The sequence below is a fragment of the Oncorhynchus mykiss genome, chromosome 10 (genome assembly GCF_013265735.2).
Source record: "Oncorhynchus mykiss isolate Arlee chromosome 10, USDA_OmykA_1.1, whole genome shotgun sequence".
In the NCBI taxonomy this organism is placed as follows: domain Eukaryota; kingdom Metazoa; phylum Chordata; class Actinopteri; order Salmoniformes; family Salmonidae; genus Oncorhynchus; species Oncorhynchus mykiss.
The window spans coordinates 29497973-29569595 of NC_048574.1; the positions used below are offsets into that span (position 1 = coordinate 29497973).

The window sequence follows — 71623 nt, forward strand, 5'->3', positions numbered from 1 at the left end:
GAAAAACAAGACAATGACAACTGATACATAGGACACATAATTATCTATCATAATTCATGACTAGTAGAGTTACTTTGCTTACACTCAATTATTTTCTTATAGGGAATGTAAAGACGGTTATGGGTAGGAAGTTGTGATTTGCATGGCCATAACTAGTCTGAAATGGCACCAGAGACAGGTGATGAAACATATGTAATATCTAATACTTTCCTAGTCTAGTGGTTCTCAACTTTTTGGGTCATTATAGCCCCGATCACATCTTGCTCTGCCAATAATGCCCAGAAAGAACCGTCTCATATGCATTTTAAATGTAGTCATATTATCATATAAAATTAGTCTTTCTAAGTACTCACTTTGGATATTGATTCCTGGTTGGGAACCACTGGCCTAATCTATCCACATAAGCCACATTAGGTCATGACTTTGTCTATCAGTTCCTTTCATCCCAATTGTCTTCTCATTTGATTGGCATAAACAAAGGATAGGGGGATTTTCCACCATAAAACCTATACCAGTCATTTAATTTCTTAAAGCGAGTGATCAAGCGCACCTTCATGTTGAGGAACATACAGTGCATTCGGAAAGTATTCAGACCTCTTCGATTTTCAAGTCTCTGTCCTTGAGTGGCGAAGCATCTCCATCCAACCTGACTTGAGAGGATCTGCAGAGAATAATGGGAGAAACTCCCTAAATACAGGTGAACCAAGCTTGTAGCGTCATACCCAAGAAGACTCGAGGCTGTAATCACTGCCAAAGGTGCTTCAACAAAGTACTGAGTAAAGGGTCTGAATACTTATGTAAATGTGATTTTTTTGGGGGGCAAAAATGTATAAAAATCTGTTTTTGCTTTGTAATTATGGGGTATAGTGTGTAATCAACTTAATCCATTTTAGAATAAGACTGTAACGTAACAAAATGTGGAAAAACTCAAGGGGTCTGAATACTTTCTGAATGTACTGTAGGCAACATCCTAATTCTCCACCCCTTTTCAGAAGTGTGCACTTGCACACACCCTGTCATTATTTTAAAATTATGTGAACGGTGTAAGCATTGGCTAGGAGTTTAAATACACACCAGAATGTGAAAATGAAAATGACTGTGGTTGATACATTTTGCCTACTTGGAAATTACCATATGAAATGTTGTTTTGAACCTGGCACCCCTCTGTCTGATTCACATCGCGTGATTTATGATGATACTATAGTTCTCGATGATATCAACTGATTGGTTCTGTATAGGGTGCAGTGTTGCCAGCTAATTTTCAGGGTAAGTTGCTAGAGGCAGGTTGATTTGTTGCTAAAAGTTGCTAAATGACATTGTGATGTCATTGCGTAATAACGTAAAACTACGTCATTACGTAGAATACACAATAACATTACTCAAATTGACTGGAAAAGGAGCCAAGATGGCGGCTTGAACAGACGTTTTTTTACTGAGCTCCTTACCAAACTTCAGAAAGATTGTGAAAAAAAAAAGTTTACAGTCATTACTATTTTTATTTGTTCAAAATATAAGACCTTTCCTGTGACTGGAATGATAATTGGATCATTTATTTCAGCGTGTCCATGCAAAGTCGTGACAAAAAAAGAAAGGAAGAAGTTAGCCGTTCTATTGCTAATCAACAAGAGAGAAACGTGCTTATAGACAACTGCCATAACTACGCTTGGCCCATGGATAATATCATGCTTTCGAATGCTGTTGAAGATGACGATGACGAATTCCCCTCTTTACCAGTTACTCCGTGCAAACCTCCACCCTCCAAAAAACCTAACATGAACTCTGACATCGTGGCTACCCTCTCCTTACTCATCAACTCCAGGTGTGACGACATTGAGAAAATGGTAGGCGCGAACACCATGGTTATCGAAGGCTTGAAAAAGACTGTGGAGTTTGTATGTGGTTAAATCAAGGATGTGAATACGAGAGTGGCAAAAGTTGAAAAAAATGTGGAAAGGGTGGAAAAGAATAACAATGTCTACCATAGACGTCTCACTGATCTGGAACAATACACAAGAAAATGGAACCTGAGACTCTACGGCTTGCCAGAGGTGGAGAATGAAGATGTGCGAGGAGAGGCTATCCGCATCTGCCAAGAAGTTTTGCCTGCAGAGAAGAACAAAGTTGGTGATACCATCGACGTTGTGCATCGCCTCGGCAAGAAGCAACAGCAAAACGATTCAAGACCTATGGGTATCATCATCCTATTCACTGCCAGATTCTACAGGGATGCTGTCTGGAAAGCTGCTAGGAAGAACGCCTTCCTTCAGAGCCATGGTATGCGTTTCGCCGAGCATCTCAGCCCGGAAGACATAGAAAGAAGGAACAAGTTGTGGCCAACGATCAAGATAGCATGAAATGAGGGGAAGGATGCTTACTTCGTCGGAGAACGAGGCTTCATCAACGGTTCAGAAATCCATATTCCTCCCTAAAACCTCACCAGAAGGAACAGGTTGATGGTTTCAGCCATGGTATTCTCATTTTCCTTATGTTGTTTACCTAACAAGCATCAGGTGACTATTTTTCAGGAATAATCAGGTATTTCAATTTTATTTTATTCTTGTATGACCAGAAGACCTATTTTGTTTACAAACTTACGAAGAAGATTGAAAGCTGTATTTATTTTTGATGTATACAGTAACTTAGATACTGTTTTAAAGGGCAGACAGGTCTGCTCTGACTTTACACGGTTATTGCTCTATTTAGTTATTAATACTTATTTCCAAAAAAGGTCTTAGGAACGTTTATATGTAAAACATTTTTTATTCAATTATTTTATGATCAGTTTTCATATGTACTTAAAATAGTAGGTACCCTTTTATTTAAATTGTTATTTGTTGTTTTATTTCTCAGAATAGTTCCTGATTACACTAAAGAGGGTTTTTAGTCTCTCTTACTACAATAACCCTTGGTTTGGTCTTGAACATAATTTCCAGTTGAGTTGAATTTCAAAGCCAGTTAACGTCTAGCTCAAAGGTTATGGAATAAGCTATTTTCACTATAAATAGACTTAAATGGTGCAGATCTCGGTTCCTTATTGTTTACGTTTACTGCTCCTACGTCTTTGACTCATCCTACTACAATTTATACTTTTATAAAAATCTTTGTTGTTTTGTCTTTGTCTATAGTTTCTCTTAGGGAGTTACGAAACAATATGAAGGGCAAGGCCTTCATTTTATTTGCTAAACAATTTCAAACAGTCTCACTCAATTTCGGCTGATGCCAACTTCTGGAGGTCACAGTGGGGCAACGATATTTTGCTTTCCCATGGTTTCTGAACGCTCTGCTGGTGTCACTACAATGAAAAATACCTTTGGTGGTAATATTCTACACTCGGAATGTGACCCCTTTGGTCACTTTATTTGTCTTGTGATCAGTTACAATGACATTACACTCATTACTGTAAACTTCTACGGAAACAACACCAAACATGAGAATGATGAGTTGCTTGAATCGATAGAGAAACATATACTTCATTGGTTATCTAAATTTCCCAATTCGTTATTATTGATAGGAGGGGACTTTAACATTACAATAGATAATTCAACTGATAGGTGGCCCCCAGGTAGGCCAACCAATCAGAATGTGGGTTTAATACTTTTTATGGAAAAGTTTGATCTTACTGATATATGGAGAGAGAGGTTTCTGGCTAACAGATCATTCACTTGGAGTAACAAAACAGGTTCCAGACAATCCAGAATAGATTTTTGGCTTATATCCAAATGTATTGATAGTGAGTGTGTTACTACAAATATTTGTACTACTCCCCTCACAGACCATAGGGCTATTTACATTGATATCAAAATATTTACCCCTGATACGAACCTTGGTAGAGCATCCTACTGGAAGCTAAATAGCTCATTATTAAATAATGATATAGTTAAATTTGAGGTTAAAGATCTGCTCACACACTTTTGGGAAAGGGCTTGTGAAGAAAAATCTTATTGCAAGAACTGGGAGCTCTTTAAATTTGAGGTGTCCAAATACCTTAGAAAATATGGTAGTAATCTTGCTAAGACCAGAAGAGCTGAGGAGGAAAAGGTGATCATTAAGATAACTTCCCTTTAAAAGCAGAAGGAGCCTTTATTAGATCTATGAAAAAATGGATTGAGGAGGGAGAACAGAATTCATCCTATTTCTTTAGACTTGAGAAATTTCACTCTAAAAATAACACTATCCATTAAACATTGATGGTGTTATTACAGATTACCAAAAATGTATCGCTAAATACTGTAGCAATTTTTACAGAAAATTGTATAGCTCTACGTACTGTCAGGAATCCACAGATATGTTTTTTAACTCACTGAATAATGTTCACTCTATCAGTGATATAGAATCTAAACAGTGTGATGAACCCATCAAAGTTGAAGAGATTATAGAGTCTATCAAACATCTAAAGAACAATAAATCACCAGGTGTTGATGGAATTACATCAGAATTTTACAAATTATTTTCTGAACAAGTAGCTCCCTTCCTATTTGAAGTATTTTTTAGAGAGTATTAAAAACAATGTTCTCCCTACTACAATGAGTCAGGGGTTAATAACACTGATACCTAAGCCTAAAAAAGAAGTGCTGCTCATCGATAACCGGCGTCCAATTTGTCTTCTTAATAATGACTATAAGATATTAGCCTTACTACTTGCAAAAAGAATTAAAGAAGTCCTGGATGCAATCATTGATGAAACACAGTCTGGCTTCATGAGGAACAGACATATTTCTAACAATGTCAGACTAGTATTATACACACTTGACTACTCAGACCTAATAACTGAGGATAGCTTCATATTCTTTTTAGATTTTTATAAAGCATTTGACACAGTAGAGCATCAGTTTCTCTTCCACTCCCTTGAGAGACTTGGCTTTGGGGATTTTTTCTGTAAGGCTATTAAGACTCTCTATGCAAATGGTAACAGCTCTATCAAATTGAAATATGGCACCTCACCTAGATTTGAGTTAAAGAGAGGAATTAGGCAAGGTTGTACTATCTCTCCGTACCTGTTTTTATTAATCACCCAACTTCTTGCAAATTCTTTAAACAGTCCTGTACAAGGTATTTCCATAGCTGGTAAAGAAATTATTATAAGCCAGCTGGCTGACGATACTACACTTTTTTTGAAAGACGCTAACCAAATTCCCATATCGATCAATGTGATACAATCCTTTTGTCACACCCTGACGTTTCTTGTTTTATTAGTTTGTTCATGTGTAGTTTCTTTATTAAAGAACCATGAATAGTAACCACGCTGCATTTTGGTCCTCCTCTCCTTCAACTCAAGAAAACCGTTACACCTTTTCCAAAGCGTCTGGTCTATATCTTAACATGAATAAATGTGAACTCATAGCTGTCAAAGATTAACCCTCTTATTAAAAAAAACAGAAGAAACTAAATCAATGGCTACAGAGGGACTTATCTTTAAAAGGTAGAGTCCTAATAACCAAGGCTAAAGGTATCTCTAGACTAACATATGGTGCTCTATCTTTATATCTTGACAGTAAAATAAGCCAGGAGATAGACCAGATGCTTTTCAACTTTCTTTGGAGAAACCGTACCCATTACATTAGGAAAACTGTTGTAATGAACACTTATGAGAATGGTGGACTGAATTTTCTGGACTTTACTACTTTAAATAATACTTTTAAGATCAATTAGATAAAACAATTCCTAAGAAGACCCACTTTATCTGGAATTTTATTCCTCATGTCTTCTCTACTTTTGGTGGCCTTAACTTCATGTTGTTTTGCAATTATAATATTGACAAAGTTCCAGTGAAACTATCTGCTTTTCATCGGCAGGTTTTCTTGTCATGGTCCTTAATTTATAAACACAATTTTTCTCCACACAGGTATTATATATGGAATAATCGGGATATATTGTATAAAAACACCTCTTTGTTTTTAGAATATTGGTTCTGAAGTAATATCCTATTGGTGAGCCAACTGGTAAATGCAGAGGGTCTTTTACTCAGTTATAAAGAATTCTTATCACTTTACAAGGTCCCTGTAACACCTGTAACACCAATTGTTTTAGATGCCATTCCCTCAGGTGTTGCTATGTTATTCAGGAACGTGTCAAGACCTGACCCTCAGAGCCTACCTTCTATTGACCCTGTTGACTCATCAGTAGGAAAGATTTGTTTCTCTTTTGGTCCATTCAACAACAGAGCGATACGATTCTTGTGTCAGCCTTATTGGAATGGATTTATTGATAATATCTGTTGGAAAAAAGTTTGGATGTTGCCACACACATACCTACTTGTTAACAAAATGAAGGAAGTTTCCTTTAAAATTATTCATAAATATTATCCTGCCAACCACTCTATGAAGAAGTTTAAGGAAAACATCAACTCAAATTTCTCCTTTTGTAATGACCACCCAGAAACAGTGTTGCATCTTTTTTGGCATTGTATGCATGTAAGAAACCTGGCAAGACATCCGTAGGTTTATAATTGAACATATTTATGAAGATTTTACACTATTGTGGAGAGATGTACTGTTTGGATTCTTTACATACAATAGAAATAAGCTGAAACATTTTTATGTAATTAATTTCATTATTCTTTTGGCCAAATTTCATGTACACAAATGTAAATTTACAAACAGAAAACAACATTTTCGTACCCTACAAAAAGAAATTGAACTGTATTTTAAGACGGTTAAATGCACTACTAACAAAAAAGCTGTTTGAATTGTAAGTATATGCATGTCCCTTATTAAGGTCCTTGTGTAATTGTAATGTGATATTGTACCCCCTAGCTCGATTGTCCATTGTTTGTAGTCTATGTCTGCTTGTGTTCCCTCATGTGCTTTATGTATTGATTTGTTGTTAATAAAAAAAATTTAGAGGGGAAATGCATGCATTTTAGCGTTTGAGTCACTTTAGCGTTTGAGTCAAGTTGCTAAAAGTTGCTAAAAGTTCAAAATATATATATTTTTTAAATAGATACATTTGTTGTTAGGTGCTGTTTGGATAAAAAAAAGTTGCCAGGGTAGTCTGAAAAGTTGCTAAATCTAGCAACAGAATTGCTAAATTGGCATCAGTGGGCACGTCTCGTCAAAGAGTACAGTATGAAGATATACAGTATGAAGATAGGCTAAAACCAAATACTTTTCCAATGGGAACAAATTAGTCATAGTGGGCAGAACAAGCAAGGAGGCGGGCAGAGCCAAGCAAGAGCTAGCGAAATCCCACTGGTGCGTTCTAGCATCATTTGCATATTTCATAGGGGAGCGTTTGCAAAGGGTAAAGTCTTCAAAACGTAGTCCACTCTGGAAACGACAAACTGTATTGGAATCAAATGTTTAATGATGAGAACATTTCCAGAATGTCGGCCCAAATCTATTGCGTTCCATCTTCTCCCACTTTAGGCCAGTGGGCTTCCTCTACCATATTTCAAATGATATTTGTCACGTGCCGAATACAACAGGTGACACTGGCCATATTCAGCTGGTGTCGAGTGTTCGTAAATGAATCAGTTATTCTGCGCTCTCGAATTAACAATGACCATCGCGAACGCACAAATACTATAACTCTTAGCTAAGAATGACATATAGTTAATATACTGGCAAGTTCGATGTACTGGTACTAGCTAACATCACTCGGGAGCCCCAAGTTTGACTTTTTATTAAACTAGGCAAGTCAGTTGAGAACAAATTCTTACTCACAATGACGGCCTACCAAAAGACAAAAGCCTCCTGCGGGGATGGGGCTGGGATTTAAAATGTTTTAAATAAAAATATAGGACAATACAAACGTCACGACAAGAGGGACCTAAAACGACAACATAACACGGTGGCAACACAAAACAGGGTACAAACATTGTTGGGCACAGACAACAGCACAATGGGCAAGAAGGTATAGACAACAGCATGATATGCTGCGGTTCGTAAGGATAGCGTAGCTAACACGTCAGCCAACGTAATATATTTGAAAAGTCAATGCTTTATTACAATGCTCAACCTTTCTTAACATTTGTCATAATTGTCAGCAATGAAATTGTATCCGATAACGTCGGACTTCGGCTGCATATTTTCCACAATTTTCTTGAAATCTGAAACCGTTGTGAAGTCACGCCCTTCTCTGAAGAGTTAGCATTATGGCCCTAAAAGCACGTACATAGTGTGCACTGCTTGAATATTTCGTATGCTGGCGTATTTAGTACGATATCCATGATATAACCAATAAGCATACTACATACTCAAATGCGTCACAAATAGTATGGTTAGTGCAGTTGGTATAAGTATTCGAACACAGCTCGCGTTTAGCCTATCTTCATACTGTACTGTTCTTGTTGTGGTTTCGTTTTATCATTGTTAAAATCTTCATATACAGTCAATTATTAAAATGCATAATATAGAAATATGAGCTGATAAGACAAAATGTATTTATCAAATGCGAAGGAAAAAAAGGCAAGCATACTGACATAGTTTAACCCTTCTCTGGTTCCGTACTCTTTACGACAATTGGGTCAATCATACGGCTTTCGTTCTGTTTATGATGCTGCATGAACGCTCTACTTGAATAAGACATGTGCTTTTGAATCGTTCTTTATTCCCCAGTGATGTGAATAGGTTTTGATTTACTGTATATCAATTTAGATTCTGAATGTCGATTACTCCTTTCACAATGCACGAGAGACTTCTTCCAGCCTCTCCAAACTGGTACTCTTCGCGATGCAGTGACACGAATGACAAGGGTTTATTGGCGTTTGGAGCTAAAAACACCATATATTTGGTTGACGTTACAGCATCATCCTCTACAGTTGTTGGTAAGTACCCTATTATTCTTATGTTAGCCATTGTGTGTTCTAGAAGTCAGTCAGTGGACATGTATCAAATAAACATGGCTAATTCTAATTTGTCTTGCTTTCAGGTGAACTGGTTGGCCACAGAGAGAGAGTGTCTGGCTTCTCATTCTGCCAGCATGCCGGCCAAAGCCATAATTGTGCCAGTACTTCTGATGATGGGACTGTTAAATTCTGGGACACAAATGAGAAGGTCCTGGTAAAGGAGCATAAAACTCACCAGGTAAGTTCCACTCTGAGACCTTTTTGAATAGTGTTGATTCCATATTGTCTCTCTCTCCCAGGTATAAGATACAATACTTTGAAAAACTTTTTTCTATGAGAAAATGTATCTAAGTCTATTATGTGTACAGAACACCATCACAGCCCTCCACTGGTCCCCTGGGGAAAAGAACCTTGTGGTGTCAGGGGATGAGAAGGGCATTGTGGTCTGCTACCAGTACAACACTGGTGAATCTCAAAGCTTCTTCCCCGAACCAAGGAATATCTTCTGCCTGTCCTGCTCCCCTCACAACTGGCACTATGTTGCTGTGGGGTATGATATTTAACCTCTAGTGGTGCATGCATGCACAATAATTGCTTATGCTGAGAAGTGTACATTTTAGGGCTGTCCACGACTAAAAAAAATCTTGGTCGACCGAAAGTCGTCTGCTCAAAACGTGTATTTTTCCATGTAAATATACACCCTATGTGTTTTAATAAAATAAACAATAAATGCAATGAGCTGTCTGATGCTTTAAGCTCACTGTTTGATGAAATAAGACACAAATTACTCAAAGGGGAGCTAGAGATCAAGATAAACAGAAGAAGAAGAAAATGTAACGAGTCCCGACCATCCTCCCACTCCTACTGGCTTTCCCAAATTCTGTCGTTACTCTCCTGAAGTTGCTGGCAATAGGCTACACGAGGAGTCTGCAAACTTTCTCATGTGGAATGCCAATTTATCTTACAATTTCTATCGATCTGTGGGCCAGTTATGGTTTTCTTATGCATATTTTCGTGGAAGTTTCATTGAATTTATAATAACGTCTTCGGTATTTCAACATCATTGTCATGTGGTTAATCAAAATTCGATGAATATTATACAAACCCAAAAAGTAACTCCCATTGCCAACTATGTAAAAAAAAAATAGCCTATAAAGCTTAGAAATAAAAACATTCCAGCCTGCAGGTAGAAAATATCTTGAGTTTAAATATAAATATCCTATAAGTCACATTGGCATGGCATGTCTGCAACGAACTTCAAAGATTGTATCAACTATTAACTTGGCTCCGGCCTGAAGCTCCTTGCAATCAGAAATATGTTCAGATCCCCAAATGGGCACATTTATATTCCTACATTTGTGCACCGGCCAGGTAGCCTATAGGCCTACTTCAAAGCGTAATCAGGTGCACGTCCTTACTCAACATTGACAGGAGCGCTCCAAACAAAAGACTGACTAAATTTACAAAACTCATGAATGGAATGAAATTAACCAAAATGTGTTTCTTGTGTAGCATAGGTTGTGCGCTCTGCAAACAATGTGTCCACTTTGACAATGAGAACAGTAAAATACTGGAGTCATAATATATTTAATGCATTAACAGACATTACAGTAACCAAACAAACATTGTAGATTAGGAATTAACGGTAAATATACTACTGGCAATATATGTAATGGGGAATTGATGTACACTAACAATAAAACGCAAACAGTTCACACAATGAAGTTATGAAACAATGAATGTGCACAATGGCTGGAAAGTGCATTCTGGAGAGAGATGTGCCTTGTGCAGCCACATTCCCCTTCTTGGACTGTCCCATCCCACAGCCTCCGCAATGGATTAGATCACTGAGATGGGCGTCAATAAGATGGGTGTCTCGTGTGCCATTAAAAACTAATATATATTAATATTTTCTACTGCTCGACAACAACAACAAAAATCTAGGTTGAAGTAATAAATACATTTAATTAAATAACCAAAAAAATCTAGGTTGACCAACAGCCTATCGACCCGTTAAATAATTGGGGTCAGCCCTAGTACATTTCACAGCATCCATCGATATGCATCACGAACGGCAAATACCAGTGACAAATTACTTCCCAGGAAAACATTACATATGGTTATGTATCTTAATCTCTCTTAGGTACAAAGATGGCATGATTGTGCTGATTGACATCAGTAAGAAAGGTGAGGTGGTGCATCGTCTCCGTGGCCATGACGACGAGATCCACGCCCTGGCATGGGCTCCACTACCCAATGAGGAGGTGCTTTACAGCAGAGTAGACGACAACACAGGTGGTGTGTTATGAAAGATGCTGTGCCGAGCCATCCTAAATGTATTCAGTCAGTGACAAGTGGCATGATGAGAGAACTATCTATTTTTTAGTCATCAATGTTTTTAAGATACGTTTTACCCCTTTGTCCACCAATGCAAAGCCTAAGGCCAGAAACCTTGGTGTCTTTTTTTTTTACCCTGACCTAAACCTCGAGCTGCATGTGAAGAAGGTTGTCCAGTCCTGCTCATCTAAGAAATATAGTTAAAGTCAAGTATTTTATTTCAGTCACTGATCTGGAGAAAGTTATACATGCTTTTATTTCCTCACACCTATATTACTGTAACTCAGTCAGAAATCACTCCGTCTATAGTAAGTTCAAAATGCAGCTTGGCTTTTAAGAAGCACTATTTCTTAGCCATTACCATACCATTGCACCTATTTTAGCTTCTCTTAGCTGGCTACCTACCTGTCACTTCGAAAATAATAGAAAATTGTACTACGCGTTTAAGGCTTGGTTTAGCCTCATCCTATATCGGATCTTTTATCTCCCTACGAATCAGGAAGCAGCCGGAGATCCTCTGGCAAGGCACTGTTGACAAGGCACTCATACATTAAAAGACACTGAAATCCTGATCATCTCTGGCAGACTATTCCAAAGTCTAGGTTGAAAACAGAGAGACCTTTTGCCCTTTAGGGCCCCTAGACTTTGGAATGGTCTGCCAGAGGAGATCAGGATTTCAGTTTCTTTTAATGTATGAGTTTAATTAGCTTTTCTTTTTCATTGTCCTTTCTCTTGTCTTTTTGTTTCTTTGTTATTACTGTGTTATTACTGTTTTATTATTCTTATGTGAATCACTTTAATTTGTTACTTATAATTAAAATAATATTTTCAGAAACGACCAATGGGATGACCGAGGGCAAAGAAAAGGGGTGTTATCTTGCATCTGGGAGCAAGGACCAAACCATAAGAATCTGGAGCACGCTGAAGGGCAAAGGTGAGACGATATCCTAACTGAGTTAACAACCTGCATCCTCCATAGCTTTATCTGCGTATCATACTACTATTGAGAGTTTGTGCAGTATGCTCTTTAAGAGGGTCCCATCTCTTGGAGTTAAAGATGATTATGTCTCTCTCTGTCAGGTGTGATGACCATGAAGCTACCGTTCCTGAAGAGACGAGGGACAGGGGTGGATCCTGCAGTCAAGGAGAGACTCTGGCTCACTGTGCACTGGCCCAAGGGGAAGCCAACGCAAGTCGTGTCAAGCTGCTTTGGGTATGAACTATAAAAACATAATTGAGGATGGTACAGTTAATTGTGATAAATATGTTTTAGTCGGTAACTCGCTAATACTTAATTATTTTGATCATTCGTTTTGCCCAGACTGTACTAACATCCCCCTGTATGTGAAGGGGTGAGCTGATCTTGTGGGACCTCACCAAGGGAGGCAAGCAGAAGTGGAGCCTGTTAGGAGCATCCTCAGAGGGCCAGAACCACAGCAGGATTGTGTTCAACATGAGCTCAGTGTGTGTTGAGGACAACAGAGAGCTCCTGCTCAGCACCTCAATGGACAGAGAGGTGAGATGAGGGTTAAACCCTCTCGATGTAGCTTTAGCAAGCAATTTACTGACTGTCTATTGACAACAGTGACATTTTGAGTATGGTGTGAAATTGTGCCCTATAAGTGGTCAATCAAACATGCGGTTTATGAGCAGTACTTAGCGTGCATATGTGCCGAGAAGGATTACAGAATTTCTCACAAATTTGCTTCTTATCATTATTCCAGATAAAATGCTGGGATCTGTCGTCGTTGGACTGCTGCTGGACCCTTCCCACCCTGGGGGGGTTTGTGTACACCCTGGCCTTCTCTCCTGTGGGTACAGGCTGCTTGGCCCTGGGGGTGGGAGACGGCATGATCCGCGTGTGGAGCACCCTCTCAATCCAGAACAAGTACGACACCAAGACCTTCTGGCAGGGCATCAAGTCCAAAGTCACAGCGGTAAGAGACTCTTAGGGCATATTGATATCAGTTATTGACTAATGGTTTATGGTAAAACTGAATATGGCTAGCGTGTGTGTGTTTGACAATTATTTGTTCATTACAGCTGTCCTGGCATCCAACAAAAGAAGGATCCTTAGCTTTTGGAACCGATGACGGCAAAGTTGGCATTTACGATGCTTTCTCTAACAAGTAAAACTCTTCATCTACAACTTTCTCTTAACTCTAGTATCTGAGATACTGTATGTTGGCAGTTTAATCAAATCCATACTGTTAGTGATTATCAACACTTCTCACCAAGATAATGACATTTCATGTCTGTTATGACGTTAATGAAAGGTCTTTATTGTGTTGTTTCCAGGCCGCCTCAGGTATCCAGCACTTATCACAAAAAGACTGTGTACACATTAGCCTGGGGACCCCCAGTCCCTCCTCTGTCATTTGGTAAGCTCTTAACTTAATAAGTGTAAGTGTGTGTGTACTGTATGCTGAGCACCCTCTGACCCAGCAACTTCTCTGAGTGGACGTTGTGCCAAAGCCATGAGTCAGCAGAAAGCATGCATCTCTTGACACTTTTTTAAATTTACTCCATAATTCAATGAGTTGCGAAAACAATTATCTCTCTCCCTGAGCCATTCATTGGGAAATGAAGATGGTGGAAAGTACATTTTACCAGCTGCCGGCAGATGACATTTTGATTACCGTATCAGTCATTCAGTATTTTGAAGCAGTAAACATAATTGCTCCTGTGAGAAAGATTTGCTGATGGTTTCTAAACCAACAAAGACCTGTTAATTTGTTTAGACACTTTCTGTTGGAAAGGCTCCAGAATGTCATGTGGACATTGAGATTGAGATGTGACGTCTTGAGGGTTATCAATAACTGATTAGTGTTGTCAGACTCTGCAACCATCAGATAATATACCATAATATACGCTGGATGAGTATGATTGTGTGTGAATAAGCAAGACAAGGGGGTGCTGGAACAGTGTATAACAGTCAGCGTGTCATCCAGGTGGAACAGGAGACCGTCTGTCCTACAGCCTGTATAGCTGTGCTGGAGAGGGCATCATCCTACAGCATGACCCCTGGAAACTGGCGGGAGAGGCCACAGACATTGACAGGGTCATCAAGGACACCAACAGCATCAAGGTGAGATGGAAAGGCTATCTACATTTATGCATTTCCTTTTCAGCAGAATCCTCTACTTAATTAAAAGTATTTTACCCAATCACTGCATGTGGCGATGTGCAATTGAATATAATGTTGGTAATTCGAATAGGTTTTGAAGGTCATGTTCTATTTTCTGCAGCACAAGCTGTCACCCCACACAGATCTCAGCTGGAAACCAGATGGTAAAGTTGTGGCCATCGGCAATGAGGACGGGTGAGTCCTCTCATTCCCTTAAACTGTGTATATAGGCCTGGAGAATTGCCTGGAACCAACTGTGGTCTAGAATGATTGAGTGCCTATCTAAAATAAGACTACAGCTGTAATGATGCATTTACTGTAATGTGGTAGATTTTATTTATGTATCCATTTACAGTAGGTCACAAAGTGCTTGAAACTGACTAACTGTATTTCCTGGCTTTGTCTCTTTCAGGTCTGTAGAGGTATACCAGGCTCCGACTCTCAAGCTGCTGTGTACCATCCAGCAGCACCATAAGATCATCAACGTGCTGCGCTGGCACCATGACCACAGTTCCCTGCCCGAGCTGCAGTACCTCCTGGCCTCTGGGTCCAGCAATGCCTTGGTCTATGTCCACGACCTCCGCACTGTCATAGGTGAGGAGAGTTCCCCAGGGGTGTATTCTAAGAGCTGAATCTTATTTTGAGATCTGAGTGTTTAACTTAAATATTCTATTGATATGTTGTCAGATCTGTGTGAAAGACAAGTGTGCATATCTCAAGGTATGATGCAGTGAGGGTAATATGGGATGTAGAGACAGCAGTAGGCCAGCGGAGGTCTCCATTGTGAACAGTAGCTATGATAACCAATGGCCTTGGAAGATGTTTTTGCTATGCAGGAGTTAGCCATTTCTGGTTAATTTCACAGTATTTTGAAGTGGTCACTGTTTTTCTTTGTCCTTGTTCAGAGACTCCTCCAGAGATTCCCGTTGTGATGACCGAGGCGTATCGGAGCCTGGCGGGTCACACAGCCAAGATCACTGGCCTGGCCTGGAGCCCCCACCACGACGGGAGACTGGTCACCGTCTGTTACGACGGTACAGCACAGGTCCGTCCCAATGTGTTATTTACCTAACGACAGCTACACGGACCCAGCCTTTACACCTTTTACTAGTGCCTACTGTTTTCTTCCATGTGGTTCTATATAGTGATGGAGGGAAAATTGATATAGTTGCATGTCGCAATATTATTTTGATCGATTTTATTATATTGATACATGGACTCCAAGTATCGTTTCTTTTTTGTTGTTGCTAGGTGGCGTTTGCTAGGTAGCGTTTGCTAGTGCTAGTTGGCTGTACCTGTGCCATTTATAGCAAATTAAATCTATATGGTCCCCAGGTGTGGGACGTGCAGAAGGAGGAGGGGCTGTGCAACTACAGGGGTCACAGGGGCCGGCTGCTGTGTGTCCAGTGGTCTCCTGTGGACCCGGACATGGTCTGGACAGGAGCAGATGACTTCACTGTGCAGGAGTGGGCTGTGTCCAAGCAGGAATTCACCAAGCCCCCCAAAAGTAACAACATCTTTTTTATTTCTAGTTTTATTCACAACGTTGCTTTTTAGAATGTTGCTGGTTGTGTAAATGGTCAACATTTGATAATTTTCATATATTTGATTGTAAAGATCCATAACACTTAGAGTGCAATGAATTGTATATTGTTCTAATGATAATACAAAGGTAAAAATGTATTTCTCTTCTTAGCGAAAAAGACACTTGACCAAGTTAAGGCCAAGTTAAAGGCCAAGAAGAAGAAGAAGGCAACTGGGAAAGGAGGAACAAAGGCGGAGGAGAGCTTGTCTCTAATTGGAGAGGGGAATAAAGGAGGGGCGTCCCCGGCACCAGGAGAAAGACCATCTGACAACGAGGAGGAGGAGGGGAGCGAGACCACTAGCATCTCCTCAGTGACAGGTAGCACTGCAGTCATGTCCAATCTACTATTACATTCAGTCTGTCTCAATCCAGTCATCTCCTTCAATTGCATCTGCCATATGCAATCTGTAAATAATGACAATATCATACAGCTCACACATACTACTCTTTTTATTTTAGTCTCTTCATCCAGTAATCAGATGGACAGACCTGTGATGGAGAAAGTGCAAAATGGAGGGAAATCCTTACTCACTGTAAAGAAAGAAATAAAAAAAGTGGAGAAAACAGGTACTGTATGGAATCCTATCAAAATACACAAAGAAATTGTTCATAGGGCACAGAGTTTTTCCTAACCACGTGAACTAACCAAGAAAAACATAGGGCCCTTTATTAAATGACAAGTGTAAGTATCCGTCTCCATCCACTCCAACCCCTCTTGTGGTCTGTCTTTCCTCCAGAGGTGACTCTGAAGAAGAGGAAACCTCGCTCCATGCTGCCCCTCAGTACCTCCATGGACCACCGCCCCAGAGAAGACCTCCAGCAGGACTGTCTCAACCTGGCAACAGTCAGGCACTCTGAGGGTGAGACTCAATCCATCCTTATCTGGATTATACTACAAGATTAGACATGTAGCCCAGTAGCTACACCTTTTGAGGACCTATATCAGGGATCATCAGCTAGATTCAACTGTGGGACGATTTATTTGGGGGTCGGGGGGCCAGAACATAATTACAAATAGGTGGTAGACTGCAAATTGACTGCAAGAAGCCCAAACAGTTATTTTTGACTAAATTATTTTTGACTAAAAGGTAATCATTTCAAACCTCACTTACATTTGTATACAATCACGTGTCTCTCTATTATGCGTAGGGAAAAATAAATAAATATATATATATATAGGAACAGATTTCTTAAATTAAAATCACTTGGCGCTGATTTCCTGATGTTTTTAGTCTGTTTTTTTGCTCAGAATTTAGGGGGCCAAATAAACCCCAGTTGGGGTACCCTGACCAAAACAATGAACAAGTACTCAACTATTGTTTCCTGACTACATTTTCCTGTGTAGGCACCGGGATAAAAAAAAGCACCAGGATTTGTCTTTATTTAAGTCTGCATCATAAGATTCATGAGACATGGTCCAGAAAGATAAGTGGTCATTTTTTTTCTGTCCACCATAGAGCAGCGTTTGACTCTGACCCTGTCTTTGTCCATCCCTGTCTATCCTCAGCCTCTCCAGCCCACTGTGTCCCAGGCCTGGGAGATCACATCCAACTGGGTCTGTTCGCAGACAGAGATGCCCTCTATAGGATGTTCCAAGAGGAGGGTGAGTACACTATCTTATGTTGTATTATATGATTGTTATTACACGTTCATAACGATTACATACTTTTTAACACTTTAATAGCACTTATTATAACACTTTCATAATACATATACATGTGTTATAATGCTTTCTCTATGTGTCTGTGTATACATGTATGTGTGTATATACAGTACCAGTCAAAAGTTTGGACACCTACTCATTCCAGGGTTTTTCTGTATTTTTACTATATTCTACATTGTACAATAAGAATGAAGACATCAAAACTATGAAATAACATGAAGTAACCCACTTTTTTTTCTTCTTTTTTTTAACTAATCAAAATTTATTTTAGAATCTTCGAATTAGACACCCTTTGCATTGATGACAGCTTTACACACTCTTGGCATTCTCTCAACCAGCTTCACCTTGAATGCTTTTCCAACAGTCTTGAAGGAGTTCCCACATGCTGAGCACTTGTTGGCTGCTTTTCCTTCGCTCTGCGTTCCAACTCATCCCAAACCATCTCAATTGGGTTGAGGTGGGTGACTGGAGGCCAGGTCATCTGATGCAGCACTCCATAACTCTCCTTCTTGGTCAAATAGCCCTTACACAGCCTGGGGGAGTGTTGGATCTTTGTCCTGTTGAAAAACAAGTGATAGTTCCACTAATCGCAAACCAGATGCGATGGCATATCGCTGCAGAATGCTGTGGTAGCCATGCTGGTTGTGTGCCTTGAATTGGAAATAAATCCCAAAAGCAAAGCACACCATCACACCTCCACTTCCATGCTTCACGTTTGGAACCACACATGCGGCTATCATTCGTTCACCTACTCTGCGTCTCACAAAGACTCATCAGACCAAATGACAGATTTCCACCGGTCTAATTTCCATTTCTCGTGTTTCTTGGCCCAAGCAAGTCTCTTCTTCTTATTGGTGTCCTTTAGTAGTGGTTTCTTTGCAGTGATCGATCATGAAGGCCTGATTCACGCAGTTTCCTCTGAACAGTTGATGTGAAGGTTACTTGAACTCTGAAGAATGTATTTGGGCTGCAATTTCTTAGACTGGTAATGTCTGCAGCAGTGGTAACTCTGGGTCTTCCTTTCCTGTGGCAGTCCTCATGAGAGCCAGTTTTATCATAGCGCTTGATGGTTTTTGCGACTGCACTTGAAACTTACAAAACTCTTGAAGTGTTCCGCAGTGACTGACCTTCATGTCTTGAAGTAATGATGGACTGTCATTTCTCTTTGCTTATTTGAGCTGTTATTGCCATACTGTGGACTTGGTATTTTACTAAATAGGGCTATGTTCTGTATATCATCCCTACCTTGTCACAACACAACTGATTGGCTCAAACGCATTAAGAAGGACATACATTTCACAAATTAACTTTTAACAAGGCACACCTGTTAATTGAAATGCATTCCAGGTGGCTACCTCATGAATTTGGTTAAGACAATGCCAAGTGTCCAAAGCTGTCAAGGCAAAGGGTGGCTTCTTTGAAGAATCTCAAATGAAAAATATAGTTAGATTTAACACTTTTTGGGGGGAGGTTACTACCTGATTCCATATGTGTTATTTCATAGTTTCGATGTGTTCACTATTATTCTACAATGTAGAAAATAGTAAAAATAAAGAAAAACCCTTGAATGAGTAGGTGTCCAAACTTATGACTGGTACTGTGTGTATGTATGTGTGTGTGTATATTTCACACACACTACATGACCATAGAGTATGTGGACAACTGGTGTGGATGAAATGGCCAATTCCCCTCATTTGAAAGGGTGTCTATAAACCTTACTGTATATACAGTGCATTTGGAAAATATTCAGACCCCTTTCCTTCAACATTTTGTTACGTTACACCTGTCTGTATAACGTCCCACAGTTGACGGTACATGTCAAGAGTAAAAACCAAGCCATCAGGTCGAAGGAATTGTCGGTAGAGCTCCAAGATAGGATTGTGTCGAGGCACAGACCTGGGTTAGGGTACCAAATAATATCTGCAGCGTTGAAGGTCCCCAAGGACACAGTGCCCTCCATCATTCTTAAATGGAAGAAGTTTGGAAACACCATGACTCTTCCTAGAGCTGCTTGTCTGGCCAAACTGAGCAATCAGGGGAGAAGGGCCTTGGTCAGGAGGTGACCAAGAACCCGATCGTCACTCTGATAGAGCTCCAGAGTTCCTCTGTGGAGAAGGGGGAACATTCCAGAAGGACACCCATCTCTGCAGCACTTCACCAATCAGTCCTTTATGGTAGAGTGGCCAGACGGAAGGCACTCCTCAGTAGAAGGCACTCCTCAGTAGAAGACAGCCTGCTTGGAGTTTGCCAAAAGGCACCTGAAGAAACTCAGACCATGAGAAACAAGATAATCTGGTCTGTTGAAACCAACATTGAACTCTTTGACCTGAATGCCAAGCGTCATATCTGGAGGAAACCCGGCACCATCTCTACGATGAAGCATGGTGATGGAAGCATCATGCTATGTAGATGTGTTTCAGCATCAGGGACAAGGATACTAGTCAGGACCGAGGCAAAGATGAACAGAGTAAAGTACAGAGAGATCCTTGATGAAAACCGGCTCCAGAGCACTCGACGTCAGACTGGGGTGAAGATTCATCTTCCAACAGGACAACGACCCTAAGCACACTGAGGCTAGAAATGTGCATCCTGTAGCACAAACTCAAAAAAGATCTGTGACACTGTAAAGTCCATGGATAATAAGAGCCCCTCCTCCCAGCTGCCCACTGCACTGAGGCTAGGAAACATTGTCACCACCGATAAATCCACTATAGTTGAACATTTCAATAAGCATTTTTCTACGGCTGGCCATGCTTTACACCTGGCTACCCCTATCCCAGTCAACTGCCCTGCAACCCCCCACAGCAACTCGCCCAAGCCTCCCCATTTCTCCTTCACCCAAGTCCAGATAGCTGATGTTCTGAAAGAGCTGCAAAATCTGGACCCCTACAAATCAGCCAGGCTAGACAATCTGGACCCTCTCTTTCTAAAATGATCTGGCAAAATTGTTGCAACCCCTATTTACTAGCCTGTTCAACCTCTTTCGTATTGTCTGAGATTCCCAAAGATTGGAAAGCTGCCACAGTCATCCCCCTCTTCAAAGGGGGTAACACTCTAGACCCAAACTGCTACAGACCTATATCTATCCTACCCTGCCTTTCTAAGGTTTACGAAAGTTAACAGATCACCCACCATTTCGAATCCCACCGTACCTTCTCTATGCAATCTGTTTTCAGAGCTGGTCATGGGTGCACCTCAGCCACGCTCAAGGTCCTAAACGATATCATAACCGCCATCAATAAGAGACATTACTGTGCAGCTGTATTCATCGACCTGGCCAAGGCTTTCGACTCTGTCAATCACCACATTCTTATCGGCAGACTCAACAGCCTTGGTTTCTCAAATTACTACCTCGCCTGGTTCACTAACTACATCTCAGATAGAGTTCAGTGTGTCAAATCGGAGGGCCTGTTGTCCGGACCTCTGGCAGTCTCTATGGGGGAGGGTTCAATTCTCGTGTCGACTCTCTTCTCTGTATACATCAATGATGTCGCTCTTGCTTCTGGTGATTCTCTGATCCACCTCTACGCAGACGACAACATTCTGTATACTTCTGGCCCTTCTTTGTACACCGTGTTAACTAACCTTCAGATGAGCTTCAATGCCATACAACTCTCCTTCCGTGGCCTCCAACTGCTCTTAAACGCAAGTAAAACTAAGTGCATGCTCTTCGACCGTTCGCTGCCTGCACCTGCCCGCCCGTCCGTCCAGCATCACTACTCTGGACGGTTCTGACAACTACAAATACCTAGGCGTCTGCTTAGATTGTAAACTCTCATTCCAGACTCACATTAAGCATCCCCAATCCAAAGTTAAATCTAGAATCGGCTTCCTATTTCGCAACAAAGCATCCTTCACTAATGCTGCCAAACATACCCTCATAAAACGGACCACCCTACCGATACTCGACTTCGGCGACGTAATTTACAAAATAGCCTCCAACAGTCTACTCAACAAATTGGATGCAGTCTTTCACAGTGCCATCCGTTTAGTCACCAAAGTCACATATACTACCCACCACTGCAACCTGTACACTCGTTGGCTGGCCCTCGCTTCAAACTCGTCGCCAAACCCATTTGCTCCATGTCATCTACAAGTCTTTGCTAGGTAAAGCTCCGCCCTATCTCACCTCACTGGTCACCATAGCAGCACCCACTCTTAGCATGCGCTCCAGCAGGTATATCTCACTGGTCACCCCCAAAGCCAATTCCTCATTTGGCTGCCTTTCCTTCCAGTTCTTTGCTGCCAATGACTGGAACGAACTGCAAAAATCACTGAAGCTGGAGACTCATATCTCCCTCACTAGCTTTAAGCACCAGCTGTCAGAGCAGCTCACAGGTCACTGCACCTATACATAGCCCATCTGTAAATATCCCATCCAACTACCTCACCTCAATACTGTTATTTATATATCTTGCTCCTTTGCACCCCAGTATCTCTACTTGCACATCTATCCCTCCTGTGTTTAATTGGTATATTGTAATTACTTCGCCACCATGGCCTATTTATTGCCTTAACTCCCTTATCTTACCTCATTTGCACACACTGTAGATAGACTTTTTCTATTGTATAATTGACTGTATGTTTGTTTATTCCATGTGTAACTCTGTGTTGTTGTATGTGTCGAACTGCTTTGCTATATTTTGGCCAGGTCGCAATTGTAAATGAGAACTTGTTCTCAACTAGCCTACCTGGTTAAATAAAATAAATAAATAAACACAGCCAAGACAATGCATGAGTTTCTTCGGGACAAGTCTCTAAATGTCCTTCAGTGGCCCAGCCAGAGCCAAGACATGAACCCAATTGAGCATCTCTGGAGAGACCTGGAAATAGCTGTGCAGTGACGCTACCCAGGATCTGCAGAGAAAAATGGGATCCCCAAATACAGGTGTACAAAGCTTGTAGCGTCATACTCAAGAACACTGAAGGCTGTGATCGCTGCCAAAGGTGCTTCAACAAAGTACTGAGTAATGGATCTGAATATTTATGTAAATAAAATATTTCTGTATTTTTTGTTGTAATAAATGTTAAATTTCTAAACCTGTTTCCGCTTTGTCATTGTGGGGTGTGTTGTGTGTAGATGTACATTTCTTTAATCCATTTTAGAATACAGCTGTAACGTAACAAAATGTTGATAAAGTGAAAGGGACTGAATACTTTCCGACTGCACTGTGCGTGTGTGTGTGTGCGGATAAAAGGTGACTGACAAATCACTTCCATTCTTCTTATGTTGTGGTGTCCCTTTGAATCCTGTAGAGGAGGGCCATGTGGAGGCAGGTCACTATGAGTCTGCGGTGTACCTGAGACTATGGAAAGGTGACATCGCTGGAGCTCTGCAGGTGGCCACTGAGAAAGGAGAGTTGAGTGATCACCTGCTCTCAGTTGCACCTATGGGTAAGTAATTTTAATTGTAAAATGGTTTTATTTCTTTATTTATTCCATTTTAGAATGCATTTTTCGAATATTAAGTTGTTCTGATTCAACAACCAACTAGTCAATTTGTTAGTTTTTGATTAGTATAATTTTTTTGTTCTCTTGCTCTTTGACATGGTGAAGTACTGTATGAATGGATGCATGCAGGTGTGTAATAACACTTGTGAAACCCTCTCAGCTGGTTACCAGGTGTGGCTGACGACCGTGGAGGTCTATGTGAAGCAGCTGTGTCTTCAGGAGCAGTTCCTCAAGGCTGCCTCCCATCTTCTCTCCATCAACAAGGTCTACGAGGCCATCGACCTCCTCAAGTCCCACCAGCTCTACAGGTCATTCAGCAGACACACACACGTTCGTCTGTTTATTTTACACATAAATGATGAAATAAAGAATAAAAAAGTTAGTGTTGTAGGAGGATCCATTAGAGTAACTTCTAAGTGGTAGGGTTTTAGATTGTGCTACCTGTGACTGACCTATCAATGGGAGTGATCATTGTAATCTCTTAAGCTGTGAGTGAAATGTTTGTGCTTTCTCAGGGAGGCCATAGCCCTGGCCAAGGCTAGGCTGCAGCCAGATGACCCTGTGCTCAAGAAGCTCTACACCACCTGGGCAGCCGTGCTGGAGAAAGACGGCCACTTGTCTACTGCTGCTAAATGGTAATTAAGACTAACCTTTACCTATTTTCATTAATAAAACTGCGTCTTGGTGTAAAAGTGCACTGTGCAAAGCAGGTAGAGTAAAATCTGGTTCCTCTAAATAGCCGACTTGATGCTAAAGGAACTCGCTGTGTATTTATCACTCAGTTATCTCGCCGTGGACTCCAGCTTCGACGCAGCCAAAGTCATCGCCAAGAAAAACGACCCTGTCTCACTGAAGACGGCCGCCAGTCTGGCGAGGATCGCCGGCGAAAGCGACCTGTCCTATTCACTCTCCCTGAGATGTGCCAAAGACCTGGCGTCCTCTCAGGATTGGCTGGGAGCACAGCAACTCCTCAGCACACATGAGAGCCTATTGGTAAGTTGCCCTGAATTGGCCGATGCTTATAGATGAAGATGCTTATAGATGAAGATGCTATATATAGTCCCATTGATTAGCTATAGATGATGGTCAGATAAGAGTTGCGTGTTGATTTTCATGCTTTATCTATACTGTCCCCCTCTGCTATAGGCCCACCGGTTACATTACTGCACTATTGAGCTGCTCACTGTGAGTCTAACAGGGACCGACATAGTGACTTGGACCTGTTCCTCCATCCATCCCTGGTCTGCTCCTTGTAAGAATCAAGATGGCTTCCTGGCTACCCTGAGGGCTGTGTGGGAGAGAGGGTTTGCTGTCTCCCCCAGCAACCCAGAGATACTCAAAGCTCTTCACCAACAACTGAAGGCTATAGAGAATCCTCAAACAACACCTAACGTTCCTATGAAACAGGTAGGCCATCAGTGGACAGAGGCTGGGCTGGGGTGAAATTATTCTGCTGATGGGATGGAGAGATATTGATAGATCTTAATCTGAAAATGTAAGTTTGTAGACATTTAGGAGACGATCTACTCTGTAGACAGTGGTGCCTCTGCCTGTGTTTTCATCTGAACCCACTGTAAATGCTCTTGTCCCCCTCCAGCTTCTGATCCAGGTGTCCCTTGACCTGACCCTGGGTGCAGTGAGCTGGTTGCTAGGTGACTGGGGGGCAGCCCTAGAGAAGCTGTTGCAGGGCGTGGCCAGAGGGAATGAGGCGGGTCACTTCTTGCTGATGTCAGAGACCTGTAGGCTGTTGTTTCCTCAAGGTGACTCAACATCTTAGTTTACCCATCTTTATTATCCATGGCAAGGATTACACACTGACACATAAGAATATAAATTTATACAATGGATTATTTTGTGCACATATACTGTATTTGTACAGTACCTTCAATTTAGAAATGCTACCATAGAGCAATGCCCAATACATATAATGTTAACAGGTATTTTTTTTTTTCATACAACAGCCATTCTCTTCAGTCTTATACAAAATCCATAAACCAATCTTATACAGTTGGTGGCACAGAATGGTTAGTAAGTTAAACATTGTTTTACTGTAATATAATGCATTGATGACATGTTTAATATGGATTTTAATGGTGGAAGAGGCATGGCAGCTTCAGAGATCTCCTTAGATGCACTCCAGCCTGTGCCGTGTGCATGGACATCCCAGTCAATGGACATCCTAGTATAGGAGCGGCCCCAGGGAAGTGTCCACCTCCTCCAATACCGTAGTGTTCAGAGTTGCAGCCAGAGCAGATGGCCATGGCTGCTCGTTCATTATTGATCGCTCTGAATGTGATGACGCCAGGCTTAAACTAATTTCTTGGCTTGGGTCCATAAAAGTCTCTGGTGTGTCTGTGGTTGTAAATAAGAATGACTGGTCCTCTGTTGCAAGACCCTACATTGTATATCACCGGGTAACACTTGAAGAGTTGGTTTCCCTTTTGAAGGGTGAGGAAGTGTCTCTGTGTGGTAGAGCAGGATGGAGGCCAGGTTCCAGTATTCCATAGGAGTTGTTAGGGACCTGCTTCACTGACATGTCCTCAGCCATGGTGTCATAATACCCAGGGCTCTTGGAAGTTGTTGGCGCTTGCGCCCTCTGGTGTTCCAAAAGTGGCCCAGTTCCCCTCTCCGTCTGGGCGGTTTGTTTTTATTTTATTTAACTAAGAAAGTCCGTTAACATTCTTATTTACAATGACGGCCAAACCCTAGGGTTGCTGCCCTGCTGGCTGGACCAGCGGTTGCCTACCCTGCTGGCTGGACCAGCGGTTGCCTACCCTGCTGGCTGGACCAGCGGTTGCCTACCTCGCACTTCCCGTAAATGTTGTTCTCGTGCATGCTCGCCACAAGTGTCCAGCTGCCAGTGGTGGTCATATCACTGAAGGTCTGGTATATCATCCCACTTGCTGTGTTCAGGTAATACAGCCCATCTTCATGTTGGTCACATCGGTCCCTTATTTCTTTGCAGCTTATGGCAATGGCTTCTGTTTCAAAGCCAGTTCTGGCCACTGCATGCCTGTCCTCCTGTACTGCTTGTGCAAGTTGAGGCAGTGAAGTGAAATGAGTTGTAAGTCTGTCTACGTGTTATATATTGAAAACATCAGTAGAGGGGGATCATCAACAGGAGAACACAGATAAATGTCTGAGTCTCTGACTATAGGAGGTTCTGTTTGTGTTCAAGTCTTGGCAATACTTTTATTTATACCCATGTGCTCTTATTTCCCATGTCTGAGAGAGAACTGAAAAGAGAGCTATAAGGATTTACTGTAATGGCATTTACTGGAAAGTACTAGCCCATCTCAGCAAAATTGTGTTGATAACAAGAATGGTAAAACAGCTAAACAATGATAAGCCTAGTTGATTATCAATAACATTCACAAGAGGCCTCACGTTTGATAAAATGTACTGTTATACTTTTAATCTGTGTGAATTAGTCCATTCCAGGAAAAAAGGCCCAACCCTTTAACTGCAGTTGCACTTTAAAAAAAAAATGTGCACAGCCTGGTGACAACCTGTGCCTACAGTACTCAATATCACTGGAAGTGTGGACACTAACACTGTATGGTCCTCGTCTTTCAAATGTACGAAATAAATGCATCCTTTAAACCAATGTGAAATTCTCATATTAATTCTACTCTTTCTCTGCCAGGTATCGACTCCATCTCAGAACACAAAAAGATGGTGGACCCCTCGGATGAGAAGGCCTTGGCTGCAGCTCGGAGCCTGGAGGCGTTTGTGTGTTACCAGGACCTCTACCACATGTGGTGGAGCCTCAGCACTAACACAGCAGGAGCTCAGAGAGACATGACTGATGGACTGCACTCAGCCAGCGAGAACCACATCAATGGATTAGACGGCCACGTTACTGACACTCCAAATGGAGATGGGATGGGATGGTGTGTGAGCGCTCAGAATGGAGATGTGAAGATGGGAGTGTGTGTGAACGCTTGCCAGGTGCTGCTGTCTGAGCCCCACGCAACCTGCCAGGCCACACAGAGGGCTATAGCAAAGATCCAGCAGAGACTGGCCTCCATGGTGCACCAGCACAGCCAAACCCAGGAGACTAAAGCCAGCCATGGGGAGGGACGGACTGAAAAGCCCACCTCGGCCCAGGGCTCCACTCCAACAGACAGCCAAGAGTCCACTGATGCAGGACAAGGGTACAGCATATTTTTTCTCATTGTGTCTTTGGACATTAGTTAGCTGTTTAGACGATAAAGATAACTGCAATAATTTGTTAGTTGATGTAAGTTATGATTGTTTTTCAGAGCTGACACTGAATCTCTACCCTGCTTGATTGCCATGGTTTCTGAGCACCACAAAGAGTTGGCTGACATCCCAGAACATGTCAAAGTAAGACACCCTCATACTTTTTTACTGAACTTTTTCCTGATGCCATTCTTTAAAATATTTTATTTTATTTCAGAAATATCCATACCCAGATGTTCTGGAGTGCTGCTTAGTTCTGCTCTATTTGAGTAAGAGTTCCGATCTTGTTCCTGATCACCTAAAGAATGAAGCAGTGGCCTTGATCCACAAGTATGGAACTTCCTCTCTCCGCAAAGCCTCCCAGCAATTCCTATCTTAATGGTTATTTTTCTTCAGTCTGAACAAAGTCAATGCACATCAATAAACATTTTCACTAAGCTAAGTCTGATTTACTATACATGGGTATATGAATACCAGCCTTCAAATACATTTGTATTGATTCAGAAGTAGGATTTTAGTTCAATGTCTTTGCACTGCTGGGGGCCTAGGCCCACTCAATCGTGTACATTACCGTGGTTAGAGTATCCCTCGATCATAGGACCTGATGTCTAGTAAGGCTCTAAATAAAAATTCCAGGTCGCACAGCAAAATATTTAGGAGCATGTGAGAATTGGTTGCATGTCTGGCTCTGTCACAGCTATAGCAAAAGCTTGGTCTGGGACGAAATGGCAGCATATGGATAAAAAGGCTCTGCAGTGCAACCATTTCACGACAATGTAGCCCAATTAAACAGCAACAGAATTGGTTCAATAAGGCATGCCCAAAATAGGAAATACTATTGAAAATAGATTTTTTTTAATATACAACTGTTTCAAACAATGCATGTTGTAAAAACAATAGCAACCACAAACCATCTTTTTAAACAGAGCAGTGAACAAATTAAAAGCAAATGTTGCACAGAACTGCAGTGTGCCCCTAACACATTTATACTCAGACCAGCCTGGCACCCATCTAAAACTTCAGTGAAATTTTACTTTAAAATGGTACGATCCCTACAAGCATGTATCCAACAAAGAACTGGTTTTCTGATTGATACCAAGGCTTGAGCTACAATTGGGTTTAAATAACGTTTGTTTTGAAAAGCAGTGCAGAGAATTGTTGAGCACTTTCAAATGCTAAACTTCTTATTTGAAGTACAATACAAGAGCTGGTCCCATGCTTTTAAAAGAGTTGTTACTGCAATGCTGATAAACAAAGGTTTCTGAATACTGGTCCTGGGTGATAAAGGCTCAATAGTGGTACAATAGGGAATTTGAATGTGACAATCTGCAGTAAAATCAACTATGACAGAACAAAATGGGTTCAAGAGGAGAGTCTGGTAACCAATGTCCTTTTTGCAGCTGGTGAAGCTGGACACAGAAATTAATCTCATGTATTCTGGGAGTGGGGGGAGAAAATAAACATCTACTGGATAGGTTAAAACAAGTGCGGCTTCCACTTGATGGCCTCGCGGTCGATCAGTGCTTGTTGTTGGTTTCCTCTTGGGAAGAGCTCGAGATGCCGTTCTGATTTTGAGTGGACCCAGAGCCCAATCCATACAATCGCCCACAATACTTTGCGTCATCAATGTTGTCTTCAAAGAAAAGCTGCAAAAGAAGACAACTTGTTTCATGTAACTCCCAAGATGCCAGTCCTCATCGAGACTAGTTCTCAAACTTCCCAATCTTTTCCTTCCTGACCACTAAGTACAACGTTAAAATCTGTCCTTTCACCTATTAGTTGTCATGGAAGACAGACAATAGGTACCTCTTTCATCCTAAAGAAGGCCATCCCTGTGAGCAGCGAATCTGAACCGGCCTGGTGTTGTCTCCCGATCCTCTTTAGTTCCAGCTGGTCAGCCACCTCCTGGAGTCCTCCCTGAACAAACACACAATTGACATATGCTCTGCCTCAGAGGAAGTCAAAGGACATTTCATGTCAGTCACATTTTTTAAAGTTGGACACCTCACTATAGGCCAGCATTGACTAACAGGTGGTTTGATGAGCCATGCTTGTGTGATGGAGTAACCTTGCCTGAGACTTAACTTGCATTAGGTAATCAAGCTAATGCTTCAGCTCAGCAGGCTAACAAAGTTGAGACATTTGGCAGCCAACAGTGCGTTCATTGGTTTTGCAAATACCATAATAAGCAAGTTACCAGGAATGTCTCTTTACCTTCAAGTTTTTGCAGCTCTTCATCAGATATTTGACATCATAGATTGCAGGGAAGAAGAGATTGAGGATCTGGAAGAACTCATGTTCCTCCTCAGGTAGCCGAGTGTCTGTTAATAGCTTCACCAGGTAGCCAAAATCATACCCGCTGCAAATGAGAAATACGGCAAGGAGATTCATTACAACTTGATTTTGCAAATGACTACTAGGGCACTGTTGGGAGTGTTCATGACTAGGGCCCAGAGTTTATCCTGTTTACCAGAAAAAAATGCTAGGCCCACTGACATCGCAACACATCCCTACCTGTGAAAGGAGAGCCACTTGACATTTTCACACAGCACTAAACCGGATGTCATCAGGAGCTCAGCAAAGTAGAGTGTGTCAATCCCCTCTTCCTCGTGCTTTTTGAATTGGAGGCCGGAGTTCTGAAGTAAGTCTATCGAGTCCTGGGAGTACATATCCTCTCTGTTTACAAAAGAACAGAATGGAACAAACAGTGAAACAACAAACAGACTATTACTCAAGAGCCTTCTAATGAGGCATCAGATCCTACCCCAAAAACATAAGCATAGCATAGTTTTAATCTCATTACTGGCTATACTGTTTTATAACAAGGATTAAGACCCACGTTAAATTAAATTTGAAATTGAACTGCCATGTCGTCGTTCCAGGGGGATAGTCTCCATCCTCGTTCATAAATGACAGTCCCAGCTGGATGATTTTCAGAAGGTCCACGTTGCACCTCAAGAGCTGGTACTGGTAGTCTACCGTACTGCGAAACTCGCCAATGGGTCGAACCACCACTCCGGGGAATTCTGTGTCCTGTTGGAACAAGGACATCATTAATGACAAAAAAAGTTTACGCAATACATACCAAAACCTTCATAGATCTACTAAGAATTAATGAAAAAGTTAGCATGATATATTACCATGGCAATGAAGTTGTAGCTTTGAATTATCTGTCGGATTTTCCTCATTTCCTCATCCACATTGCTTGCCCAGACCTCACAGATAATCTGACTGGTATCTGCCAGTGCAGCTGGCATTTTTGCAGGTTGAGGAAAGGACTGAAAACCCTGACAATTCTGCAGCACTTTCAGGGAACAGTCTGTTGAAAAAAATTCAAGAAGAGGTTGAACGTTATCTATGCCATTCAGCTAAACATCAATTAACTGCAAAATGATAGTTAAAGTTGTGTGCAGTAGCTAGAGTTAACACAAACTATATATACACACACACACAAAAGTATGTAGACACCCCTTCAAAATGTGTGGATTCAGCTATTTCAACCACACCCATTGCTGACAAGTGTATAAAAATCAAGCACACCGCCATGGAATCTCCATAGACAAACATTGACAGTAGAATGGCCATACTGAAGAACTGTGACTTTCAACAGGTCACTGTCATATAGGATGCTACCTTTCCAACAAGTCAGTTTGTCAAATGTCTGCCCTGCAAGAGCTGCCCGGACAACTAAATGCTGTTATTTTGAAGATGAAATGTCTAGGAGCAACAACGGCTCAGTCGCAAAGTGGAAGGCAACACAAGCTCACAGAACAGGACCGCAGAGTGCTGAAGCATGTAAAAATCTGTCCTTGGTTGCAACTTCAGCACAAGAACTGTTCCTAGGGAATTTAATGAAATGGGTTTCCATGGCCAAGCAACCACACACAAGCCTAAAATCACCTTGCGCCAAGCATCGACTGGAGTTGTGTAAAGCTCACCGCTATTGGACTCTAGAGCAGTGGAAATGCTTTCTCTTGAGTGATGAATCACACTTCACAAATCTGGGTTTGTCAGATGCCAGGAGAACATTATGCATAGTGCCAACTGTAAAGTTTGGTGGAGGAGGAAAAATGTCTGGTGCTGTTTCATGGTTCAGATTAGGCCCCTTTAGTTCCAGTGAAGGGAAATCTTAATGCAACAGCATACAATGACATACAAGACAATTCTGTGTTTCCAACTGTGGCAACAGTTTGGGAAAGGCTCTTTTCTGTTTCAGCATGAAACACGTGCACAAGGCGAGGTCCATACAGAAATGGTTTATCGAGATCGGTGTGGAAGAATTTGACTGGCCTGCAGAGCCCTGACCACAATCCCATCAGTCACCTTTGGGATGAATTGGAACTTCGACTGCGAGCCTAGCCCCACATCAATGCCCTACCTCACTAATGGTCTTGCGGCTGAATAGAAGCCTACGCTGCAATGTTCCAACATCTAGTGGAAAGCTGTTATAGCAGCAACGGGGGGGACCAACTCCATATGAATGCCCATGATTTTGGAATGAGATGTTCGACGAGCAGGTATCCACATACTTTTGGTCATGTGGTGTACATGTCTGGGCGCCTAAATCAAAACCTGACTGGCCTGTGTGATGCCAGCGAGATAAAGAGCAAACGAACTTGGCTGGATAAAACAACCCCGGTGTTGGTTTTCTGCAAATGAATTAGTTTATTGTATAAACACTGAACTAGCTAAGGTTACCTAGCAACAATTAAATGACGGACAACAAACTATGCAGTAGCTAACTAGCATCCAAATGGCATGTAGCATTAGCTGCCGTTAACTAGCCCAGATACTGTGGAAACAATATTGCATGCCAATGCTAGCTAGCCACACTGGAAGTTAACTAAAATAAAATGTTCGCTACCTCGAATCAGTCTTCTATTACACATAGTTAGCCACAACAGCACGTAGCCAAGCTACATTGGGATAGCTAGCTAGCTCAGTTTGCCAGCATTGTTGACGTCAAGATGGCTATCTAGCTGGAAACCACCAGGCTAGCCAACTCACGTTGGGAATTGTTTTGACTTAAACATATTATTGTATTAGCTAGCTACTATGAAACGTGTAAAGCACAAATAACAATATCTACCTGATCCGTCGTATGATCTTGTTCCGTTGGGGCTACTGCTAGCCCTTGCTAACGTTGCTGCATAACGTTGGCTTCCTTACTCTATCGGAAGTCATAGAAATACATCTAGGCAGGCGCAGTAAAAAAAAAAAAAACTCACCTTCACGTCTCCCTTGATGCTCTGACCAGTAGCTAGAGTATGGACTGTGGAGCATACACCACCTTATTGTTATCCACCCGTTTCCCCCCCAGAGAAATGCAAACTTAAATGGCTACACATCTATAGCGTGTAACTTCAATGATGTCGCTCTTACTGCTGGTGATTCTCTGATCCACCTCTACGCAGACGACACCATTCTGTATACTTCTGGCCCTTTTTTGGACACTGTGTTAACAACCCTCCAGGCAAGCTTCAATGGCCTCCAATTGCTCTTAAATACAAGTAAAACTAAATGCATGCTCTTCAACCGATCGCTGCCTGCACCTGCCCGCCTGTCCAGCATCACTACTCTGGACGGCTCTGACTTTGAATACGTGGACAACTACAAATACCTAGGTGTCTGGTTAGACTGTAAACTCTCCTTCCATACCCACATCAAACATCTCCAATCCAAAGTTAAATCTAGAATTGGCTTCCTATTTCGCAACAAAGCATCCTTCACTCATGCTGCCAAACATACCCTTGTAAAACTGACAATCCTACCAATCCTCGACTTCGGCGATGTCATTTACAAAATAGCTTCCAATACTCTACTCAGCAAACTCCAATACCCTACTCAACAAATTGGATGCAGGCTATCACAGTGCAATCCGTTTTGTCACCAAAGCCCCATATACTACCCACCATTGCGACCTGTACGTTCTCGTTGGCTGGACCTCGCTTCATACTCGTCGCCAAACCCACTGGCTCCATGTCATCTACAAGACCCTGCTAGGTAAAGTCCCCCCTTATCTCAGCTCGCTGGTCACCATAGCAACACCCACCTGAAGCACGCGTTCCAGCAGGTATATCTCTCTGGTCACCCCCAAAACCAATTATTTATTTGGCCGCCTCTCCTTCCAGTTCTCTGAAACTGGAAACACTTATCTCCCTCACTAGCTTTAAGCACCAACTGTCAGAGCAGCTCACAGATGACTGCATCTGTACATAGCCCACCCATGATTTAGCCCAAACAACTACCTATTTCCCTACTGTATTTATTTTATTTATTTAGCTCCTTTGCACCCCATTATTTTTATTTCTACTTTGCACATTCTTCCACTGCAAATCTACCATTCCAGTGTTTTACTTGCTATATTGTATTTACTTTGCCACCATGGCCTTTTTTTGCCTTTACCTCCCTTATCTCACCTCATTTGCTCACATCGTATATAGACTTGTTTATACTGTATTATTGACTGTATGTTTGTTTTACTCCATGTGTAACTCTGTGTCGTTGTATGTGTCGAACTGCTTTGCTTTATCTTGGCCAGGTCGCAATTGCCTACCTGGTTAAATAAAGGTGAAATAAATAAATAAAATAAAAACTTTATAGTTGTCAATGTGGTTGGTTTCATGTCATGACCCTATATATCAAGGTTTCAGCACAATAATTTCCTAATTATCCAGGAGTTAATTGGTTTGTAAAAGTTTTTACAAATGAAATGCTTTATAAATTGTGTCACATTTCCTCAAATCTTCAACTGGATGGACGTTGGTATGCCACAATAATCAATGTGAAGCTTTAATAGGATGTAAGACATTATCTTTATTTGAAAAGCGTAAAATACCTGATGTAAAATAGCTCAAAAAGTCAAAGGAAAACCTGATACAGTTCCAAGACACAGATGACCACAATCACTTTTCCTACTAAGATACAATTACAATAGTTGTCATCATTCAATTACTAATATTCTGGTTATACAATTACACCTGAAGATAAACAGGGAGGCATGTGTGCCAAAGCAATATCACATTCATTTGCAATACAGACACCTGAAGTACTTATCCTGAAGGGGGTTATCCTGAAGTCCTGGTGTTATGAATAATGCATTGAATCATGGTAATTGTGAGACATGGAAAAGTCTATATTCAGAATTTCTCAATTAATGTCAGTACATAAGCACAGTATTTGTATGAGAAACGCAGACATCAATGTCATTCAAACATGTCAGCTCTAGACTCCTCAAATACTGTCCATTGGTATATCTACTGTACTGGTATATCTACTAACAGCACTACAATACTCCACAACGAGTAAACACCGTTTGTCAAAGGTAAATTTCTTCTGAGGCGTGGCACTTTAGATAGGCATCGAAATAAATATAAAATAAAGCTGAGGAAGTATTTTTAAAACCGCAATGACATGTATATGCTTTTTGTCAGGGTCCCTTGTTCGCACAGCTGGCAGAGAGATGTGGTCACTGTTGGTTAGAGTCAGCACTACTTTGAATGTGGGACACCTCTAATACAGGCATGAGGAGCTGGAAGGAATCCTGGATGTACGATGCACTGTTTGAAGCCTAAAGAAGACGAGATACATACAGTACATAGATACAGTTGAAGTCAGAAGTTTACATACACTTAGGTTGGAGTCATTAAAACTCGTTTTTCAACCACTTCACACATTTCTTGTTAACAAACTATAGTTTTGGTTAGGACATCTACTTTGTGCATGACACAAGTCATTTTTCCAACAATTGTTTACAGACAGATTATTTCATTTATAATTCACTGTATCAAAATTCCAGTGGGTCAGAAGTTTACATACACTAAGTTCACTGTGCATTTAAACAGCTTGGAAAATTCCTGAAAATGATGTCATGGCTTTAGAAGCGTCTGATAGGACAATTGACATCATTTGAGTGTACCTGTAGATATATTTCAAGGCCTACCTTCAAACTCAGTGTCTCTTTGCTAGACATCATGGGAAAATCAAATGAAATCAGCCAAGACCTCAGAAAACAAATTGTAGACCTCCACAAGTCTGTTTCATCCTTGGGAGCAATTTCCAAATGCCTGAAGGTACAACATTTATCTGTACAAACAATAGTACGCAAGTATAAACACCATGGGACCACGCAGCCGTCATACCGTTCAGGAAGGAGACGCGTTCTATCTCCTAGAGATGAATGTACTTTGGTGCGAAAAGTGCAAATCAATCCCAGAACAACAGCAAAGGACCTTGTGAAGATGCTGGAGGAAACAGGTACAAAAGTGTCTATATCCACAGTAAAACGAGTCCTATATCAACATAACCTGAAAGGCCGCTCAGCAAGGAAGAAGCCACTGCTCCAAAACCACCATAAAAAAGCCAGACTACGGTTTGCAACTGCACATGGGGACAAAGATCGTACTTTTTGGAGAAATGTCCTCTGGTCTGATGAAACAAAAATAGAATTGTTTGGCCATAATGTTATGTTTGGAGGAAACAGGGGGAGGCTTGCAAGCCGAAGAACACCATCCCAACAGTGAAGAACGGGGGTGGCAGCATCATGCTTTGGGGGTGATTTGCTGCAGGAGGGACTGGTGCACTTCACAAAATACATGGCATCGTGAGGCAGGAAAGTTATGTGGATATATTGAAGCAACATCTCAAGACATCAGTCAGGAAGTTAAAGTTTGCTCGCAAATGGGTCTTCTAAATGGACAATGACCCCAAGCATACTTACAAAGTTGTGGCAAAATGGCTTAAGGACAACAGAGTCAAGGTATTGGAGTGGGCATCACAAAGCCCTGACCTCAGACCTATAGAAAATGTGTGTGAGAGCAAGGAGGCCTACAAACCTGACTCAGTTACACCAGCTCTGTCAGGAGGAATGGACCAAAGTTCACCCAACTTATTGTGGGAAGCTTGTGGAAGGCTACCCAAAACGTTTGACCCAAGTTAAACAATTTTAAAGGCAATGCTGCCAAATGCTAATTGAGTGTATGTAAACGTCTGACCCACTGGGAATGTGATGAAAGAAATAAAAGCTGAAATAAATCATTCTCTATCCTATTATTCTGACATTTCACATTCTTAAAATAAAATGCTGATTCTAACTGACCGAAGACATGGAATTCTTACTAGGATTAAATGTCAGGAATTGTGAAAAAACTGAGTTTAAATGTATTTGGTTAAGGTGTATGTAAACTTCCGACTTCAACTGTACATAAACGATGCAACACATTTGTAAATCTGTCACACACACAAACACACATTGTTATGATTCAGCTTTCAGACAGAATGAAGAGGATGTGATATGCAGCAATGTACGATAATTAATTCGATACAAACCTCCAAAAATACTCCCGTTATGAGTGGATTGAGGACATCTCCATTTTCATTTGACTGCAAAACAAAATGTTTTGGTCTTATTAGTCAGTGAACTAGGAATCTTATACACCTATTAAAGGGATACTTAGGGATTTTGGCAATATAGCCCTTTATTTACTTCCCCAGAGTCAGCTGAACTCACTCACGGATACCATTTTTATGTCTCTGCATCCAGTATGAAGGAAGTTAGAGGTAGTTTTGCGAGCCAATGCTAACTAGTGTTAGCACAATGACTGAACGTCTATGGTATCTACTAGCATGCTTGAAAAAGAAAAGGAGAACTCGGATGCAATAATTGTATAATTAACTTTTTGACAGACAAGCTGTCTTCATCAGTGTATAATGACAAACACTGCAGTTCACTAATTTATATACTTGGAAAGAACACACACAGGTGTCTGTAATCATGGCCAAGTGTAAAATGGCCATAAAAAAAAAATTGCACTCCCCTTCCCAAATGTACACATATTTTCACATGACCCTCCCCCCTCATATAATTATCTCAAAATAATGTTTATGGCCACAAAGAACAATAACTGTAGAGAACCTGTGTTTATAAACATGGATATCGACTTAGACACTTCAGCATGCAGTCAATGCCACCATGGGCTACAGGCCAGAAGGATAAGGGTTCGTCAAACAACACAGACGAGCTTACTCTCCCTGTCTGTTTTATTACACTACAATCAGAGCCTGGTGCAGACAATGATCAGCTAGGGGGAAATCAGATTTTTTTTATGCCATTTATAATTATACAGTGCCTTCAGAAAGTATTCAGACCCCTTGACTTTTTACACATTTTGTTACGTTACAGCCTTATTCTAAAATGTATTAAATATGATTTTTTCCCTCAGCAATCTACACACAATACCCCAGAAATGTTTGTAAATGTATTGAACATTAAAAACAGAAACACCTTATTTACATAAGTATTCAGACCCTTTGCTATGAGACTCAAAATTGATCTCAGCTTCATCCTGTTTCCATTGATCATCCTTGAGATGTTTCTACATCTTGGTTGGAGTCCACCTGTGGTAAATTCAATTGATCGGACATAATTTGGAAAGGCACAGACCTGTCAATATTAGGTCCCACAGTTGAGAGTGCATGTCAGAGCAAAAACCAAGAAATGAGGTCGAAGGAATTGGCCGTAGAACTCCGAGACAGGATTGTGTCGAGGCACAGATCTGGGGAAGGGTACAACAAAATGTCTGCAGCATTGAAAGTCCCCAAGAACACAGTGGCCTCGATCAATCTTAAATAAAAGAAGCTCGGAACAACCAAGTGTCTTTGTAGAGCTGGCCAACCGGCCAAACTGAGAAATCAAGGGAGAAGGGCCTTGGTCAGGGTGGTGACCAAGAACCCAATGGTCACTCTGACAGAGCTCTAAAGTTACTCTGTGGAGATGGGAGAACCTTTCAGAAGGACAACCATATCTGCAGCACTCCACCGCCAGGCCTTTATGGTAGAGTGGCCAGACAGAAGCCACTCCTCAGTAAGAGGCACATGACGCCTGCTTGGAGTTTGCCAAAAGGCACCTAAAGACTCTTTGGCCTGAATGCCAAGCGTCATGTCTGGAGGAAACCTGGCACCATCCCTACGGTGAAGCATGGTGGTGACAGCATCATGCTGTGGGGATTGTTTTTCTGCAGCAGGGACAGGGAGATTAGTCAGGATCGAGGCAAAGATGAATGGAGTAAAGTACAGAGAGATCCTTGATGAAAACCTGCTCTAGAGAGCTCAAGACCTCAGACTGGGGCAAAGCTTCACCTTCGAACAGAACAACGACCCTAAGAACCCAGCCAAGACAACGCAGGAGTGGCTTCGGGACAAGTCTCTGAATGTCCTTGAGTGGCCCAGCCAGAGACCAGACTTGAACCTAATCAAATATCTCTGGAGAGACCTGAAAATAGTTGTGCCGCGACGTTCCCCATCCAACCTGACAGAGCTTGAGAGGACCTGCAGAGAAGAATGGGAGAAACTCTCCAAATACAGGTGTGACAAGCTTGTAGCGTCATACCCAAGAATTGCTGCCAAAGGTGCTTCAACAAATTACTGAGCAAAGAGTCTGAATACTTCTGTAAATTTGATGAGGTTTTTTTATTAACAATAAATTAGCAAACATTTTGAAAAACCTGTTTTTGCTTTATCATTTTGGAGTATTGTCTGTAGATTGATGAGGGGAAAAAACTACGTAACAAAATGTGAAAAAAGTCAACGGGTCTGAAAACTTTCCAAATGCACTGTATACAATATTTGAAACTTATTTTCCACAAACAGGTTTCTGTACCAATGCACTACACAACCAATAAACAAAGCATACAGACTTTGGGCACTTCAAAATCATGGTTTGCGTTTTCCATACCAAAATAAAAAGACTGTCAATCTCAACAAAGATAAAATACATCCCTCACTACCCAGCAGGCTTACCCAGTATTGAAGACATCTCAGAATGTCATTAAACCTTTTGGTGTTTTGTAACATATGTCTCTTTCCGTTCATCAACTGGCCGCTGCACAGTTTGGATTGATTCATTGATTGACTTATTTGTCAGTTAAAATAGTACATATATACAAAAATATTGTTTGGACAATAAAGTCTGGGACTTATTTCCATTGTGGTCCTTATTTATTTTTACATAAATATATACAATACCAGTCAAAAGTTTGGACACACCTACTCATTCCAGGGTTTTTCTTTATTTTGACTATTTTCTACATTGTAGAATAATAGTGAAGACATCAAAACTATGAAATAACACATATGGAATCATGTAGTAACCAAAAAAAGGTGTTAAACAAATCAAAATATATGTTATATTTGAGATTCTTCAAAGTAGACACATTTTGCCTTGATGACAGCTTTGCACATTATTGGCATTCTCTCAACCAGCTTCATGAGGTAGTCACCTGGAATGCATTTCATTTAATAGGTGTGCCTTGTTAAAAGTGTGGAATTTCTTTCCTTCTTAATGCGTTTGAGCCAATCAGTTGTGTTGTGACAAGGTAGGGTGGTATACAGGAGATATCCCTATTTGGTAAAATAAGCAAAGGGAAATGACAGTCCATCATGACTTCAAGACATGAAGATCAGTCAGTTTGGAAAATCTCAAGAACTTTGAAAGTTTCTTCAAGTGCAGTCGCAAAAACCATCAAGTGTTATGATGAATCTGGCTTTCATGGGGACCTCCACAGGAAAGGAAGACCCAGAGTTACCTCTGCTGCAGAGGATAAGTTCATTAGAGTTACCAGCCTGTCACGCCCTGGCCATAGAGAGGCTTTTTATTCTCTATTTTGGTTAGGCCAGCGTGTGACTATGTTCTATGTTCCTTTTTCTATGTTTTGTATTTCTTTGTTTTTGGCCGGGTATCGTTCGGTGCGCTATAGGCCACCCCCCCACAAGTGCCAAGCGAGAGTGGGCAACCAGCCAGGGCGTATTGTCCCGGCTCAGCGCGTTTGGTTTCCGGTACGCCGTTTCGGCCCAGGTAATCCTGCGCCGGCGCTGTGTGCTGTGTCTCCGGGGAGCTGGGAGGGTGCAGTGCGCCCTATGCCTGCGCTCCACCCGTGCCGGGCGAATGTGGGCATTGAGCCTAAGGGAGAGGTGCGAGTGGTATGCACCAGATCTCCAGTGCTCACCCACAGTCCGGTTCAACCTGTGCCTGCACTCTGGAGGGTCCGGGCTAAAGTGGTCATCCAGCCTGGAGGAGTGGTGCCAAGGCTGCGCACCAGAGCTCCATTGCTCCCCACAGCCCTGTCCATCCGGTGCCTCCTCCACGCACCAGGCTTTCTCTCCGTCTCCTCCCTCCAGGTTCTCCCGCCTGTCCGGCGCTTCCAGAGTCTCCCTCCAGTCAGGAGCTGCCAGAACCGCCTGTCAGTCAGGAGCTGCAGGAGCCGCCCGTCAGTCAGGAGCTGCCAGAGCCGCCCGTCAGTCAGGAGCTTCCAGAGTCGCCCTTCATTCCGGAGCTGCCAGAGTCGCCCTTCATTCCGGAGCTGCCAGAGTCGCCCTTCACTCCGGAGCTGCCAGAGTCGCCCTTCACTCCGGAGCTGCCAGAGTTGCCCTTCCCCCGGAGCTGCCAGAATCGCAGCCCCTCAGTCCAGTGGCGCCCTCTTCGAGGGTCTGCAGTCCAGGGCCCACTGCGAGGGTGGGTCAAGACACCTAAGTGGGTCAAGACTGAGGTGGAGCGGGGTCCACATCCCGCACCCGAGCCACCGCCGTAAGAAGGCCCACCCGGACACTGCCCTTTAGAGTCAGGTTGTGCGGCCGGAGTCTGCACCTTTGGGGGGGGGGGGAGGGTACTGTCACGCCCTGGCCATAGAGAGGCTATTTTGGTTAGGACAGGGTGTGACTAGGGTGGGCGTTCTATGTTCCTTTTTCTATGTTTTGTATTTCTTTGTTTTTGGCCAGGTATGGTTCTCAATCAGGGACAGCTGTCTGTCGTTGTCTCTGATTGAGAACCATACTTAGGCAGCCTGTTTTCTGTTTTGTGTTGATGCACCTTACAGGACTGTTTCGTTCGTCAGTTTGTTGTTTTTGTTCAGTATTCATCTTTATTAAAATTATTATGAATACGTACCACGCTGCACTTTGTCCTCTTCTCCCGACAACAAACGTTACACAGCCTCAGATTTCAGTCCAAATAAATGCTTCAAAGAGTTAAAGTAACAGACACATCTCAACATCAACTGTTCAGGGTAGACCATGTGAATCAGGCCTTAATGGTCGAATTTCTGCAAAGAAACCACTACTAAAGGACACCAATAATAAGAAGAGATTTGCTAGGGCCAAGAAACACGAGCAATTGACATTAGACCGGTGGAAATAAGTCCTTTGGTCTGATGAGTTCAAATTTGACATTTTTGGTTCCAACCAGCTCCAGGCTGTGTAAGGGCTATTTGACCAAGAAGGAGAGTGATGGAGGTCTGCATCAGATGACCTGGCCTCCACAATCACCCAACCTCAACCCAATTGAGATGGTTTGGGATGAGTTGGACCGCAGAATGAATGAAAATAAGACTAAATGCTCAGCATATGTGAGAACTCCTTCAAGACTGTTGGAAAGGTATTCCAGGTGAAGCTGGTTGAGAGAATGCCAATAGTGTGCAAAGCTGTCATCAAGGCAAAGGGTGGGTACTTTGAGATTCTTCAAACGTTTTGTTGACGACATGATTCCATATGTGTTAGAAAATAGTAAAAAAAAATAAAGAAAAACCCTTGAATGAGTAGGTGTCTCCAAACATTTGACTGGTACAAACATTTGACTGGTACTGTCAAATATATATATATATATATATATATATATATATATATATATATATATATATATAAAGGAAGTGAAGTTATGGCCTAAACCCAGAGAGATAGAGATATGCTGGTGACATGCTACAACACCAACATGCATTTCTTTATGTGAGATGGCTACTGCATCTACTATACAGGTATAGACATACAGAGGTAGGGTTATTCATACATTTCCGATCCAAATATTTTATATAAGCATTATATTGTTAGATTATATTAATACTCTGGTAGGCCTGAAACAGCTGAGGCGGCATTGGTACGCACTACGCTCTTAAACTCTTGATGGTTGCTAGTCAGTGCACAGTTACCGTCATCCTGACAGTTCTAAACTTTGCAAGGCATGTCACTTGGCCCATCTCTTCGCATAGCCCACCAGTAAGAAATACCGTGGGAATAAATATCACTGAATGACGAAAATATTGGAATAAAGAAGGCTAATGCAATTCAAAGTCATCTTATCATTGTGATACATATGAAACAATAGCCTCCTGTGTGTGGCACACTGGTCTCATAGACTAGACGTAACATAGTAAATGTAAATCTGTGATATCCAGATTAGTATGATATGCACAGCCAGAAGAGGACTGGCCACCCCTCGGAGCCTGATTCCTTTCTAGGTTTCTTCCTAGGTTCCTGCCTTTCTAGGGAGTTGTTCCTAGCCACCATGCTTTTACATCTGCATTGCTTGCTGTTTGGGGTTTTAGGCTGGGTTTCTGTACAGCACTTTGTGACATCGATTGATGTAAACAGGGCTTTATAAATACATTTGATTGATGTTACATTTGGTATGGTTACATTAGAAAGAAGGTTACCTAAGGCAAAAACAAAAGTACGGTGGTGGTCAGGATGGATGGGTGTGAGTATAATGTGAATGTCTTCAAATCTCATCATGGACAATTTTAGCTAATTAGCAACTTTTCAACTACATACTGCTTTAAGCTACTTTGCAACTAATTAGCAGGTTAGCTAACCCTCCCCTTAACCCTAACTTCTAAACTTAATCCTAACCTTAACCCTAACCCTCAGCTTAGCTAACGTTAGTCAGCTAGCTAATGTTAGCCACCAAGCCACCTAGCTAGAATTTGTAACATATTGTACATTTAGCAAATTTGTAACATACAATACACATTGTAATTCGTAATATATCATACAAAACGGGTGATGACATCCACAAATGAATACATACCATATCATACTAAATGGAGTGTGAATAATATGTAATTATCTGAGACCCCGTTGTGTGTGGTCAACTAGATGATCATTTCAGCATGATTTTGATTGGGACAGCGACATCGCACTGCTTTGAGACAGTGTAAGATTTTTGTTTTCACTGAATCTCCGTTTGGATATTGGTTAAGCTACAATTAGTCTGGGAAAATGTTAGCTAAATTGCTGTGAGTGCTGCTCATGGTCATCTTGTATAGTTGGCTCAATTATTAGAAAATGTTGCCATGTTATGTAGTTTAACAAGTGGATTATTTTGCTAGCAGTCGCTTAGTAGCCTAGGCCTACTCCCGACTAAAAACCTGTGACTTCACTGACTTCTCATCCCTAATTGCTCCTGAAAATTGCTCTGAATAACAGTATACTAAATTACTAAAATGTAAACGTAAAAATGTTGTCTGATAATTAATCAATGTGATTTTATTTCACTGAATTTCCATCTGTACAGGCTATTTGGAGGCGGTATAGCTCATCTATCTATTAGTTTGCTCATCTTGGGGCAGCAGGTAGCCTAGTGGTTAGAGCGTTGGACTAGTAACCGAAAGGTTGCAAGATTGAATCCCCGAGCTGACAAGGTAAACATCTGTTGTTCTGCCCCTGAACAAGGCAGTTAACTCACTGTTCCTAGGCCGTCATTGAAAATAAGAATTTGTTCTTAACAGACTTGCCTAGTTAAATAAAGGTAAAATAAAAAATGAATCTATCACTGATCAGAGACAAGTTGTGTGGGAAAGATATTATTTGTATTTCATTCTGTTATATTCTTACTATAGTAAGTGAGTATACCAAACATTAGGAACACCTTCCTAATATTGAGTTGTCCCCCCCTCCCCCTTTTGCCCTAAGAACAGCCTCAATTCGTTGGGGCATGGGCTCTACAAGGTGTCAAAAGCGTTCCACAGGGAGAATGGCCCATGTTGACTCCAATGCTTCCCACAAGTTGGCTGGATGTCCTTTGGTTGGTGGACCATTCTTGATACACACAGGAAACTGTTGAGGGTGAAAACCCCAGCAGCGTTGCAGTTCTTGACACAAACCATTGCGCCTGGCACCTACTACTGTTCAAAGGCACTTAAATATTTTGTCTTTCCCATTCACCCTCTGAATGGCACACATACACAATCCACGTCTCAATTGTCTCAAGGCCCCCCCATCAACACGGACTGAAGTGGATTTAACAAGTGACATCAATAAGGACTCATAGCCTTCACCTGATCAGTCTATATAATGGAAAGAACAGGTGTTCTAAATGTTTTTTATACTCAGTGTATATGTGTGTTGATAGTAATCGGGTAGGTTTGTCTTGTCTGTTTAATCAACAAAATAACAAATTATTGATTTCATTTGGATGGCGCAGCCATTGCTGCACTGACCCGTACTATAGGCCTAATTAAACTCAAAATACGCCTACCCACATCTGCACACCACAACTACCACTCGGCATAAAAGGCATATGCATAAGAGGGTCATATAAACATCGCCCTATCTGTTTTGTTTACAGGAAAAATACCTTAAATCCTATGCGAAAGCAGTTTTTGTGAAACTCAAAAGACAGTTTATACATTTTCATAGTGAGGCAGTACAATTAAGTTAACATCTGAAGCTGAGTTCTGTGAATGTGGCTTCCAAGAATGTAAGCTTAGTGACAGGAGAAATATACTTTGTGATATAGTTTGTATAGAATCACTACCTTACCCCTATTGTAGTTAAACAGGAGGTGAACTTCTTGGAAAGTAGCGATATCTCTTTACACAACACAATTGTTATTCTGTAAGAGGAGAACAAAATGTTGAGTTAGAGCACAATCGCACACTGGAATATGACAACAATGAGGGTATCAATACACACACGTTATGTCTGAAGGTTAGGGATGTGTGAACCAAAGCTATATCTATGACTAGTAATATAACACTCTGTCTAGATGGCTGATGGTGTGTAGGAACTTACTGCGAGAGGATTTTGGCCTGCTCCAAAGTGGTGACCTTCTGGTTGTTACAGAGCAGGATCATCTCGGCCACTTTGTGGAACTGCTCTATGGATCTGGCTGTTAGCTCAGCCAGGCTTTTGATGGCTGATGAGTGGACATTCTGAGAGGAATCAACAACACTCACATCAGTAGTTACAACAGAAAGAAGCTCCATTCCAATAGTTACAATGTCAGATAATAATTTTGCATACCTCAACAGTATAGGTTTTTGCCACTTCCTCTTCATTCCTTTCTTCTTCCTTTATGGGTTTGGTCATTTGGGCAATCTGGTCACATGCATTCTTACTCACCTGATGAGTGTTTGCAGAGAGAAAATAGGTTCGAGATTAGTGATCTACCATGCCGAAAAAGCAAAGTCGAGTAGTGCTCAGTCCTTTCAAAACGCAGTCCTGACAAAACTCTCCAGAAGATGGCAACAAACACTGCTATATTATTGTACCGCTAGCATGAGGCCATAAGATCACTGGCTTGAAATTCAACCAAAACAGAAATGTATTGTGCCAACCTTGCCAAGTTTGTCAGCTGTTGTGGGTATGTGTAGTCCATCAAGGGCCTCGGTTAATTCCCTCAGAAACTCAGCGGCATCTTCATCTGAAAATAAATATGATTAAACAAAATGTATTGCTTTTGCTCATTGTATTTATCACAAAAACATACTGCCATCTTTCCCTAAAACAAGATAACAATGCTGATGTTTTTCAGTTGAATTATCACCCACAGAAAAAAAAAATAATAGAACAAAAGTATTTTGTTTCTGTTGTGAGTACAGTGGTGACCCATCATTCTGGGCAGGTAGGGCAGAGACCCACCTGTTTTGAGCCCTACCTGTTTAGCAAAAATATATACAGTACCAGTCAAAAGTTTGGGCACATCTACTCATTCAAGGGTTTTTCTTTATTTTTACTATTTTCTAAACTGTGAAGCATTTATTTGGGCTGCAATCTAATGAACTTGTCCTCTGCAGCAGAAGTACAGTGGGGCAAAAGAATTTATTCAGCCACCAATTGTGCAAGTTCTCCCACTTAAAAAGATGAGACAGGCCTGTAATTTTCATCATAGGTACACTTCAACTATGACAGACAAAATGAGATAAAAAAAATCCAGAAAATCACATTGTAGGATTTTTAATCCTACAACAAAAAAAAAAGGTTGAATACATTGGCTATACTCTCAAAACAACTGGGAACTTGAAAATGTCAGACTTCTGAGTGTTCAAGACAACTGGGAACTTTGAAAAAAACAAGCACCGACTGATAAAACTACATGTAGAATGGTCATCCTACTTGGAATTGCAAGTCGGGCACTCAGCACCATAAATCCAGAGAATGCCAGACTTTGATGACACAGTTTGCCCAGAAGGACAGCTCGCTTGCTCATTAATGTCTTTATCAAAATTACGGCTTGCCTCTTATCAGCTCATCGTTCCCGTATGCCATAGTTTGTACATCTCGACTGTTATATTGCTTATATAGGTATATTTCATTATTATCTTATTCATAATTTTCGGCAATGTTGAAATTATGCAATTATGTTGTGGTCTGTAATCATGTTTGCCAGTGACAGTTTCTTCCCATTCAAATATATATTTATTTTCAACAAAAAGTACAGTAATAGACCCATGTAATTCCAGTTGATATTGCGAGGGTTGTTTTGTTTGCGCAATGCGCTGTCTGTGCGTCGGTATTGTGGTAAGTGGATCCTCGTGATTGTATTTTCCTTCCTTTTTAGACCACATAGGCCTAATAAAATACATAGAATGTTAGGCTAACCGTGTTGCTCTCTCTCTCTGTGTGGTGACTTAAAGAAGAGTAGAGTTAAGGCCTGAACATCTTGCTGAATTTATCTAAACTAACATCTGAATTTCTGTCTGTGTCCATTTTGAAAGTGCAGAATGAAGGCCTACCTCGTTTGCTTGCACTTGCTGATACTTAGAGCTAAGTGTTAATGATAGAAGAACAAACATTATGAATTTACTGAACATACATTTTATAATGTTTGTGTATGGTTCAAAAGTAAAAACGAATTTGTTATTATTGAAGGAGAATGCGGTTCTTATTGAGTTACACAAATCCACAAAGAGTCAGTGGAAACCATATTTATTTAAGCAAGTCAGCCATATCAGCTATGGTTTTTAAAAAAGGCAGTAAATGAGGTTGATGGAACTGTTTTCCTGCCAGACTAGGTTCCACTGAAAGCCAGGTGTAGCGGTGGTACGGATTCACTCTATGGTGCTGAAAGGAAAGCTCTGCTGTTGTGACAGCTTTATGTAGGCCCTAACAGTTTGTGGGCACTGTTTGTCACTGTTATAGTGCTGTTTAATGTATTGTTTAATGTTGTGTAGTGGCTTTGTTGGCACGCATCTAAAAAAATTGGCTGCCCCAGCAAGATTTACATGCTAAAATTGTCACTGTTTGAGTACTAAAAGACTGTAAATGTAACATTGTGATAGTAGACTTTATTTGACTGTTCTGTGACGGTAGGCTACCTTTCTTTTCTTCCACCTCCTCGTCGTCAAACTCTACCAGAGAGAAGGGTTCCTTGATGAGCTTCAGGTCCTCTTTAAGTTGGGCCAGCTCCTCTCCAGACAGAGTGGTTATAACAGACTTCACCTACACCACACAACATACAACTGATTCAGTCATAGATAAGATCTACTAAAACGGGTAGGCAACTAGATTCAGTGTACAATTGGTACACTGAAAATTGACTACAACTAGACCCCAAAAGAGATTGTATTTAAAAATAACAATTTTATACCTTGAGACACAAAAAGAGACATGCTCACATATGTATATTTTTACTTTATTTGTGGGAATACTTGGGAACAGATTTCCTATATTAAACTCGTTTTTAGCTGAATACTTGGTGATTTTACAGTTTCAAAGAAAATCACTTGCTAGCCTGTTGCTAGCCCCTGTACTAAAAGAAGCCAGGAGGATTTTAAAGTGCCATGGACCTGTTTTTATATTTCAAGAGGTTGCAATGGCTGTAGGTTCTCCATTTACAAGTGAGCAAAAATACAGCTAACATGATGTTTTATTAATTTCAACGGAAGGCTGTGTGCTGTGTGCAATCAATAATGTTTTGAGAGGCTGTTTACTTGTTTCTTTGTACGAGGTACAAAATGTGGAACTTGCTCAGTATTACCTTTGACTCACTCTCCCTGGAGAGAATCTCCAGAGCTTCCAAGTGGGCTAGGCCCTGGAATTCATCGAACAGCATTCCGTAATGGGCCTTCTTTTCCGTGTCGGAGGAAACCTCCCTGGCTGTTTGATGCTGCTCACGCTCCTTGGCCTCCCGTAAGACCTTCAGCCAAAGCAAAAACCTTATTCAATCTTGGTCAGAAAGCTTTCAAATGCAAATAAAGTGTAAGCACAACACAGGAGGTGGCTTCTCTAACATCCATTCACCTGAGAAAGAGTGTTAGTCTTGATCATCAGACCCTTTGTTTTCTTGAAACCTGGATCTCCCTCTGCTATGACATCCATGGTCTTCTTGCCTATGAACTCCAAGGCATCCAACCCCCCTGTTAGGACTGTTTTCCCCTGGAATATAGATATTTAAGTCAGTAACCAAGTCACTTTTGCCCATAAACAACATATTATGAGGGTAATCGTCAAAAAAGCAGAGAAGCATTGTTTCTTACAGTGCTTTGAACAACACTGCTGAGGGATGAGAACATTCCCATGGCTGATGCTCCATCTCCTTCCCCTTTATCAGTTTCATTACTGGGTTCACCTAGAAGTAATATACATGTCAGACATCAACCTAATGTGCATAGTTGCAACAGTGAAGTACTCTACATCTCCACAACAAACGCATCCTAAATATACTAAGGCTTATCACGGCTGATGCTAAATCCAGAGTGATGACTCGTGTTGATAATGTTGATGACCAGCGTGTGCTATCATTACCTTCTTGTTTGTCCTCCTCTCTAATTGGCGCAGACAGCTCTGTGGAGCTGGGGATTCCCAGTGAAGTCTCTGCCTTCTCAATAGCCTGGGTGATCCCTTGGCCTCAGAATGAAAAGAAAGGAATACATTTATTTGTAGATCTTTGAAAGTGTACCTATGCTGACTGAAAGAGCAGACATATTGTTTAACATGACACCATAATGATAATACAAACTGACTATTACTCAGAGACAAACCAAAAACTCTGACATTAAAATATGTACATCCATTTTTTGGATCTCCTCACCTACAGTGGCCACAGTGGCCGAGGCCGTTAACATGATGGACTTTCCCCAGCTCCCCCAGTAGCCCCATCCTCCCCGGGCTACTGTCAACTCACTGGATGCCTGGAGGAGAGTGAGAGATGGAGAAAGAAAATGTTGGTACCGGACTCTACCGTTTGTAGCCTGTACAGCTATAATAAAACCTAAACCATATCCAGACCTTAAAAGGGACAATCAGCAGTTGCTACATCAGTTTTTTTTTTAGATATACACTACCATTCAAAAGTTTGGGGTCACTTTGTTTCTGGCCATTTTGAGCCTGTAATTGAACACACAAATGATCAATTAGCCTTTTAAAATGATAAACTTGGATTAGCTAACACAACATGCCATTGGAATACAGGAGTGATGGTTGCTGATAATGGGCCTCTGTGCACCTATGTAGATATTCCATTAAAAAAATCAGCCGTTTCCAGCTACAATAGTCATTTACAACATTAACAATGTCTACACTGTATTTCTGATCAATTTGATATTATTTTAATGGTCAAAAAAATTGCATTTCTTTCAAAAACAAGGACATTTCTAAGTGACCCCAAACTTTTGAACGGTAGTGTAAATGAATTATATGTACCCACTAATTCTTGAAGAAGCTGAGCTTAGTTGCACTGTCATCCCATCAGAACCAAAAATATGACCTTGTTTTACTCAAATGTTTATAAGCAAAGTAAATATTAACAAACACTATATAGCCTCAAAACATGGTTAAAACTATAATGTTGATATCATGGATGGTCGGTCCCTGCATCCATAGCTCTATCTATGAATTTGAGAGAAAAAAATTATTCAGACCCATCACTCAGCTTTTTACCAAAACAGTTGCGGGAGCACGCTTTGTTATTGTTTCAACTGCTGATTGGTCTTTTAAGTTAAGCTTATTGACTCTTTCACCCAGCTGTATCACATCATGTCTTACCTTGGCAGGCTCTTCTTCTACTTTGGGTTTCTCCTCCTGAATCTCCTGGACTTCAACTGGAGGTTTTGGCTCTGGTCTTTTCCTGGTCTTCCTTTCCTTTCTGGTCGGGGTGACATCTGTGGAGTTATCTGTGGTGCTGTCTCCAGTTGGTATCTGTGGAGAGCTGTCTGGTGTCTGTTGAGCACTGTCTGTTAGTGTCACAGGCATGGGTTGCTGCAGTGGGGCCTCTGTCTCTGCGAACTCAGAACTCCCAGCAGGGTCACTGGGGGCTTTGCTGTCCGACATATTAACACATACCTGTTGTTATTTGATGAAAATAAAATAAGAACTTCATGTGCAATGTACAATGGCAACTAAAAACAGGTTTAAAAAGGACATTCTATCCAATCATTAAGCTGGAGGTAGAGGTCTCGTGCCATACTGACAAGGCATTTTCTTGCAGATTTAGTCTACCTAGCTAGCTAGATTAGCTAAATGACAGATTAGGTACTGATACTCAGAAACTAAGATAACAGTTGTCTGAGCCAAACATAAGATGGCAAGGTAGGCAGTGTTACATAAAACACATTCAAGGTGAAGTAATTCTACACTCCCTGGAGGAATATTACTTGTATTATTTATTTTTTTACATTTTCTGACAAGCGAGCACTTAGATGTGGTAATTTTCACATTCTCATAAATTCATAGAATGTTTGGTAATTACTATAGTACGGCATTTGTGAAAATTCTATAGCAATATAGAGTGGGAAAGCAGCCGTGCGTTTGGACAATTAATAGACACTGCAGTAAATAAAACCTAATAAAATAAAAAACATCTGTCCTGTCCAGGACCAGAGTCCACGCAGACCGGTGCGGCATAGCCAATCAGTTTTTTTATTTAATTTTTTATTTCACCTTTATTTAACCAGGTAGGCCAGTTGAGAACAAGTTCTCATTTACAACTGTGACCTGACCATCTGGTGACCACCCTGGTGAAGACGACGAGCACGCAGATGAGCTTCGCTGAGACAGTTTCTGACCGTTTTTGACAGGTTGTGCAAACCCACAGTTTCATCAGCTGTCCGGGTGGCTGGGCTCAGACAATTCCACAGGGGAAGAACCCGGATATGGAGGTCCTGGGCTGGCGTGTCTGTAGTTGTGAGGCGGGTTTGACAAGCTGACAAATTCTCTAAAACGATGTAGGAGGCGGCATATGGTAGACAAATGAACATGACATTTTCTGGCAACAGCCTGACATTCCTGCAGGCAGCATACCAATTGCTCGTTCCTCAAAACTTGAGACATCTGTGGCATTGTGTTGTGTGACAAAACTGCAAATGTAAGAGTTGCCTTTTATTGGTCCCAGCACAAGGTGCACCTGTGTAATGATATATATTTAAGTTTAATCAGCTTCTTGATATGTCACTCCTGTCAGGTTGATTGATTATCTTGGCAAAGGACATATGCTCACTAACAGGGATGTAAACAAATATGTGCACAACATTTGAGAGAAATACGCTTTTTTGTTGTTGAGAGAAATAAGCTTTGAACATTTCTGGGATCTTTTATTTCAGGTCATGAAACATGGGATCAACACTTTACATGTTGCATTTATATTTTTGTTCATTCTACATATTTAAACAATTTGTTCAGGTGTATTTTGTGACTTTTGGCGAACGTGTTCTAATGCTCTAAAGTCATGCTGTTGCTACTGCCTGTAAACACACAGTCCAGTTCAAAGTGAATGATGGCACGCCCGTGTGGCAAATTGCTTTTTTGCATATAGGCCAACTGTAGCCACGCTCAAGGTCCTAAACAATATCATAACCGGACCTCTGGCAGTCTCTATGGGGGTGCCACAGGGTTCAATTCTCAGGCCGACTCTCTTCTCTGTATACATCAATGATGTCGCTCTTGCTGCTGGTGATTCTCTGATCCACCTCTACACAGACAACACCATTCTGTATACTTCTGGCCCTTCTTTGGACACTGTGTTAACAAACTTCCAGACGAGCTTCAATGCCTCCTTCCGTGGCCTCCAACTGCTCTTAAATGCAGTAAAACTAATGCATGCTCTTTAACCGATCGCCGCCCGCCACGCCCGCCCGTCTAGAATCACTACTCTGGACGGTTCTGACTTAGAATATGTGGACAACTACCTAGGTGTCTGGCTAGGCTGTAAACTCTCCTTCCAGACTCACATTAAATATCTGTAGTCCAAAATTAAATCTAGAATCGGCATCCTTCACTCATGCTGCCAAACATATCCTCATAAAACTGACTATCCTACTGATACTTGACTTTGGCGATGTAATTTACAAAATAGCCTCCAACACTCTACTCAGAAAATTGGATGTAGTCTATCACAGTGCCATCCGTTTTGTCACCAAAGCCCCATATGCTACCACCACTGCGACCTGTACGCTCTCGTTGGCTGGCCCTCGCTTCAATTCCTAATTTGGCCACCGTGGCCACCTGGAGGTCACCAGATACTGACTGGTTTTCTGATCCACGCCTTTACCTTTTTTTTTAAGGTAGCCATGACCAACAGATGCCTATTCGTATTCCCAGTCATGTGAAATCAATAGATTATGGCCTAATGTATTTATTTCAGTTGACTAATTTCCTGATATGAACTATAATTCAGTAAAATCTTAGAAATGATTGCATGTTTCATTTATATTTTTGTTCAATGTACATACCACGGGAGTCCTCTTACATTTGGGAACATCACAGTCCAAACAACCATTAAAAGGAAGGCTCTTTCCCTCAGTTGCCCATGCACATCAACAACAACAGGATCAACAACTAACGCTAGCAGAGCGAGATTAGCTAAAAATCTAATCAGGGATAAACCCTCTCAAATGTGTTCAGCTAGTTGGCCGTCAAAATTGCACTGATAACCGATGGGGAATAATAACCCGCTTGTCCCGTTGTCAAGGAAGTGAGTTTGTGTTTATACAGGACCTCCCGCCCCCAACTACAGTCAATCAATCATGTCAATGCGGAGCCCTCAATATTGTTAAAACATTTTGGATGCGCACAGCGATGCGGTATGGAGTGCAATTTGGCCTCTGCGAGACAACGCAAATACGTCACACCCTCCACCAAGAGCCCTTACAAAAAAAGATGGCAGTTTTGAATCTGCAATAAAAGTAGTTGTTGACTGTGTTATTTTGGACGCAGTAATTGCAGAATAACTGCAAAGTACTACAGTTGAACTGCAGCTATACTTCACTGTAACTGCAGTTACACTGCAAAAGTACTGCAGTGAAAAAAAGTGTTATTTTGGATGCAGTATTTGCAGTTATACTGAATTCTGACTGCAACCTTTTTTCGTAAGGGAGCCTCCAACCATATTTTCGGATTAAGCATAAATTGGCTTTGACTCGATTGCATATCTCACTGCTTTCTTCCTGCTTCCATGCACTGTGCTCTCCTGACGCCAAATAATCAGCATTTCTTAATATTAATTCAACGGATTGTGGTCAGTGGAATATGGTGTTAGGAAATTGCATACCTACTGTTAATAACAGTATTTATGAAAATGTATTACAAGTGCATAACTAGATTGTCATTTTCCATTACGAAATATTGTTGGAAAAATACTTTTTTATCATTATTTTGGTGCAATGTTTTCATAAACCATGTACCATGTTGATTGGCAAAAAACAAATGTTGACGTTTGTCACATTACTGCTAAATAATGTGTTTGTCATGATGTGCGCACTCTGCAGTTTAAAAATAATCCAAAGGGTGGCAGCCTAGACCACAAATTAATGTTTTGCATGAAACAGTGTTCTGTTTATGTGCAATATAGCAGGATTGGGATTTTAGGCTGCCATTTTTAGGATTATGTTGGAATTGAGTAAACTCACATTAGCAGAAGGTTTATATTATAAATGTAGAGTGGGGGGACACAGACAACCTTTGCAAATAATACGTACAAACTCATGCACCAAACACGCTTGAAAATACAAATTTTATAGTATTGGGGTAATAAATCAGATTCCAAGGTAAATTATTTCTACCTATTTAATTACACAAAAACAAATATACCCCCTCCAACCCCTCCCTTCCCCTGAGGAACCTGAGAAAGTTTGTGAGTTTTACGTTTCACAATTTTGAACAAATGTACATACCAACATACACCCTATATTACACAGTAATAGGATGTTAGTCCATCCATGCAGATTATAAATTAAACAAAATTATACTGTAGGTAAAAAAAATCCCAAGTCTTTGTGTGTGTTACGTTACAACAGTGAAAGAAAGCTACTTTCCTGTTGAGGGTAGCATCAATCTACATCACCTATTTGTCAGCTGTGCAAACCTGTTTATGATTTCACTCTTTTCCAAGTGTGTTAACTATATCTTTGTCAAATGTCAAGACAGCCTGGTGATGCATTCTATCTTGGGTCATTGTGCTCCTAAACCAGGTATGTAGACATCTTAACGCACTGAAAGATCTCTCATAGCTGCTAACTGGGTTGGTCAGCGCAGCCTGTATGATTGATTTCAGTGATTGGAACATACCAGGGTCTAACAGTTTATACAGTTTATACTCACAAGACATGCCAGAAGTGGCATCTTTTTGGGGGGTACTTCCTATGGCTTGAAAGGACTATGATACATGTTTGTCTTGTGTGGGCCTTCCCTTTCCTGTGTTCTCCTCTCTCGCTCCTCCCTTTTCCATGCTGTCTGAAATTGTGCTTTTCCTGAATCCACTATATTATTACAATGAATAGTATCAGTACAGTTGCACAATGGAGTATTCTGAACACAAAAACAGAGAGTGAAAGAGAGAAGCAATATGAAGAACTGGAGAACTGTTATATAATATTTACCTGAATTGAGCTAAAGGTAAAATATGGGATAAATTATGTTCCTTAATGATAATAGCAGTTCACGCAATCTTAAATCTGATGAACATTTAACTGTCTTAGTTTATCACTAACCACGATATCTGTGTTTTCTCTCTCTCTCTCTCCCTCTCTCTCTCTCTCTCTGTTCTACTGTACGCTCCTCTGTCTCTTTATGTAGATGCAGAATAATATCAGTGCATTTGCAATTGTGGGCAAAAGACGGCGGGGCTGAGCCAAAATCATTCAGGGCTTGCCAGGTCTGGTGACGTCAATGGTTCAAGTTCAACATAGAAGTTCTATCTAGCAAAGCAATTCACGTTTCTTGCCAGCCAACCAAATGACACCTGCATCTTTAGCTGTAGCCACCAAAAAAAGATACATGGGGAAAAAGTCGGTCACTCACCCACTCCTCCAATGACAAGACATCCTCCCAGCAGTTAGCTAGCTAATGTTAGGCTCCTTGTTTTCAGCTTGCTAAATAAATAATTATCTACATAAATAGATACGCTAGCCTAGGGGTGTCAAACTCAATCACCGAAATGGCCATATTGAAAAAAACGTTTATAAAAATAAAACGTGCCCCAAACTGGCCATTGTGTTATTAAAAACAAATGCTGTATATAGAATTTTAACATGTTTAAAAAACGAGATAAAAAACACTCTCCGGCCTTTGCAGATGTGAATAATATGCTGCGACCCTAATGAAAAACGAAATTTACTCCAAACAAGAACGTTGTTGTAACATTTAAACTTAAAACATGTTTTTGTTTTTTTGCAATGCATGGATCACCTGTGTGGTTGAATGCAACACTGCTGTATGGTGCACTCAAAATGTATTGTAGTTGAGTAGCCAGCCTAGGGTACTGTTGAAATTTGCTGTTTCTCCTTTGCATGGTGTTTTGTTGCAGGTCTACTTTTTTGGTTATCCATTGTCAAGGTTTAGAAACCAAAGCCATACTGAAACCAGTGTTGCCAACTAATTTTCAGGTTAAGTTGCTAGAGGCAGGTTGATTTGTTGCTAAAAGTTGCTAAATGACGTTGTGATGTAATTGCGTGATAACGTAAAACTGCGTCATTACGTAGACTACATAATAGCGTTACTTAAATTGACTGGCCATCCCGGCAAAAAATATGATTTGACATTTGTTCCGGTACAGACTCGCACTATTTTCCGTACTTCTGACTGTACAATTTTGATTGATGTTGTAAGTTCTGTTCAAGCTCAAACATTCGTGACCAACTATATTCATTGGGTTTGGCTCGTCGAACCCGTGCTACTGCTGATGTAGTCAGCCAAAATTGATTTGCAATTTGCTGAAATTGCTGCTGGCCTGCTGCTGCCTGTGCACCAGCTGAGCGCCTGCTGGTGACGTCACTCACAACGCACTTTTGCAGCCAGGCACGTGTGTTGTGACAGTGTGTGACAGAGAAAATCGTTTTGTGTCATTTAGAGGGGAAATGCGTGCATTTTAGCGTTTGAGTCACTTTTCAAAAGTTGCTAAAAGTTCCAAATAAATGTTTAAAAGTAGCTAAATTTGTTGCTATGTGCTGTTTGAAAAGAAGTTGCCAGGGTAGTCTGAAAAGTTGCTAAATCTAGCAACAAAATTGCTAAATTGGCACCACTGACTGAAACATTTTAGTAGCCTAGCTAGGACTGTGGCATCTGTCTGTACACGTTCCCTCCAATGCGCGAAATGTATTGGTGAATTATATTTATCATGCATTGAACTGCATCTGTCTATTCTACCAAAAATGCCTTATTGTACGTCATGGAATTTTGAGTCAAATATAACCTATTTTTAAAACCTCGTACAAAGTTAGTTTCGAAGCATAGACTGGAAAATGTATATTTTTGACTGATATTATGATTGTCGGTCTGTTTGTTTCATATCTGTTTCATATCAGGGGCGGCAGGTAGCCTAGTGGTTAGCGCATTGGGCCAGTAGCCGAAAGGTTGCAAGATCGAATCCCCGACGTGACACGGTAAAAATCTGCCCCTGAACAGTTCCTTGGCCATCGTTGTAAATAAGAATTTGTTCTTAACTGACTTGCCTAGTTAAATTAGAGTTGTAAAGACGCTGTCAGTTCCACGCTAGCTTGTTTTAATTTCTTCTAGAAATGTGACAGATAAAAGTCTACGAAATAAGCTTACTAGCTTCTTTTTAATCTAATATTGCTATCATTTCTTCTAGAAAGGTGATAAAAGTCTACGAAATAAGTTACATTGTTTAAATAAAGGCCACAAATTGACGTTACAAACCTAGCAATTGTATCCGAAAAGTCATAATATTCTTGATTTTATTCTTTATCTTGCAAGGGCTTGTGCTACTAGCCACGTCACACGATGATTTGTTTGGGTTGAGAGTTTCCTCTACTGCTAGGCGCGTGGATTTCCTGTACAAAATAGTACACATCGCCACCTGCTGAGCGGGAGTGAAAAAACATTCGCCAGTTGGTTTAATTAGTTTATTAGGGCCAAAATCAAATGACCAAAGATAGCGCCTAGATAACTAGAGATAACAACTTGCAATATAACGAACAATGTAAATGTCAATCAGCATACTGTACTTTGAACGTCTATGTTGATCTATCTATGCAGATTCTGACCACCATACATACAGTGCCTTCAGAAAGTATTTACAGGCCTTAAGTGCTAGAGTGACCACATGTCCGGGACAGTCCTGCATTTTGGCCCTTAGTTCCGGGTCCCATAACTAAACTATAATGTCCTGCATTTTATCAACAAATTCAAGCACCACTAATTTAGGAAAACAAGGTTGATTTGTCCCGTATTTCAGTCAGACATTCTAAATGGTCTATTATAGTCCTGTTGCACTTATGAAAATATATCTACTGGTGACGTTAAACCCTTCTCAAATTGTTTTTTAGATCTTATATTCTGCGCAGCGCAAGAGGAGACATAGGCCAATATCATAGGCAACAAATTTTTATCAAAATCCTTTCGAGCTAAATTCCAGCTAAACTTGGAGAGGACAGTTAGGTGTAACTACTTACAAAATGTGTGCTTCTGATGAAGGGCTACAAAAGTAGCCTAAGTAAATGGCATTATTGGACTAAATGCATATTCCCATGAAATTGATTTAGAACAAATGATTGGCATACGATGCTGCCAACATGTTGTAGGCTACACTATCCCGCAAATGTCCCACAAAATCATTCTGTTGGGTATTTTAAATGTGGTCACCCTACTCTTGACTTTTTTCACATTTTCTTACATGGATTAAAATGGATTAAAAATATAGTTTTTGTCAGTGGCCTACACACAATAACCCATAATGTCGAAGTGGAAATATGTTTTCAAAATTTGTACAAATGATTTAAGTATGAAAAGCTAAAATGTCTTGAGTCAATAAGTATTCAACCCCTTTGTCATGGCAAGCCTAAATAAGTTCAGGAGTGAACATTTGCTTAACATGTCACATAATAAGTTGCATGGACTCTGTGTGCAATAATAGTGTTTAACATGATTTTTGAATGACTACTTCACCTCTCTACCCCACACATACAATTATCTGTAAGGTCCCTCAGTATAGCAGTGAATTTCAAACACAGATTCAACCCCAAAGACCAGGGAGGTTTTCCAATGCCTCTCAAAGAAGGGCACCTATTGTTAAAAAAAAAGAAAAAAATATCCCTTTGAGCATGTTGAAGTTACTGAATACACTTTGGATGGTGTATCAATGCACCCAGTCACTACAAAGATACAAAGGTACAGGCATCCTTCCTACCAGAAAGGAAGGAAACCGCTCAGGAATTTCACCAATTGAGACTTTAAAATAGTTACAGAATTGAATTCCTGTGATAGTAGAGAAATGTGGATGGATCAACAATATTGTAGTTACTCCACAATACTAACATAAATGACAGACTGAAAAAAAAGGACCCCTATACAGAATACAAATATTCAAACATGTTTGCAACAAGGCACTAAAGTAATACTGCAAAAAATGTGGCATATGTGAAAATAAATTGTTATATGTGGGGCAAATCCAGTACCACTCTCCATATTTTCAAGCATATGGTGACTTCATCATTGTTATGAGTATGCTTGTAATAATTAAGGACTGGGGAGTTTTTCAGGATAAAAAGGAAATGGAATGGAGCTAAGCACAGGCAAAATCCTAGAGGAAAACCTGTTTCAGTGTGCTGTCCACCAGACACTAGGATATTAATTCACCTTTCTACAGGACATTAACCTAAAACACAAGGCCAAATCTACACTGGAGTTGCTTACCAAGAAGACAATTAATTTTCCTGAGTGGTTACAGTTTTGACTTAAATCTGCTTGAAAATCTATGGCAATACATGAAAATGGTTGTATCTATGATCAACAACCAATTTGTTCTCGAATAACTTTTTAAAGAATAATGGGAAACTATCGTACAATCCAGGTGTGCAAAGCTCTTAGAGACTTAGCCAGAAAGACTCACAGCTGTAATTGCTGCCAAAGTTGATTTGAACATTTATTGTGTGAATCCTTATGTAAATGCATATTTATGTATTTCATTTTCAATAAATGTGCAAACATCTCTAAAAACATGTTTTCACTTTGTCATTATGGGTTATTCTGTGTAGCTGGGTAAGATTATTTGATTTTTTTTATCCATTTTGAATTCAGGCTGTAGCTCAACAAAATGTGGAATAAGTCAAGGGGTATGAATACATTTTTTTTTAAATCTACATATACAAACATATACATATTGAACAACAACTTGTAGACGCACATAAACAATGACTACATCTCATCTGTCCAGACCCACATGCTCACACCCCCATCCCTAGTAAGTGCATTATTGTTTGCCACTTGGCCTTAATTGTATTCATTTGTTTTTCTCTTTTGCCCATGCGATTTTTCCATTGTGTTAGTGATTGCGGATTGATTGAGTTCCATGTTTTTAGTACACGTTTTTTCAAGTTGAGTGATGAGAAGAGAATCGTCCTGCCCATTGGGTATCTCACTACACCCCCATATGCCATGTCTCGAAATATGCAGAGAGACAGATCAAAAGTACATTTACATTGTATTATTCTGACAGACAACTTTCTAGCTCCGCCCACAACTTCTGGACTTTCTAGCATTCCCAGAAAGCATGGATTATTCGGTCATTATTATTTTCACACTTAAGATATAACTCTGCCGTTGTGTTGTAGAATTTGTGGCTTTTGTCTCTTGTATAATAAATTCTATACATTAGTTTATACAGGATTAAGCGTACATTTACGTTAACTGTAATTTCATTAGTTATGCTTCAACTTCTCCTCCATATTGTGCCAACATCAGTTCTTTTGAAGTCTTGGTTCCAATAGTTTATATATTTTTTATATCATATCTATCAAGGCACAAGGCAAGACACAGATGTAGACACAGGAGGCAGATGGTTGGAGTCTTACAATATTTAATAAACCAAAGGGGTAGGCAAGAGAATGGCCATGGACAGGCAAAAAGGTCAAAAGCAGATCAGAGTCCAGGAGGTACAGAGTGGCAGACAGGCTCATTGTCAAGCAGGCAGAATGGTCAGGCAGGCGGGTACAAAGTCCAGAAACAGGCAAGGGTCAAAACAGGGAGGACTAGAAAAAGGAGAATCACAAAAGGAGTACGGGAAAAACAGGCTGGTTGACTTGACTAAACATACAAGACAAACTGGCACAGAGTGACAGGAAACACAGGGATAAATACACTGGGGGAAATAAGCGACACCTGGAGGGGGTGGAGACAATCACAGGAACAGGTGAAACAGATTAGGGCGTGACAATATCATTTTCTCACTCAAGTAAGATTCCCTCAAGGTTGCTTTGATGTCCAAAACATTTCAAAACTAAATGTTGTGATATGTAACTTTTAAGTTGCATGTACAGTATTTAAAATGATCTACATTGGTCAGTCTAAAATTACTTTTTCATTCTATCATGGAAATAAATGTATTACCTGTTACCAAGTCATTTGACTGCCCTCGACCAGCAGCCCACTGCACTGAGGCTAGGTAACACGGTCACCACCGATAAATCCATGATTATCGAAAACTTCAACAAGCATTTCTCAACGGCTGGCCATGCCTTCCGCCTGGCTACTCCAACCTCGGCCAACAGCTCCGCCCCCCCCCCCCCCCCGCAGCTACTCGCCCAAGCCTCTCCAGGTTCTCCTTTACCCAAATCCAGATAGAAGATGTTCTGTAAGAGCTGCAAAACCTGGACCCGTACAAATCAGCCGGGCTTGACAATCTGGACCCTCTATTTCTGAAACTATCCGCCGCCATTGTCGCAACCCCTATTACCAGCCTGTTCAACCTCTCTTTCATATCGTCTGAGATCCCCAAGGATTGGAAAGCTGCCGCAGTCATCCCCCTCTTCAAAGGGGGAGACACCCTGGACCCAAACTGTTACAGACCTATATCCATCCTGCCCTGCCTATTTAAGGTCTTCGAAAGCCAAGTCAACAAACAGGTCACTGACCATCTCGAATCCCACCGTACCTTCTCCGCTGTGCAATCTGGTTTCTGAGCCGGTCACGGGTGCACCTCAGCCACGCTCAAGGTACTAAACGATATCATAACCGCCATCGATAAAAGACAGTACTGTGCAGCCGTCTTCATCGACCTTGCCAAGGCTTTCGACTCTGTCAATCACCATATTCTTATCGGCAGACTCAATAGCCTCGGTTTTTCTGATGACTGCCTTGCCTGGTTCACCAACTACTTTGCAGACAGAGTTCAGTGTGTCAAATCGGAGGGCATGCTGTCCGGTCCTCTGGCAGTCTCTATGGGGGTGCCACAGGGTTCAATTCTCGGGCCGACTCTTTTCTCTGTATATATCAATGATGTTGCTCTTGCTGCGGGCGATTCCCTGATCCACCTCTACGCAGACGACACCATTCTATATACTTCCGGCCCGTCCTTGGACACTGTGCTATCTAACCTCCAAACGAGCTTCAATGCCATACAACACCCCTTCCGTGGCCTCCAACTGCTCTTAAACGCTAGTAAAACCAAATGCATGCTTTTCAACCGTTCGCTGCCTGCACCCGAAAGCCTGACTAACATCACCACCCTGGATGGTTCCGACCTAGAATATGTGGACATCTATAAGTACCTAGGTGTCTGGCTAGACTGTAAACTCTCCTTCCAGACTCATATCAAACATCTCTAATCGAAAATCAAATCTAGAGTCGGCTTTCTATTCCGCAACAAAGCCTCCTTCACTCACGCCGCCAAACTTACCCTAGTAAAACTGACTATCCTACCGATCCTCGACTTCGGCGATGTCATCTACAAAATTGCTTCCAACAGTCTACTCAGCAAACTGGATGCAGTTTATCACAGTGCCATCCGTTTTGTCACTAAAGCACCTTATATCACCCACCACTGCGACCTGTATGCTCTAGTCGGCTGGCCCTCGCTACATATTCGTCGCCAGACCCACTGGCTCCAGGTCATCTACAAGTCCATGCTAGGTAAAGCTCCGCCTTATCTCAGTTCACTGGTCACGATGGCAACACCCACCCGTAACACGCGCTCCAGCAGGTGTATCTCACTGATCATCCCTAAAGCCAACACCTAATTTGGCCGCCTTTCATTCCAGTTCTCTGCTGCCTGTGACTGGAACGAATTGCAAAAATCGCTGAAGTTGGAGACTTTTATCTCCCTCACCAACTTCAAACATCTACTATCTGAGCAGCTAACCGATCGCTGCAGCTGTACATAGTCTATCGGTAAATAGCCCACCCATTTTTACCTACCTCATCCCCATACTGTTTTTACTTATTTTATTTTATGCTCTTTTGCACACCAATATCTCTACCTGTACATGACCATCTGATAATTTATCACTCCAGTGTTAATCTGCAAAATTGTAATTATTCGCCTACCTCCTCATGCCTTCTGCACACAATGTATTTATTTTTTCTACTGTATTATTGACTCGTTAATTGTTTACTCCATGTGTAACTCTGTGTTGTCTGTTCACACTGCTATGCTTTATCTTGGCCAGGTCGCAGTTGCAAATGAGAACTTGTTCTCAACTAGCCTACCTGGTTAAATAAAGGTGAAATTCTGAAAAGCTGTCCAAGGATTGTTCCATGAGGTTGTGTTTTTAGGCACTGATATTGGTTCTTGTAGAATGCGTTTAATTTTCTTCCATATTGTTGTAGTGTTTTTAACTATGAAGTTGTTAATGTTCTTAGCTTTATCCTTTGAAAATGCACATATACTTTCTGAAAGCACTGTATATTTATGGTGACCATGCCAGCTGAATGCAGCAATAGTGTGCCGCTGCAGCCCGTAATCCGGGGCATTGTTAACAGAACTGCGGGGGAAAAGTGCCCAACAGGTGGGGCGAAGGACACTGTCTACCGGTGTGTTGTAGCTATAGCCGGCTACCGTTGTCAACCCCGCCTCGTCTTCTGTGGGGTTTATCGGCGGTTGGTATCCAACGTTATGGTTCATTACCACCAACTACAGTTGGTGGTAATGCCCCTGCCTCTCTCAGGGGCATTACCCCTGCCTCTCGCCTATGTACCGGAGTCATAGCTTAAAAATGTACTAATAGAAGTATAAAGAGGGGTTCCTGGAGATGCAGGAATGCCCACATGCAGGAACGCCCTGAATTTTTCTGTACTGTTAAGCATTCAAAATGTAATGAGTACTTTTGGGTGTCAGGAAAAATGTATGGAGTAAAAAGTACATTATTTTCTTTAGGAATGTTGTGAAAGTAAAAGTTGTCAAAATATAAATAGTAAAGTAAATTACAAATACCCCAAAGTAACTACTTAAGTAGTATTTTAAAGTATTTTTACTAAAGAACATTACACCACTTTTGAAAATGCTACTGTTGCTGCTTCCTGTTGTCATGCAGGCTTTTTGATTTAGATTTTTTTTCACAACACCAGTTGTACATGTCCAAATTCATAATCAATATGCTGAAAGAAGTTTTGATATTTTGAAGACCAATACATAAAAGTTCATCCCTACACATACATGTCACACTTGTGTTCAGAGGGTGGCTGCTTTGAAGAATCACAAATAGTAAATATTTGTAGATTTGTTTCAACACTTTTTTGCTTACTACATGATTCCATGTGTGTTATTTCATAGTTTTGATGTATTCACTGTTATTATACAATGTAGAAGATAGTAAAGATAAAGAAAAACCCTTGAATGAGTAGGTGTATCCAAACTTTTGACTGGTACTGTACATACAGAATAATATGAAAAGCTCTGAGACCAGGTTGCAGCAGGGGGGCTATGGAAAGCCACTGGGCGGTTAGGTATGACTCCTTTGGGTTTATGTAAAAAGCCAGAAAAAACACTCCTCATCTCTCATCTCTGTGGTAGGCTAAGTGGATAATGTGAAAGGCCTCCGTTGACCATTTTGATTTAAAAGGGCAGGGTCAAGTTGACCGTTAAGCTGCTTCACTCTTAGCTACAGCTGTAAAAAGCATTAGGGTTATTAGACTGGTACAGAGGAGCCAGCCCAGGTTAGCCTAGAATCCTACCATTGCCGCAGATTTTTGGGCCAAAAACTTTCATTTGATAGCAACTGGTTCATAGGAAGAGAGTGGCTGAAATACTTGGTTACTGCAGATGCTGCATTTTGTTTCCCATGTTGAAAGTTCTGTGTTGGGTCAAATGCTAACGTAGACAAAGACTTCACCCAAGCTGGCTATTCAATCTGGAAGAATGCTATTGTTAGGACCAAAAGATTTGCTAGGCAAGCATCAAGCAAAGGATGTTTAAAATGCAATGCACTGTGGAAAGAAAAACTAGTTTGAAGTGCTATTGGTAACATAGGTGTCACTCTCACTTGTTTGATGATGGGCAGCTGTCAAGAAATCCCATGTATTTGTCTGTGATTGTGGACATTATAGAGTTCATGGTTTCTAACCAGACAACCACTAAGGGGGACTGTCAGATGTGTGCGTACTGGTAGCGAAGTCAGGTGCAGGAGAGCAGAGATTTGTGAACAGGCAAACACTTTATTTTGGCAAAAGTGCAAAACGCGCAAAACAGTCACAAGAATTATGTTTAACAATAAACATCTTTGTGAAAAAATAACACGGAAAAAACAAGCCAGTCTGGCGCGTCAACAATACACATGTAACACAAACAATCTTACACAAAGACATGATGGGGAACAGAGGAATAAATACATGTAGATTGATTGGGGAATGAAAACCAGGTGTGCAGGGAAAAAGACAAAACAAATGGATACATGAAAAATGGAGCGACGATGGCTAGAAAGCCGGTAACATCGACCTCCGAACGCCGCCCGAACAAGGAGAGGAGCCGACTTCGGCGGAAGTTGTGACAGGGACGTTAGACTCAAAAGGGGAGTGAGGCAGTTTTTCAGTCTATGATGGAATATACTGTGCCTTCAGAAAGTATTCAGAATCCTTGACTTTTTCCACATTTTGCTTGCGTTACAGCCTTATTATAAAATTGATTAAATGTCCCCCCCCCCCATCAATCAACACACTATACCCCATAATGACAAAGCAAAAACAGATTTTTATAAATTTTTGCAAATGTGCTACAAATAAAAAAATGAAATATTACATTTACATAAATATTCATTAACTTCACTCAGTACTTTGTTGAAGCACCCTTGGCAGCATTGAGTCTTCTAGGGTATAATGCTACAAGCTTGGCACACCTGTATTTGGGGACTTTCTGCCAGTCTTCTCTGCAGATCCTCTGAAGCTTTGTCAGGTTGGTTGGGGAGCGTTGCTGCACAGCTATTTTCAGGTCTATTCAGAGATGTTTGTCCGGGATCTTGCTGGGCCACTCAAGGACATTCAGAGACTTGTCCCGAAGCCACTCCTGCGTTGTCTTGGCTTTAGGCTTAGAGTCGTTGTCCTGTTGGAAGGTGAACCTTCTCCCCAGTCTGAGGTCCTGTGCGCTCTGGAGCAGGTTTTCATTAAAGATCTCTCTGTACTTTGCTCCATTCATCTTTGCCTCAATCCTGACTAGTCTCCCAGTCCCTGCCGCTGAAAAACATCACCATAGCATGATGCTGCCACCACCATGCTTCACCGTAGGGATGGTGCCCGGTTTCCTCCAGACGCAACGCTTGGCATTCAGTCTTGGTTTCATCAGACCATATAATCTTGTTTCTTATGGTCTAAGAGACTTAAGATGCCTTTTGGCAAACTCCAAGTGGGCTGTCATATGCTTTTTACTGAGGAGTGGCTTCCATCTGGTCAATCTACCATAAAGGCCTGATTGGCAGAGTGCTGCAAAGATATGGTTGTCCTTCTGGAAGTTTCTCACATCTCCACAGAGGAACTCTGCAGCTTTGTCATTGTGAACATCGGGTTGTTGGTCACCTCCCTGACCGAGGCCCTCCTCCCCGCTCAGTTTGGCCGGGCAGCCAGCTCTAGGAATAGTTGTGGTGGTTCCAAACTTCTATTTAAGAATAATGGAGGCCACTGGGTTCTTGGGGACCTTCCCCAGATCTGTAACTCAACATAATCCTGTCTCGGAGCTCTACAGACAATTATTTCGACCTCATTGCTTGGTTTTTGCTCTGACATGCACTGTCAACTGTGGGACCTTATATAGACAGTTGTGTGCCTTTCCAAATCATGTCCAATCCATTGAATTTACCACAGGTGGACTCCAATCAAGTTGTAGAAAACTCTCAAGGATAATCGATGGAAACAGGATGCACCTGAGTTCAATTGAGAGTCTATAGCAAAGGGTCTGCATACCTATGTAAATAAGGTATTTATTTATTTAATTTTTTATATATTATATATGTTTTCACATTGTCATTATGGGGTATTGTGTGTAGATGCTGATTTGTATTTATTTAATTCATTTTAGTATAAGTCTGTAATGTAGCAAAATGCGGAAAACGTCAAGGGGTCTGAATACTTTCCGAAGGCACTGTACTCTCCAAAAAGGCAAAGAATGTGTTAAGGTGTTTAGCACCATACCCCACAATGTCACATACACGTCACAAGATTGTCTAAACGAGATCATAGCGCTCATGAGTGAGATTGTCACTGAGGAAATAGTTAAAGAAATCTGAGAATCTTGGTACACACTGAAGGTAGATGGGATCAAGGATCCTACTGGATGTGAAAAAATATCCACTGGACACTACAGTAGGCAACCAGGACAGAGGAGAAGAGACTGAATGTAAATGACTGTTCTTCAGCATGTTGGATGCTGTCATTGGTGAAATGTCAGAACGATTCTGTGAACGCAACAGTCAACTGGTGGAAGCCCTGTGTTTCCTTGACCCAGAGAGCCATTACTTTCTAGATGTGAAAATTGTGAAGCCACTGCTGGATCTAAGCAAAACAGATTTGGAGGAAGCTGAGTTTAGTGTTGCTCTGAAATTAACTGAAATGACACGCTCTGGCTCCAATGAGGACAAATAGACCCCACTTGATATCCTGCAATGATTCTTTGGACCTCTGTCCGCTATGACAACCGTGCTTACTGCACTGAAACATGGACAGACTTTTTGGGCATCCACAACTACATGCGAGAACTAATTTTCCACTTTTATAAACGTGTTCAGCCAGCACAGAAGAAGCATGCTACACCTGAGGAAAGCTCAATTAATCCAACTGGCATTTGAGGGGAATCTTACAAGAATATTTTGGAGAGAATGGAATGATTGATTACTCAGGAAGTTCCACATAGCATCAAGGAAGCTGCAACTCTTTTGTAAAGGTAAGATTGAAACCAAATCTAGCTGGTTGGTTTTTATCAAAATCTTGCTTTGGTGTAAAGGGCGCTATCCATGGGGCTGATAGAGCGCAGCGCGATTTTGTGCCATTGAACCTGTCACTTCTTGGTCAAAATAATTGTTTGATCTTTTGTTTATTGTGGTATTGTGTGATATAAGCAGAATTCATTATAATTCCAATGCAAGAACTCAAATGGCACCCGTGGATAGAGCTACTACATAATGCTATTTTTCATCATACAAATACACTGAACAAAAATATAAACACAACATGCAACAATTTCATAGATTTGACTGAATTACAGTTCATATAAGGAAATTGAAATAAATACATTAGGCCCTAATCTATGGATTTCACATAACTGGGAATATGGATATGCTGGTCACAGATACCTTTAAAAAAAAGTTAGGGGCGTGGATGAAAACAAACTGTCAGTATCTGGTGTGACCACCATTTGTCTCATGCAACACATCTCCTTCACATAGAGTTCATCAGGCTGTTGGTTATGGCCTTTGGAATGTTGTCCCACTCCTCTTCAATGGCTATGCGAAGTTGCTGGATATTGGCGGGAACTGGAGCACTCTGTCGTACACGTCGATCCAGAGCATCCCAAACATGCTTAAAGGGTGACATGTCTGGTGAGTACGCAGGCCATGTGGGACATTTTCAACTTCCCGGAATTGTGTACATATCCTTGCGACATGGGGCCATGCATTATCCTGCTGAAACATGTCACAATATCTCTGTACATTCAAATTGCCATTGATAAAATGCAATCGTTTTTATTGTCCATAGTTTATGCAACATTGACATCAGCAAACCGCTCGACAACAGGCTGTCTGCCATCTGCCCGGTACAGTTGAAACCGCAATTCATCCGTGAAGAACACACTTCTTGGTTGTGCAAACTCATAGTTTCATCAGCTATCCGGGTGGCTGGTCTCAGATGATCACGCAGGTGAAGAAGCTGGATGAAGGGGTCCTGGGCTGGTGTGGTTACATGTGGTCTGCGGTTGTGAGGCCTGTTGGACAATCTACCACATTCTCAAAAACAACATTATTTTAGAGAAATGAACAGCTCTGGTGGACATTCCTGCAGTCAGCATGCCAATTGCACTTCCCTAAAAATTGAAACATTGTGTTGTGTGACAAAACTGCACATTTTAGAGTGGCCTTTTATTGTCCCCAGCACAAGGTGCACCTGTGTAATGATCATGCTTTTTGGCAAAAGTGAAATGCTCACTAATACGGATGTAAACAAATTTGTTGAGGAAAGTCCACCAGGAAAGTTGCCAGAGAACTGAATGTTAATTTCTCTACAATAAGCCTCCAAAGTCTCCAATGACATTTTAGAGAATTTGGCAGTGTATCCAACCTGTCTCACAACCGAATACCATGTGCATGGCGTCGTGTGGATGAGTGGTTTGCTGACAATGGCATAAGCTAAGGACAACGAACACAATTGCATTTTATCAATGGCAATTTGAATGCACAGAAATACCGTGATGAGATCCTGAGGCCCATTGTTAGGACACATTTTTTAAAGGTATCTGTGACCAATAGATGCATATGTGTATTCCCAGTCATGTGAAATCCATAGATTGGGGCCAAATGTATTTATTTCCTCATATGAACTGTAACTTCGTAAAATCTTAGATACTGTTGCATGTTACGTTTATATTTTTGTTCAGTATAGAAAAATAATTTAAAGTATTATTTGACTCAGGGAAATAGGTGTAATTCTACTATATTTCCAGTTGGTGGGGGTGCTGCACAAAACTTTTACAGTGCTAGCATGGGTCTCTCAAGTGGGATAAAAGCAATACTTTGTGAAATTAAATGCCATATTGGATAGCTATAGGGACAATTGATAGTAAGGTTGAATAATAATTTAATTCTTACTGTTGAGTCACACCTAATGGCATGTGCTCTACATACATGATTCCTACTTGCCTACATGTGAAATGGGTTTGTATTCTAGCAATGACTATACATAGTTAAAATTACATTTGAATAGCATTCAGGTTAAATGGCAATTGAAGACTAACTTACTTGGCTTCAGTGGGTAAACAGTAAGAACTATGGGGACAAACTATTACAGGGACATACAGTGCATTCAGAAAGTATGCAGACACATTGACTTTTTCCACATTTTGTTACGTTACAGCCTTATTCTAAAATGTATTAAATAAATGTTTTTCTTCATCGATCTACACACAATACATAAGTATTCAGACCCTTTGCTATAAGACTCGTAATTGAGCTCAGGTTTATTCTGTTTCCATTGATCATCCTTGTGATGTTTCTATAACTTGATTGGCGTCCACCTGTGGTCATTTCAATTGACTAGACATGATTTGGAAAGACTCACACCTGTCAATATAAGGCCTCACAGTTGACAGTGCATGTCAGAGCAAAAACCAAAACATAAGGTCAAAGGAATTGTCCGTTGAGATCAGAGACAGGATTGTGTCGAGGCACAGTTCTGGGGAAGGGTACCAAAAATTGTCTGCAGCTTTGAAGGTCCCCAAGAACACAGTTGCCTCCATCATTCTTAAACGGAAGAAGTTTGGAACCACCAATACTCTTACTAGAGCTGGCCGCCCGGCCAAACGGAGCAATTGGGGGAGAAGTGCCTTGGTCAGGTAGGTGACCAAGAACCCACTGGTCACTGACAGAGCTCGAGAGGTCCTCTGTGGAGATGGGAGAACCTTCCAGAAGGACAACCATCTCTGATGAAACCAATATTGAATTCTTTGGACTGAATGCCAAACGTCACTTCTGGAGGACACCTGGAACCATCCCTATGGTGAAGCGTGGTGATAGCATCATGCTGTGGGAATTTTTTTCTGGGGTAGGGACTGGTAGACTAGTCAGGAACGAGGTAAAGATGAATGGAGCAAAGTACAGTGCGATCCTTGATGAAAACCTGCTCCAGAGCGCTCAGGACCTCAGACTGGGGCTAAAGTTCACCTTCCAACAGGGTAACGACCCTAAGCCCACAGTCAAGACAATGCAGCAATGGCTTCGGGACAATTCTCTGAATGTCCTTGAGTGGCCCAAATACAGGTGTGCCAAGCTTGTAGCGTCATACCCAAAAAGACTTGAGGCTGTAATCGTTGCCGAAGGTGCTTCAACATAGTAAGTAAAGTAAAGGGTCTGAATACTAATATAAATGTGATATTTCAGTTTTGTATTTTTATACATTTGCGTTAATTTCAAAACCTGTTTTTGCTTTGTAAAAATGGCGTATTGTGTGTAGATTGATGAAGGGGAAAAAAACATTTAATCAAATTAAGAATAAGGCTGTAACGTAACAAAATATGGAAAAAAATCAGGGTGTCTGAATACTTTCCGAATGCACCCTAGACACCTCTTCCTACCTACCTCTTCTTTCCTCTGTGTATGTTTCAAATCAAATCAAACGTATTTATAAAGCCCTTTTTACATCAGCAGATGTCATAACCAGCCGAAAACCCTAACAGCAAGCAATGCAGATGTAGAAGCATGGTGGCTAGGAAAAACTCCCATGAAATGCAGGAACCTAGGAAGGCACCTAGAGAGGAAGGCTCTGAAGGGTGGCCAATCCTCTTCTTGGGATCCTGAGTGGCGCAATGGTCTATTGCACTGCATCTCAGTGCTAGAGCTGTCACTACAGACACCCTGGTTCAAATCCAGGCTGTATCACAACTGGCTGTGATTGGAAGTCCCATAGGGTGGTGCAAAATTGGCCCAGCATTGTCCAGGTTTGGCCGGTGTAGGCCGTCATTGTAAATAAGAATTTGTTCTTAACTGTCAGGCCTTGTTAAATAAAGGGTCAATAAAAATGTTTTACAAATTCTGGCTATGCCGAGTGGAGATTATAAGAGTATATGACCATTTA

The 71623-nt window shown here is 41.2% G+C and overlaps 3 protein-coding genes across 7 annotated transcripts; 1 reads left to right on the forward strand and 2 right to left on the reverse strand.

The window, feature by feature from the left end:
- The first annotated feature begins 8300 nt into the window (after positions 1–8300).
- gemin5 (gem (nuclear organelle) associated protein 5) lies at positions 8301–27591 on the forward strand. Of its 2 annotated transcripts, none has more exons than XM_021618008.2 (28): positions 8301–8764; positions 8869–9023; positions 9154–9335; positions 10929–11083; positions 11955–12056; positions 12203–12335; positions 12473–12638; positions 12847–13059; positions 13166–13251; positions 13421–13503; positions 14074–14210; positions 14371–14444; positions 14662–14843; positions 15155–15294; positions 15585–15756; positions 15946–16152; positions 16294–16401; positions 16572–16694; positions 17342–17437; positions 22754–22891; positions 23109–23256; positions 23464–23583; positions 23731–23941; positions 24095–24355; positions 24546–24708; positions 26595–27105; positions 27214–27298; positions 27372–27591. In XM_021618008.2, the coding sequence occupies exons 1-28, from the start codon at positions 8602–8604 to the stop codon at positions 27531–27533; spliced, it is 4476 nt and encodes a 1491-aa protein (XP_021473683.2). In that variant the 5' UTR covers positions 8301–8601; the 3' UTR covers positions 27534–27591. The 2 variants fall into 2 exon arrangements, with proteins under 2 accessions (XP_021473683.2, XP_021473684.2); XM_021618009.2 differs by having other exon boundaries at positions 10929–11080; positions 27372–27590.
- A 401-nt stretch (positions 27592–27992) lies between these two features.
- On the reverse strand, positions 27993–32567 carry cnot8 (CCR4-NOT transcription complex, subunit 8). Of its 2 annotated transcripts, none has more exons than XM_021618010.2 (7): positions 32383–32567; positions 30295–30473; positions 29994–30187; positions 29669–29830; positions 29369–29513; positions 28961–29071; positions 27993–28800 (listed from the first exon to the last, which is right to left on the reverse strand). In XM_021618010.2, exons 1-7 carry the CDS (start codon positions 32435–32437, stop codon positions 28672–28674), a joined length of 975 nt encoding a protein of 324 aa, XP_021473685.1. In that variant the 5' UTR covers positions 32438–32567; the 3' UTR covers positions 27993–28671. The 2 variants fall into 2 exon arrangements, with proteins under 2 accessions (XP_021473685.1, XP_021473687.1); XM_021618012.2 differs by lacking the exon at positions 32383–32567 and adding an exon at positions 32244–32382.
- A 1390-nt stretch (positions 32568–33957) lies between these two features.
- LOC110533616 (protein FAM114A2) lies at positions 33958–57397 on the reverse strand. Of its 3 annotated transcripts, none has more exons than XM_021618014.2 (14): positions 57287–57397; positions 50183–50456; positions 49230–49329; positions 48944–49045; positions 48676–48767; positions 48440–48574; positions 48177–48335; positions 47515–47638; positions 45535–45620; positions 45221–45319; positions 44990–45129; positions 44738–44810; positions 36482–36535; positions 33958–34724 (listed from the first exon to the last, which is right to left on the reverse strand). In XM_021618014.2, the coding sequence occupies exons 2-14, from the start codon at positions 50387–50389 to the stop codon at positions 34623–34625; spliced, it is 1473 nt and encodes a 490-aa protein (XP_021473689.2). In that variant the 5' UTR covers positions 50390–50456; positions 57287–57397; the 3' UTR covers positions 33958–34622. The 3 variants fall into 3 exon arrangements, with proteins under 3 accessions (XP_021473689.2, XP_021473688.2, XP_021473690.2); XM_021618013.2 differs by having other exon boundaries at positions 50183–50479; positions 57287–57394; XM_021618015.2 differs by having other exon boundaries at positions 34642–34745; positions 50183–50479; positions 57287–57394.
- Positions 57398–71623: the final 14226 nt, after the last annotated feature.

What these genes read in the sequence shown, in the direction of transcription:
- gemin5 (XM_021618008.2), top strand. Translation starts at nt 8,602, where the DNA reads ATGTCGATTACTCCTTTCACAATGCACGAGAGACTTCTTCCAGCCTCT. An exon ending in AGGAGCATAAAACTCACCAG is followed by an intron (nt 9,024 to 9,153) that starts GTAAGTTCCACT and finishes TTATGTGTACAG; the next exon opens with AACACCATCACAGCCCTCCA. An exon ending in TAGCATCTCCTCAGTGACAG is followed by an intron (nt 16,153 to 16,293) that starts GTAGCACTGCAG and finishes TTTTTATTTTAG; the next exon opens with TCTCTTCATCCAGTAATCAG.
- cnot8 (XM_021618010.2), bottom strand. Translation starts at nt 32,437, where the DNA reads ATGCTCCACAGTCCATACTCTAGCTACTGGTCAGAGCATCAAGGGAGA. An exon ending in AAGTGGCTCTCCTTTCACAG is followed by an intron (nt 29,514 to 29,668) that starts GTAGGGATGTGT and finishes TCTCATTTGCAG; the next exon opens with CGGGTATGATTTTGGCTACC. An exon ending in AGAGCTGCAAAAACTTGAAG is followed by an intron (nt 29,072 to 29,368) that starts GTAAAGAGACAT and finishes GTGTTTGTTCAG; the next exon opens with GGAGGACTCCAGGAGGTGGC.
- LOC110533616 (XM_021618013.2), bottom strand. Translation starts at nt 50,467, where the DNA reads ATGTCGGACAGCAAAGCCCCCAGTGACCCTGCTGGGAGTTCTGAGTTC. An exon ending in GCAGTGTTGTTCAAAGCACT is followed by an intron (nt 48,575 to 48,675) that starts GTAAGAAACAAT and finishes TCTATATTCCAG; the next exon opens with GGGAAAACAGTCCTAACAGG. An exon ending in AGACTAACACTCTTTCTCAG is followed by an intron (nt 48,336 to 48,439) that starts GTGAATGGATGT and finishes CTTTGGCTGAAG; the next exon opens with GTCTTACGGGAGGCCAAGGA.